This window comes from Gasterosteus aculeatus, chromosome Y (assembly GCF_964276395.1).
Source record: "Gasterosteus aculeatus chromosome Y, fGasAcu3.hap1.1, whole genome shotgun sequence".
In the NCBI taxonomy this organism is placed as follows: domain Eukaryota; kingdom Metazoa; phylum Chordata; class Actinopteri; order Perciformes; family Gasterosteidae; genus Gasterosteus; species Gasterosteus aculeatus.
The window spans coordinates 14,112,415-14,183,700 of record NC_135709.1 but is presented as its reverse complement, the minus strand read 5'-3'; the positions used below and the strand labels follow the sequence as shown (position 1 = coordinate 14,183,700).

The 71,286-nt window shown below is 45.3% G+C and overlaps 1 protein-coding gene and 2 long non-coding RNA genes across 4 annotated transcripts; 1 reads left to right on the top strand and 2 right to left on the bottom strand.

Annotated features, from left to right (window-relative positions):
- Positions 1-26,885: 26,885 nt before the first annotated feature.
- LOC120812769 (teashirt homolog 3-like) lies at positions 26,886-42,292 on the bottom strand. 2 transcript variants are annotated; one of them, XM_040168969.2, is made up of 2 exons: positions 41,855-42,292; positions 26,886-31,099 (listed from the first exon to the last, which is right to left on the bottom strand). In XM_040168969.2, exons 1-2 carry the CDS (start codon positions 41,892-41,894, stop codon positions 27,771-27,773), a joined length of 3,369 nt encoding a protein of 1,122 aa, XP_040024903.2. In that variant the 5' UTR covers positions 41,895-42,292; the 3' UTR covers positions 26,886-27,770. The 2 variants fall into 2 exon arrangements, with proteins under 2 accessions (XP_040024903.2, XP_040024904.2); XM_040168970.2 differs by lacking the exon at positions 41,855-42,292 and adding an exon at positions 31,896-36,829.
- An 867-nt stretch (positions 42,293-43,159) lies between these two features.
- Positions 43,160-45,134, top strand: LOC144390734 (uncharacterized). Its single transcript, XR_013454578.1, has 4 exons — positions 43,160-44,125; positions 44,263-44,492; positions 44,593-44,707; positions 44,807-45,134. It is a non-coding gene; the product is annotated as an uncharacterized LOC144390734 (long non-coding RNA).
- Positions 45,135-53,755: 8,621 nt separating this feature from the next.
- LOC144391222 (uncharacterized) lies at positions 53,756-55,900 on the bottom strand. Its single transcript, XR_013455119.1, has 5 exons — positions 54,752-55,900; positions 54,553-54,614; positions 54,385-54,462; positions 54,172-54,286; positions 53,756-54,072 (listed from the first exon to the last, which is right to left on the bottom strand). It is a non-coding gene; the product is annotated as an uncharacterized LOC144391222 (long non-coding RNA).
- Between the last annotated feature and the right edge of the window lie 15,386 nt (positions 55,901-71,286).

Sequence of the window (71,286 nt, the reverse complement as noted above, 5' to 3'; positions counted from 1 at the left end):
TACAAACCTTCTGTGTTGTTTTTTTTCTTTCTAATGGACTGCTCCACAAACACTTCTGCGGGTGACTCAGGCCTGATAAACATGCCGTTTTGTTTGCCGCTTCTTCCATTTGCGTGTACGCCATCACACGCCACTACTGCCAACGATCCTTTCTCTTCTCCCCCCCCCGCCTCTCAAATTCTCTCCCGGCCGCCTCCATCCTCCTCCTCACCTGCTCACTCGACCCTTCATCTCTCTCCAGCTGACAGGTGGCGAGGTCCAGGCCTCCAGCTGACTGGCTAATCGGAGACTTGTCATACCTGTCAATAGCTTTTCAGAGCCGTGCCAAGCCAGATCAGGCCGGGCCAGACCACCCCGTGAGTTGACCAAGGGCACAAGAGTTTTTGTGGCGATTGCAAGAAATGCTCCAGAAAAATTCCCAGCGTTGGGGAGAAGGATTGTGTCACTTGCGCGCCTCCAGCAGCCCTGTGGATATGGATCATCCCTAAGGCCTCATCCTGTCAGACCTCCTAATTAAGCGCAGTTTCCCTTAAAGCAGGGCCCTTAATTAATGCTGGGGAAGTTTGTTAATTACTCCTAACGCTGATGAATGTTTCAGTTAACGCCTCGCAACCGTAGTCAATGTCATACTCTGTGTCGCTGCTCCGTAAGGGCTCGTCTTGTTCTCGGCGCTCCCGGTGTTGCTTTACCTTTTGAACTCAAGGACTCATTCTGTCATCAGTTTATCTATAAAGTCAGTTTGCGTGTTATCAGGTGCTGTCATGCGTCCAAAGCCTCATTGGCTTAACAGATAAGTGAAGTACACAGATGCCGAATTCCTCTGTTATATCCAGCGGAGCTTTGGCTGACCTTGACCTTTTTGCAGGGGGAATGACATCCTGTTTACCTGCAGTAAATCAATCCCCATTCTCAGACACCTATAAATAACCCTTCTCTAGAGGGAAGGCAGACATGCCATCTCACAGTATTTCTGATGGTGTGTGTTTTAGATACGGTCTTTCTGTACTATGCTCACACTTTCCTTTTTTTTTCATTCATTCATGAAAATGACAATTTTTTTGTTTTTTATTTTTCTGTTCCTGATCTTTGTACTCCTGATCGTTATCCCTCTCGTCGTCATTACTAGTTAAACTTGCTTATCTGAAGACCGTGTATGAGGTCTCTTTCCCAACCTGAATGAGAGAGGCGGGCCATGTACAGCTAATCAGCCTGAATAAGTAAAGGAAACAGTTTGACAGGCCAGGAAATGAGAAGTAATGAATCCCTAATCACAGTCTTTTACAACCCTTGCAGCACAGATGAAAAATTAAAGGTAATTAGCTTGCACAGTTGTGAAAACAATATTTAAGACTGTTGGCATCACATGGCACAGACTTAACAGATTTTCAAAGCTGGCAACATACATCAACACAGCGTTGAAGTCTTAATATCAAGCTGTTATTGGAAAAGCTTTCCCGGTGTAATTTTAGTGACTGATCTAATGAGGGTATACAAGTCTCTCCTTTTTTTCCCCTCTCCTCTCACAGGCAATCTGGCCAAAAACGGAAATGTGATAAATGTTTCACTTAGTTTATCTCCCGTGCAATTTTATCCACTAAGGAAAAGAGGGATTCATGCCAGCAACATGCTTCTGAGACCCAGCTTTGGTTAAAACAACACAAGAGCGGAGTGTGTGATAACATTCGTTCTTTGTACTGCACACACACACACACACACACACACACACACACACACACACACACACACACACATATATGGTCGGAGCCCTGCAGCTCTTTGCCTGACAGCGGAGTGAGGGATGCCTCGACAGGATCCATGTTCGACAAGTCTGCGCGAGACTCACAGTGCAGGATCCAGACACGGGCTGTCAGTCAAAGCCTGTGCGTCTCCCGGCCGACATGTGCCAGTTTAGTCACAGTTACAAAGGAACTAATATGCGTTAACTGGAGCAATGCACACATACGGGCCCCGGTAGAGAGCCCCGTGTCCCGGGGCCGGGATTGAATGTACACCAAAGAACATAAGCCCGAGATATAAAAATAATTATTACAAGGGGACAAATAAAACACGGGGATTATGTCAGTGTGAGAAATGGAGGTGTGTAATTCTGCATGTGTGCCGGCTCGCCTCTCTCTCTCTCTCTCTCTCTCCCCCCCGTTTCAGCATCCGGGGGCCTGCGGGGCCGTCGCCCCGCGGTCCTGCACCTGTTCTCTGCAGATCCAGGAGCTTTAGAGACAGAACAGAGAGGAGGTTGTTAAACTGTACCTGTCAGGGAGGGAGAAGAAAGGGGGAGAGAGAGAGGGTGGGAGGGATGGAAAGTAGGGCAGGACAGACTTTATTAGGCGTGTGGCAAATAGCACTCCGGCTGTGTCTGCCACATCCGATGCCGGCAACCCGTGTTTTGACGGAGGAGATTAACGGGGCCTCACACACGTCGTACAATACACACGTTCAGGTCAACGGTCGGAGGAAGTGAGTAAACGTGAGGCCTCGGCCGCTCGCGTCGTGTTATCGCCTCAAAGTTAATTTGAGTTTCAAGCCTTCTCTCTCTGTCGCTGTAGTCTTGCTCCATCTGCTAGAAAAGACCTGTCTCACATTACAAACAATCGCACCAAACTCCATTAAAATCACTTCATGGCGATGGGATGGCGTCTGAAGTTAAAGGCTGTAATTGAAAAGCATTTGACAAACCACGCACCGCAAAGTGACAATAGACAAGCTGTGATTCTCAGCTGGGTTACTCGGAGGAAATTATTTTCACTGTTTCATTTTGGGCCCCCGCGCAACTTGTTTGAATAGTACGTCTCCAGAACAGCGATTCTCATGGATTTGTTCATGCTAACGATCTCCGGATGGATAAACGCCCCGCTAATAATTTTTATTTTCACCACATGAGTCAGTTTAAAAAACGGCCTGTGGAATCTCAATTTCTAACGAACTGAAGTCTAAAATGAACTACTTTTTTATGTTGATCTGACAACACCTGAGCGGGAATGAGTGCCGCTTTGATGGCTTACTGTTCTCCACCCGGCAGCCAAGCGCGGCGTAACCAGTCAAACTAAGAAGTGTAAAGCCGCCCTGCGGAAGATGCTCCCGTCCATTGATTTGAAGTGACAGCCACATCCTTGACAAACACACCTGTCAGTGTTCAAGTCACATCACATTTTAAGTTTCACAGACAGAAGACAGCAGAGGTGTGTGTGTGAGTGTGGTAATGCACATGGAAGCTTGCTTGTTGTGTTCAAAAATGAAGAAACGCCGGATGGACAGAGGTCATCACTGATCAAAAGGTTAAAATCAAATGTATTTAATAAAAGAGATGGCGTTGTGGTAAAAAGAACATCTCAGCTGAGGAGCCGCTGGACTCAGCAACCAACAGGCCCCAGGTCAGTCCTTTGACCATCCCTAGTGCCCGTCTGTCGCCTCCACCAGCGAACTCAAGAACAATGGTTCCTACAGGTATTTATAACAATGCTTAAAGGTGTGAAAGTTAGTGTCCACACCTCTGGGAGTGGTCTTCTGGTGAGTTCAATGTAACTCGGATTTCGAATGATCCTTAGTCAATATCAGTTGTTGTTCAAGTATTACATGCATGCATTCCAGTTGATTACATTACATCAAATACAATCATAACTGCATTGATATTATTCTATTACAGTTGCAGATTTACAGTGGTTTTACAATATTGTCATAACTTTATTGATTACACAGTTTCAGAATCATGGCTGTACTCTGGTGTACACTATATGTATTTTATTAATTTTATGAACCGGGTCGTATATTTGTTTCTAATATCCTACAGTGCCCATAAAAAAGTTTCTTTATCCCTTTTTTCTTTTCCTTTTTGGTGGATGTAATTCTTCCACTCCGCTCCAGCTGTTGTCCAGGAACACGGCCAGATTATTTCATTGGCTTCTTCAGCCATGTTTATGAAACAAGACATCTGGTGCATTTATTTTCAAACGGGCGTCAGAAACGGATTTATTGTGCCTGAACCTGCTGACCAGCTGAGCTGGTCAGACAATCTGTGTGTGTATCTGCAGTGGCATTGGAGATTTTGTTATGGGCACTGAGGGGGGGATATGGCAATGAGCTGCTGCAGTAATAAGCAGATTTTAATGATTTACTATAAATCAGCAGCCGAGGCCTCTGCTCGGGGAGACTGAGGGGGATGACAGCTCCTGACTCACACACCTCGCAAATGCCTTGCTGATGATGTGTGTGCGCTTCAGATCATCAATCACTGAGCACACAAACACACACACACAGACAAACAGGCACACACACACACCCGCTCTCACAAAAAAACATGTTTTCAACACATGTAGACAGACGCACACACACACGCACACACATGTTCAGCCACACGCATGTTCCTTGTCTCTAATGTCTCCTCTGCTGTGGCAGGGGACAAATCAATCACGGGTACAGAAGTTCAAGGGGGTAAGATATTGTCCGGTCCGCTTTTCCCTGCGCTATTGATCCCATTTTACTGGCATCCTCGCCGAGCTGTCTCGCAAAACCGCGGGACGGCGATGGATTGAAAGTGGATGATTGAGAGAGGAGGTAGGGTGACATTCACCGTAATCTCAGCGCCGCACCCGCACACCCTGCCCCCGACGCCGCCCCGCTCCTCAACCGCAGACAAATGCGATGACATCGACAGTTAGCGTCATACTGGGAGTTTTTAGGTAGCAGATATAATCAGGCCTGCTTGAATTTCCCAGTAAAGGAAACACACTTTGCAAAGACGAAACAGTTTTTTTTTGTCCTCATATGTCTTTGCGTTTCTTCTCCAGTGTGTCTGAGGTGTTGGGCATTTCTTCACAAGCACTGGCAGTGTTTCTTGTGACGGGGGGGCATAGTGGGGGTTCCCAGTAAATTATGAGTTGGCAACGAAAGCAACACTGTTGACGGCGTCCAAAGGATCACAAGACAGACATGTTGTAAACAGATATGATCATTGCTGCAGAATCCCGGCGAGACGTTATGACACTGCCTTCCAGTGAAATGTTCATTCCTAGTATCATTGACACAGTCAGATGACTAGAAACATTTAAAAAAGACATAGACCAGACTTCATATAAATACTGATGATACTGTATCTTCCAAAGAATTGAGAACATGTTTACTGTCTTAAATATTTATAAGAGCTGTTTGCATGTTAATTGATAATCACAATCATGCAATCTGATCCGACCCTAATGTATGTACTAGTTTGTTTAATCACAGATAGATGGATGCTTCATTCGTCTTTTCTGTTGCCGACGTCTTGATTAAAAATGTTTAAAGGATTATCTATGGGACTCCTATTTGTGTCCTTGTGTTTGTCTTTTCAACTTTCATCCACTCGCCTGATTTATTCCCCTTGTCTATAAATAAGTAGACAGGGTGCATGTGATGGATTTGACTGTTGACATTGTACCGACTGCAGGTAAACAATTACTATTCATGCTTCATCGTTGCAGAATCTATACTAGGATACTGCCACTTAGCGAGGGACAAAAGGTTAAGGTGCCAGCTATTGTTCTGCATTTGGTCAAATGTCATTCATTTTTTATCTGCTGCAATAACAGAAAATCTGAAACTTCAGGTGTGAAGAACCAGGCTGATGCTTTCTGCGACTGAAAGGCCTTCATATAAAAAACTAACCCCCCCCCCCCTTTTCCCCCCCCTGGAATCAGAGAAGGCCTGGTGCAGCATGGTCAGTGTGTGTGTGTGGACTATGAGTATCCTTTTACATTGTGAAACGCACACTAGTGTACGTCCACATCCAGACCCTCCTCGTACGTCATTCATTGTTTATTCAAAACGCAGTGTTGCTCCAACCCTCAGCCCCTGTGGGCTGGATCAGTCTGCGGTCATTATACTTATATGAGCAGTGAGTCACTGGGAAAAGAAAGAGGAGGTTAAATCTCTGCATGTGTGCGTGTGTGTGCGTGTGTGCATGTGATTGTATGTAGTAGGCCTACATCTGTCAGAGTGTGATTACAGTGTTAGGCGTTTATGAAACAGCATCTGTATCAACAATTATTCATGTCCCTTAGGCCGCAGAGTGAAAGGGCTTTCGTAGACTAGAATGCGGAAAAGAGGATTAAGCGGAATACTATGAAGATGTGTGGCAGAGGAAAACACGGACAATGCCGGCATTCAAATGCTATTCAGCGGATCTTTTCCCTCCGACATGATTTGTTTGCTCAATCAGATTCAACAAGATTGCTTTTGTTTGCTCATGTTTTAGCTGCAAAAATAAATAGAATTGGTTGTTCACGGTGAAGTGGAAGCCAATGACAATGTCAAAGTCAGTCGCCAGCTAAAGATGAGGGCTCTATATTTGTTTATTTTCTTACACTGGCTGTTGTTTGTGTGTGTGTGTGTGTGCTTGATCACTCAGATAAACACACAAAGACAACAAAACCGCTTTTTATTAACTGAAAGCGACCTGAGGCTAATTATTACAGTTCTGTCCCGGTGTTTTCAACGAGGTGAACAAAGTCAGAGGGAGGAACACAAGTGGTCAGATGATCAGAGAGTATGTAGACAAACCCAGAGCTTAAGCAGAATTACAATATCAGTAATATCATTTTTGCAGGAAAATTGTGCGCATGCACAAATACAGTAACCAGGGAATCAGGTTTATAACTTTGTTTACTACATTTGGCTTTTGCTATTTCAGATTTGTTTGTTATGTTAATCCAAGCAATTCATGAGCATTTTTATTTAGTTGTTGAAAGTAAAACTATTGCCTCCTTTTTGTACTACATATACTACTATTTCATCTTTAACAGTGCATTGTATAGTGCAGGAAGATCCAATGATTTGTATAACACTCACCAACACAATTTCTAAAAACAGAACCAAAGCAGGCAGAAACAAACCGGTCACTACGACGGCTCACAAGAAACAAAAAACATTGGTGCGGGAAAGGCAGGTGTTTGTGTGGAGACACATTAACAGGCAGTGACAGCGGCAGGCTGCTGTTTGGACTCAGCTGTGATGGAGGGACAAAGCTGCGGCCCGTGGTTCATCGGCAGAGACGTTACTGGGCCATTTCTGTCTGTGGTGGCGCGATGCCTTGTCACCTGACGCTGGGCTGCTTTGACAGGCTGCAGCACCTCGGCTGACGTGTTCGGAGGACCTCGTGCACACGCGCCATCGGTTTCATGTTGTCTCATGGACCCGCCCTCACGTGGAGCATGTCTCTCTTCCACCTGCTTTAAGTTATTGAGCCTTGATAAATTGCATCTTGAGAAAAACACTTCCAACTAAATTGTATGGATGAACTTTTTAATAAAACAAGACAAAATTTAGTTTACTTTCTTTTTTTTTAACATATGAGAGTTTAGACATAAACGGAAACCTCTGATGGCCTCGTACGGTAAATCAACAACTATCTTTAGGAAAATTAGAAAGGTTTAACCTCAGCTCATGTCTCTTAACACATTTGCATTGGTATAATATCAAATTGAGTCTGTGTGGCTCTTTTAAGAATCTTTACTGAAACTACTAGCTTAGTTAAGCATGAAGACAAGCAGGTGTTAACAGCCAGACCTTTGAAAGGCAAAAATAAATTCCACTTAAAAGCAGCTCTCAATACATTCTAAGTTTGTAGATACCAGGAAGTCCACAGCCAGGCAATCTACCTTAATCAGTGAGCTTCAGAGATGGATTCGGTTCCTACCTTTGAACGATGCTCGGGTAGTTATTCCTGCCAGTTTACAGTCTGCACGCTATGCGATGCTATGCTAACTCTTGAGAGATCAGATTTGAGAGTTGTCAATTTTCTTATCCAACCCTCGCCAAAGAGGCAGAGATTAAGACATTACGCCAGAACACAGAACAGATCCTTTAACGTGTTTAAAAAAATGTTCATCGGAGTGAAATCTCAACGTGACTCTTTTGATTTGCAAAACAGGTCAGAGATTTGTTGGCAAGAATCTCTTCTTCACTCTACAAAAGGACACGATACACGAAAGGTCAGAAAAAGCATTTGGGAGACAGCTGCTTGTGTTGCAACTATTGATTGAACTGTAGTAGGCCATAGGGAAAACATGCCAATTGTTAAAGTGAGCTGTAAACCCCTTTAAACATTATCCTGTAACGGCCTGCGGCTGTAACTCTTTTGTTGCATTCTGTGAGCTAACGAATTCTCCGTATCACACCGAATGCGTGCGTGCATGTGCGTATTGACACTTCTCTATCCTGTCCATAAAAACAATACATTGTCCGGTAAATCTCAGCGGGGGAACGGTTTCGCGTCCCCTCCTCTTCCTCCTCCTCTAACCCTGAGGAATGAAAGACATTTCTTGTGAGAACAAACCTTTTATTGTCTTCCCTTTTCGAGATGTAAGGGAAGCGATGCGTTATATTATATTCATCACTCTCCCAGACGTCCCCTGAATGACCCCAGAATCAACGATTCAGCTAAATGGACCTATTGTTGCTCATTTTAATCTTAACCGTTGAACCATCTGATGAAATGTGTATGTGACTTAAAAGTAAGAAATAAAACAAAACAACGTCTGTCTAAATAATTTCCTGTGTCTATTTAACCAACATCTCAGGTATCTGATCGGGCTCCAGCAGCAGTCCACTCCTAGGGAGAACATCCACCATCCTGTTCGAGCCTTAAGCTGTGACTGCCCTATCTCTTCTTTTCTTGTCCCCTCTTTGCGGCAGCACCGGAGGGGGGCTCCAAAGAGGGGCCCTCGCACAGGGGCAACCCTGACTGAATTACCCTTCACCCCGTGAGGGTGCAAGTTCGGGTCAGTTGCTATCGACGAGCTTCTGCCGAGCTCTGGAGTAGGTGGAGGGAAGAAGGGAGGTATTGTTGTCCCTATTTTGCGGCGCTATTACTGGTGTAGATGTTGCTGCAGTTAAACAAAACATGCACAACTACAACTCAGAGCCAAAGAAAGTAAAGTCAGCGTACAAATCTCCCCAAACACAATGTCTGCATTAGGCTATTCTCTTGTGGCAGTGGGGTGCACACATTCCTTCCAGTGACTGACAACTAAATAAGCTGTGGAATTACAATGCTGTTTCTCCCTTTGTACATGTTCCCGTACACAAGCAGGGCCCGTATTGGATAACTAATTAGGCAAAGAAACTAAAGTGTGAAATCCTGTATCGCTGAAAGGTCTGAGAGGGGGAAAGCGGCAATGCATTCTCAGACAAGCGACTGTTTGGTGGACCTTATTGATTCCGAGGCAGAGGCAGAGATCAATGAAAAGAAACAGACTGAGACAAAGAGTAGCATTTAAGGGTGGAAAAGGCTGACATTTTCTCCATCACTGTCACGGCCGCGGCCATAAAGCAGCAGAAAATATTAAAACATTTCTCATCTGCGCGGGAGTATTGGCAGCAGAAATTGTTTTCTCCGCGGTGTGATACTCGGGCTGAACTCCCGGTACAATCCCTGGGGACTGCAGATTGGTGCCTGTGACATTTCGGCACCAGCATTTACACACACCTGCCACTCATTCCCAAACAGCCCAGGAGTAGGGCTGTAGAGGGCAGATAGCAGCAGAGGAAGCGGCTGCTTGGACTGCTGTCAAGGTGGGTAGGTGTGGTGGAATTCATCACAGATAACGCTCTTATGTTTGCAGGCCGCAGAGAGGGCTCCTATTAGTCAGCAAGGCTCGCGACTCTGTGTGCCGGCTATGCATATGTAATGAATCTAAGATCTGAGATGGCTGCCTCGGTACGACGGTGCTGGTACTGTAAACCCTTCTACTCCACCCGTGAGTTCGCTTCGTTCATCCTAGTCGGTGTTTACGTGCCGCCGGCGGGCAACGTGCAGGAGGCACAGGAACACTCGGCGACCAGATACGGCACGTGGAGCGGACCAACCCGGACCTTAGTCGTTGTCCTTGCAGACTTTAACAAAGGAAATCTCAGCCATTAACTTCCAAGATACAAACAGTTTTATTAAATGCCCAATCAGAGAGGAGAACACGCTGGATCACTGTTACACCACAGTAAGCAGGGCTTATCACGCCGTCCCTCGTGCTGCACTGGGACACTCTGACCACGTCATGGTCCATCTGATTCCTGCATACAGGCAGAAACTAAAGCTCTGCAAACCTGTGGTGAGGGAATTCAAGAAGTGGACCAGTGAGGCGCTGGAGGGTCTTCGGGCGTGCTTTGACTGCACAGACTGGGATGTTTTCAGGACTCCTACTGACAGTCTGGATGAGTTCACAGAGGCTGTAACTTCTTGCATTGGCTGCTGTGCAGTGTGTACCATCATGAACCCTGGTTTAGAGCGGGACTCCGGACGGACTTCAGCTCGGCTTTCAACACCATCATCCCGTCTCTGCTGCCAATGGCGATGATGGTGCACTTCTACACGTTCATCATCGAGTCCATCTTTTGCTCCTCCATCACCGCCTGGGACGCCGCAGCCACAGCCAAGGGCAGAGAGGGTGATCGGCTGCAATCTGCCGTCTCTCCAGGACTTGTTATAAAAAGATAAAAAGATTGTAGCCGACCCCTCTCACCCCTGACGAAACCTGGTTTGTGTCCCTTCCGACTAGCAGGAGGTTGAGGTCATCAGGAGTAAGACCTCCCGCCACACGAACAATTGCTCATCAACAGAGTCCGGTCCCCCACTGACTGACTCTGACATCCCACCGGTCACTCCCTTCACACTCCACATGTACAAACACTTGTCACTTTCACTTGCTGGTGCACTTTTTAAACTTTTTATTTTAAACTTTTAATTTAAATTTAAATGTTGATCTTGCACTATGTTGTCCATTGTACTGTCTACTGTCACGCACCAACCGCCAAGTAAAATTCCTTGTATGTCTGACATATTTTGGTAACACATGTTCCTGATTCCTGATTAACACGTGTGTGTGAATGTGTGAATGGTGTCTCTTATCTGCATCTGTGTGCACATGCTGATTGTAGAACCATTTGTGTCCAGCACAGGCATGTGCGTAGAACCCAATGCTCATTAATGCGTGTGCTATAACCACATTGTGTGTAATTATGAGTGTGTCTCCTATCCTTCAGGTGCACTTCCAGAGTCCTGAACTCTGAGTGACAGGGCACTCCAGGGTCAAATGTCTATTTGTGGGATAAATTATATTATGCCACACTAAGGGAATTACAAAGAGGATGTCCCTCGGAGTCACCAGACTCTGTGATCAGTCACAGTTACTTGTGCGTGTCTCTTAAGCCCCTCCATCAGTACTCATCCGCTGGTCGGGAACGGGTGTTTAATGGATCCAAGACCACATCCCGTCATTATGACCTTATGATTTGAGAGAGAGGGAGAGAGGGAACAACGCTATGATTAAGAGCAAGAGATCGGTGACTGAATACAGCACATATTTAGTGCTACTTGTTTTTCAACCTCTCAATTTGCGGGATCACACATCCCTTCCTCATCCTCTGTTTGTGTCATCTTGTCTTCAGTCGTCCCTCCCGTTTCTTCCCTCTCTTTCTCTTTCTTTAATAAACCCGCTCTTCTCCCTGTCTGTCTTGCAACTTCAGCTCCCCCTCCCTCTCTCCCTTGCTCCTTCCTCCCCTCCTTTGCTCTCCCTTGGTGGTATTTCATAGCAGTAAAGCAGGAAGCAGGAGAGCAAACAGCAGGTGAACCCACTCTAATACTCTGCTGCGCCATCTGCTGCGGTCACATGACTGAGCTGCAAACCCGCTCTAACACCATGATGCCCCATCATACCTGACACGCCGATCAATCACTACCAAAGAGCAAAAGAGAGACAGAGCGCGAGAGGAAGAGTCACAATGGAAAAGAAACCAAGGGAACATTAGCCACTGTGTGAATGAAACCCAGCGATTTATGACCCAATAATTTTGCATCTGGACTATTGAGTGTGATTAAAAAAGATTGTATCTGCGGCATTAAATTGCCTAATCGCAAAATGCTGTCAAAGTCTCATCAGTCTTTTCTGAAAAAAAGGAGACAATAGATGTAGAAAGAAATACTTTTTCCATCCTTGCAACTGTACATCACATAATATAAAAATAAATCAAAATATGATCACTGAAGGGAGACGGCCGTGAGTACGTACAAACTCAAAAACAATCAGACATAAACAACGACAAACAAAACCTTGAGAAGGAGAAAACCCCAAACGGGTTTGATTGGATGTGCAGAACACACTCAGTTACAGCAACAGTGGCAACAGGAAATGATTTCAGTCGAAACTGTTCCTACCACAATTAAGATGTGTTAATTATGTATTTCATTAAGTAAGTGGATTAGAAGCAGTGCTGATGAAATCATAACGGGGTTTGCCGGAGGCCAGGCTGCAGAGAACCGACAGGAAACAAGTGATATCTCTCCCTCTTCCTTACACTGTTATACCCTGAAATAACCCTATAAATACTTAACACCTTTACCGGCCTATCTCGGCTGCCTTTAGTCGCAGACAATCACCTGCTCTCTGTATCTGCATACCCTCTTTGTGGAAGATCACATAGCGTAATTGTGCCATAGATACCGTTGACATCCACTTGCTGTTTGCAAGTCCTCCGGAAACGATGAAGTCTTTCCATTTCATCTGAGCCATTTCATTACCATTCAGGTGCAAAAAGGAGATAAAGCAAAATGCAGATCGCTCTTCCCCGTCTCCCCCTCTTTCACACCCCCACTCTCTCACTCACTCATATGCACTCTTTCATTCTATCTCTCTCGCTCCCGTTCTCTGTGTTCCCTGATGTTTTATTTGATATCCCACAATAAAGCCTCTCTTTGAACTGCCATCAATTGTGTATGGATTTTTCCTCTGAGGAGAAACAGAGAGCTGTCTGAAAGGGCTACAGTCCCGCAGGCTGCCTTCATATTGATGCAGAGGAGTGTTTCCATCTTCATTGCTGGATCAATCACTCACGTCACTGTTATTTTATGGCTGGGGCCACTTCACAGAAAGAATCCTGACAACATCACCGCAGAGGTTTGCAAAACGATACAGCTCTGATGTGAGGAGGGAGGAAAGGGGTGGAGGGCTGCAGGAGGCTTTCGAAGGCAGGAGGGGATGAATTTGGATTCTGCTGCTGTCACAGACGTGCACGAGCACGGGTCTCTCTGCTCTACAGCTGTGGGATACGTAAAACAGAAAGCATTAGGAAGACCACAGGATGTCGTCACAGGCTGGTGCTGGGGGTCTAAGTCACCCTTTTGGGATTCAAATCTTTGTGGTGTCCTTTCACTTCCGCTTCTTGTTTCTGTGTTCACTACTTGATGTCTACGTTTGATTTAAGCATTTATTACTATCTACTTCAGAATCCTCTCGTCTGATTTTTCACTTCTAACTTAATATTTGTCAAATACAGACTTTCTTGAAATGCTCAACTTCATTCAAGCATAATGCTTGATTATTGTACAGCCTGGTTGGAGGTCAACGCAGAAAGCAAACTTGCAGGGGCTCACAGTACCTGCTGCACTTGGTCTCCTGACTCCCAGCAGTAGATTTCAGATTGAGGCGTCTTGGTTCATTTCTAGTGACCAACCACCAGGGGAGTCTCACTTCACACTTGCATTGGATCACAGCATCATGTGTACATTACCTGCGTCGTCTGTCATTTAATAAAACTAGGAGACCGTCTTCCTGTGTTAACTATCACAATATTTTCAAGTTTGCGCAGAAGTGAAACGAAAACAGCCTCACGCTCGTATATGAACAGACTGCCTGTGCGCACGTGAAGAGCATGCAAGTTAGATGGCATGTTGCCCAGGAAAGATAGCCCGGCATTAGTTCATGCAAAGCACAGCAACACAGCTGATGTACAGTAAGTCTTTATAATACAAGTACAAATCGGTTGTATCATGCATCTTCTGTTTGACTACTAGCTGACTTTGTTACTCACAAAAAGTCTATTGATTCCCCCACACAACACTGCTTGTTGATGCAAGGAGGAGGCTCCACCACAACCTAAAGGGGGCGATCCTTGAATTGTAGAATCTGTTGCTGCTTGAGCGCTTTAAGAGAGCTCAAAGATTAGTCTTAAATGGTCAACTCCTACATATACAGTGGATTTGCTAAACGTCTCGTCACAGATTTTGAGCACCTGGGGATATTGTCCAACTTTTTAATACTTAAAAAACAACAACCTTGTCTGCCCTTTCCTGAGACAGCCGTTGTTAAAAAGGAATGCTACTGTACGTCTTCGGCTGGAAATTTGTGAAAGCTGAATGACTGCTGATGTTCGGCATCTTCCAAAACAGCTTGTTGATGGCCGAGACTTTTGTGTTGATGTCTCAGGAGAGAAAGAACAGGCCCTTGTCCAGATGTCGTCCCGTTAACGGCGGTCTGAATGCACTCGACTGACGTTCAGCCCCTGGCTGTCCTTGGTCTAGTCCCGGCCCGGCTCGGGCCTGTTCACAGTCAGCTGGTCTTTGAGGTGCAGCAGCAGACACCAGAGTCCATCTGAAGCCATCAGTCACCGCTCTCACTCTGAATTCAATATGACCTTCCCCTCTGCGCTGGAAGGCTAGTTGGCTGTGTGCGTCTCCATATTCAACTTAAAGGGACAGAACGCGCTTCTCTTTTTCCTGAATGAACCTCGATGGGACTGTTTCCTCTTCCAGCACCTACTAGGTATCAGGGCGTGACCTAAAATGAGTGATAGTAGAACTGGGTGGATGGAAGTGGAAGCCTTCATGTCTGGGGAATGGCCCTTTAATTCCCTCTCCCGACAGAAGGGAATGGCAGCCCGGAGGAGGGTCAGGACACCAGTTGGCATGAATAGACACATTTTTGTCTCGTCTCCAACTTTCTCTGCTCCATTACTCCACTGAATGTAACATCTCCCCCCCCCCCCCGAAGCTGGAAGCCTCAACAGCCATCCTCTTGTTATTGGGAGGCGGGCAGGCAGTTTTCTGTCTCTTCACTCACAGATGAATAGAAAACATTGTGCCAGAAGCTCTGGAATCACCAAGCTGTATTCAATTGCATATAAAACACAGAATTTGAGAACATGTTTGAAAATGACAGGCTGATTGGCTGTAGTCATTTCAGGCTGTGTGGCCTTAATTTATTCCTCCTCCGTGTTTCATCAGTGGGTTCATTCATCCATTCAGGATAGATTGAAGCAGTAGCCTTTAATCAAGTCACTAGGCTTGAAAATATATATGAATAAAATAACATCCACTGCCTTGGATGGATCAAATTGACTTATCCTGGTAATAGCCCGAGGATAATGTGTGCGTGTGAATGAGTTTGTGCCTGTGCGGAGCGAAATCGAAAAGAAAAAAAAAAAGATAGAGAAAAGAGCAGAAACAAAGATGGATATGCGGGTAAGACAAAGGCAAGAAAGACAAGAATATCAGAGAAATAAAACACACTTGACCTAAGGGGACAAAATTCAATGAAAACCTGGAGCTGGACACATGACTTTGAATCTTATTTGTACTGGTGAAAGCGACCCATCTCAGGCAAAAGCATTATTAGCGGTGTGGGAAGGAGGGAAACAAAGCCATTAAAGGGGAGAGAAGAAGACGGCGAGTGACAAACTTGATCCTAACAAAGTTAAAGGGTTATTCAGCAAAAAACATCAAAATTATGAGTCCAATTTCTCCAATTCAAAGGTAATTTGATCGCGCCGAACCACTGAGGACTCCCAAATTGAATGATACTCCAGGGGGGGCATAAAAAGTTGATAAAAAAGACAGGAGCAATGATGACAAGAAAAGTTTTATGTTTCAGTCAATTACAAGAAAAGAACACACACAAACTCATGTCTTGACCCATTACACTGCTTTCATTTCCCTTCTGCCCCTTTTCCCCTTCTTTGTTCTGCAGATGGTTTGTTGGACTGGGACGTTGACGGAGTGGTCGTGAACCACAATAATGACAGTCAGAAGCGATGCGGTACAAGGAGACACATGTCTGTTCTCCGTTCCTCTTAACGTCCAACTTAAACTCCCGCTATGTGTGAATAAAGAGGCCAGGAAGTGGCAGTTTGGCAGCTCCAACCAGGAGTGTCACTCTCAATTGCGTCCCCTGCCAGCTCTAGACACATCGCACGGCCGAAGGGGTCACGGGTCTGACTCCTCTATCCCCCCCCTCTCTCTCTCTCTCTCTCTCTCTCTCTCTCTCTCCCTCTCTGTCCTTCTCTTTCCTTCGCTCCCTCTTTCGTCGGGTTTACAGGACATTCCACGACACCTACGCAATGCATAACAGTCAAGGAGAAGACAGAATGATGTACAGAAGACACGAGCCAGAGCGACGGTGGCACATTTTTTGAAAGCTCGAATAAAACACGAGGCTTGTCTTGTCAAATTACCCTGACACCCTGTGTCAAAATCCCTGCCATGTCTCCGTGAAGCAGAGAAGCAGATGTCCTGAGTTTGCCTTCCTCCTCTGGACGGAGCTGTCAAGATTTGCTCTTGAAGGACACTGAGAGAACGAATGAGTTGTCTGAGATCTTGCGTGTTTCTCTGTCAGGAAAAGAGTTTTACGAGTTTCGGCGTTGAAAATGGGGAGATATTTTCTATTACAGGATTATGGATGAATAGTACATTAACTCAAGAGCAGTGTTTAATGTCAAGGTACTTGGACTTGAATCCAATTTAATGTAACTTCATACTTCCCTTGTATCTTTCATTTCACCACGTAACAGCAACACCTTTCATTGCAGTTCAAAGATCTAAAATCTGCATCTAAAAATATTTATGTACTTTGACTTATAAAGTTTAAATATATATATTATTCTATATCAATGTAGCTAACATTTCTCCTCCACCACTACTTAAGGGAAAATGATCTATTTGCATTAGTCTGTGTACACCCACACTGGAAAAGTCCTACACGTAGTGCCCTACTTAGCATGTAAGTCATTTCCTACACTAAGCGAGGCAAACCAACTCCTCAGTTATAGTGTGATTTGTTCAGTAACCTAGATTAAAATGCACTCATAAATGTCATTTGTGTCTGAGAACGAATGGTTCTTGATGATAATACGCCTTTGGCAAACAGAAAGGAAGTCAAATAGATTTAGATTCCTCTCCAAATCATTCAGTGGCTTTACACTAATGTAACTTGATCTGAAAGTGGAGCTCTATGAAATGACAGCGCCGATTAATTTTGTCAGCCTTGTAATCACGCCTTATCGATGTGTTTCCTGTGAAATGGCACATTGGAAAGAGCAGCATCAGCCAAGGGGCATCGGGGCTTCATACTGTAGTCATGGACGGACATTTGATGTTGACCTCCTGATTGCACACCTTCAGACCGCCGGGCACGCACACACACGCTCTCACACACACACACACACACACACACACACACTCTAAGGTAATGCTCTATTATGCTGATTTATTGAAGGTTAGTTTAATCACTCTTGTAATACCTGACCAGAGGGTGTTCTTACCTGTGAAAAACCCAAGAAGGAAGGCTAAAAAAAAAAGGAGAAAAACATGACAACAAATCAAAAAGTGATTTCATGAAGGTGGCACCAGAGACAGGCCAATCCGTCAGAAGCGATGCAGACTGAGGACGTGTTGCCACGCGTGGTGCCAGGCGAGGTGCCAGGCAGTCCAAGGCACATCGTCCATGCCAGCGCCCCGAGGCTGCGTGTCCTCGTCGCAAGGACAGAGAGGTCGTTAGGACCAACTGCACTAAATCACACACCTCCTCGCGCCCACCGTCATGGCCGGCAGAGCACGTCGATGCAGAAATACAGGCAGAAGGGTTACTGGTCGGAACAAACTGGCTTGTTGCTATTATTACGCACCCTCTTATTCCGATTGATGCTGTGATATGTGACGTTGTGTGGTATCCTGATATTTCGGTTGTGATATTTATCTGCATTACCACTCCACACCACAAGAGGGTTAGTTGACCTTCACGGTCATTAGGCATGTCAGTTGTTGGATACTGTTCAGAAGAAGAATAACCCGCTGTGTAAATGTCCTGTCACGGTGCACTAAATAAATGATAACTATGATTATCAAGAGTGGTTTAGTATTTTAAATACTGAAGTTAACACATATTGGCGACGAGGATGGGATGATTGAAGGAGTGCCGGTTTGAAGACGGATGCTACTGGATGGATTCCGCGGGCTGACGGTGGACCGAAGTTGCTAGCAAAGAATTCGAGAGGCTAACAGTGGACCGGAGGATTCATAGAAAAAAAAACGCAAGGATGACTACGGTGATAGGCACCCTTTCTGCCTTTGACGTGAAGGAGCAGACATGGGAAGAGTATTGTGAGATACTTGAGCAGTTTTTTGAAGCTAACGGAATTGATGACGGAGACAAACAGAGAGCGATCCTCATCAGCGTGGTGGGACCAGCCACGTACAAGCTCATAAGGAACCTGGTGAGTCCAGATAAGCCCAGCTCGAAAACATACAGTGAGTTAAAAACTTTAATGAAAGAGCACTTCAACCCCAAACCGAGCGAAATCGTGCAGAGATATAAATTTGACTCGCGCTCCCGCCAATCCACGGAGACGGTCAGTGCTTACGTAGCGGAGTTGAGACGATTAGCACATGATTGTAACTACGGTACTACATTGGAACAGATGTTGAGAGACCGGCTTGTGTGCGGTATTAATGATGACAGGATTCAAAGACGCTTGCTATCCGAAACAGACTTGACTTTTGAGAAAGCATTCAAAATTGCAGTAGCTGCAGAAGCTGCTAGTAAAAATGTTCAAGACCTACACAAGGCACCGTTAGCATGCAACAGCATGAAGACGGAGGGATCGTTGAAAAAGGAGGGAGATTGGAGAAAGAGAGATAAAGAATGCTATAGATGTCAGGGGAAACAACACAGCGCAGCGGAGTGCAAATTTAAGGAGGCAAAGTGTCACTGTTGTGGGAAAATAGGGCACATAGCTAAGGCTTGCCGGAATAAAAATAAAGGAGGCGCAAGACCCATTGGAAAGAATGCATGCAGAGCTGAGTGGCGTTCACGTCCACATCGATCACATAACGTAGACTGTGAAAGGCAGGATGGTGGCAGATCTGAAGAGGAAGCATTCACATTAGCCTGCATAAAAACGGAGACATCAATTCAGAGAATAAAACCGTTCGAAGTGACTATGGAAGTGAACAAGAAGACACTACACTTTGAAATTGATACAGGCTGTAGTGTAAGCATAATGAATGAGATGAAGTTCAAGGAGATGTGGAACGAGAAGCAACGTCCTCAAATAAAACAAACAAATCTTCTACTTAAGTCATACACAGGGGAGAAAATCAAAGTAGTGGGGGTAGCCGAAGTTGAAGTAAACTATGAGCGGCAGGTGAAGACATTGCCCTTAGTGGTGGTTAGAGGTACAGGACCTAGCTTGTTAGGAAGAGGATGGCTAGAGGCTCTAAAGCTGAAGTGGGAAGAAATAAAAAATGTGAGAACAGAGGCACAGAGTCTACAGGACGTGCTCGTGAGGAATGAGGATGTATTCAAGCAGGAGTTAGGCATGTTGAAAGGCATGAAAGCAACCATTCGAGTGTCTGCTGAAGCCCATCCTAAATTCTATCGGCCCCGCTCAGTTCCTTACGCCATGAGAGCAAAGGTAGAAGAGGAGATCGACAGGCTGCTGAAGGAGGACATCATAACTCCCGTTAAATACGCTGAGTGGGCTGCACCCATAGTTCCTGTCTTGAAACCAAATGGTTCGGTCAGAATATGCGGAGATTACAAACTAACAGTTAACAGTGCCTCCTCACTAGAGCAATACCCTATTCCCCGGGTAGAAGATCTGTTTAATACTCTGTCAGGAGGGAAACAGTTCTCCAAGCTTGATTTAAGCCACGCATATCAACAGATTGTAATGGATGATACCTCAAAGAAATACTTGACAATAAACACACACCGAGGCCTGTTCACCTACAATAGGCTCCCGTTCGGAGTTTCGTCAGCGCCCGCCATTTTCCAGAGAACAATGGAAAACCTGTTACAAGGTCTTCCAAGAGTAGCGGTGTACTTGGACGACATTATTCTGACTGGGAGAGATGAAGCCGAACATCTGAGTATGCTGGATGAGGTACTTAGGCGACTGAAAGATGCTGGCCTGCGACTTCACAGAAGCAAGTGTGCGTTTCTACAAAATGAGGTGGAATACCTTGGTCACAAAGTCAATGCTGAAGGCTTACATCCCGTACAGAGTAAGGTGAGAGCCATAGAGGAAGCTCCACCGCCAACCACAGTGACTGAGCTAAAGGCATATCTAGGTCTGTTGAACTATTATAATAAGTTCCTCCCTAGCCTTGCTACACGGTTAGCCCCGTTGCACAAGCTGCTGAGGAAAGATGTTCTTTGGACCTGGAACAACGAGCAGGATGAAGCTTTTCAAAACTCAAAACAGTTGCTAAAGTCAGCTAAAGTCCTATGTCACTATTCAGCGGACAAAGACTTGGTGCTGGCATGTGACGCATTGCCATACGGTATAGGCGCCGTACTGTCCCATGTCATGGAAGACGGTAGTGAAAAGCCTATAGGCTTCATGTCACGCACGCTAACACCAGCAGAGAAGCGCTACTCACAGCTCGACAAGGAGGGGTTAGCTATCATTTTCGGGATCAAGAGGTTTCACAAATATATCTACGGACGAACATTCACTATCAGCACTGACCACAAACCACTGATATCACTCTTTCACGAGAAAAAGCCGGTGCCACAGATGGGGTCACCAAGAGTGCAGAGGTGGGCAACACTCCTGAGGGCATATGAGTACAAAATCATATACAAACCGGGGAAGGAACATGCAAATGCAGACGCACTGAGCAGGTTGCCACTGCCACAGACAGGGGAAGAGGACGACACAGACCAGGTTCTCATGTTGGAGGTCATGGATGATCCACCAATCACGACAGCACAGGTTAAACAGTGGACAGCTAGGGACGAAACACTATCCCAAGTGCTAGTCTGGTGTCTGAAAGGATGGCCAAGAGAGGTGGATGCACGGTACAAACCCTACAGTCAAAGAAGACTGGAGCTGAGTGTGAAAGATGGGTGTGTGCTCTGGGGGGCGAGAGTGGTCATTCCGCAGAGGGGTAGGAAAGCCATTTTACAACAGTTACACCACACACACCCAGGTATATCCAGAATGAAGGGCTTAGCACGTTCGTACGTTTGGTGGCCAGGGATGGATTCCGAGATTGAGAAGGAAGTACAGTCCTGCCATACGTGTCAGGAAAACAGAAATCTGCCAGCAGGAGCGCCGCTACACCCTTGGGAGTGGCCTGAGACTCCCTGGAGCAGACTGCATATTGATTACGCCGGCCCTTTCCTAGGAAAAATGTTCCTTGTCATTGTAGATGCACATTCCAAATGGATTGACGTGTATCCAGCAACTACAGCAACAAGTCAAGTTACCATCGAAAAGCTCAGACAGTGCTTTAGCATACATGGCCTGCCCTAGACCTTAGTATCGGATAACGGAACTTGCTTCACAAGCCAAGAGTTTAAAGCATTCATGAATCAGAATGGCATACAGCACATCACATCCGCACCATTCCATCCGGCGTCAAACGGCCTAGCGGAAAGAGCTGTACAGACGTTCAAACAAGGGATAAAGAAAATCAAAGGAGACACCTTGGAGACAAAAGTAGCTAGATTCTTGTTCAATTATAGAATCACACCACAAACCACGACTGGATTGTCACCAGCTGAAATGCTTATGTCCCGGAGATTGCGCTCCACGCTGGATCTTCTGCTGCCTGATGTGAAGTCAAAGATTCGTAAGAAACAACTCAAACAGAAAGAACAAAATGACACACACAGTAAGTGGAGGAGTTTTTCGCCTGGTGATGACGTGTACACCAGAAACTACAGTCATGGGCCCCGTTGGGTACCCGCGGCCGTTGAAGAGACCACAGGACCTGTATCCTATACAGTACAGACCGGAGATGGACGAGTCATGAGACGCCATGTTGACCAAATCAGAAAACGTCATACAACAGTGAGCACTGACGCGCCCATTCCCGAGGTGACTGTGGAGCCTACCCGTCTTCAGGTTCCAGATCCAGTTTTGGAGGCCCTGCCTGCAGACTGTGCCATCACTACTTCCATCCGAGAGGAAATGACTGCTCCTGATACAGCCCAAGCACACCCTTCAGCCGTTGAACAGCCAGATGCAGGAGGAGTTCCACTACCTGTGTTGCGCCGCTCTGAGCGCACAAGGCAGTCTCCTGCTTAACTGAAAGACTTTGTGAAATAGTAGTGGGTTCTCTCAAGCAAGGGCAAGAATGCGCTCTGCGACTCACTGGAAGGATGGTAGTCTACCCACCTTCCTAGTTTTTTCTAATTCTGTTCAACTATATATATATATGTATATATATAAAAAAAGAGAAATTGGGGGGGAATGTGAGAGTTTGCCAGAATGTTTGTGTTAGCAGCGAGATCAGACAGTCCAGGAATGTTTGATGTTGATGTAGTTTTGTTTTCTGTGTTAACCGGTTGGAGTACAATGCCACCCATACAGTTTGATTGGGATTAGTTGGGGGAATACAGGATGTTTAAGTAATGGTGTAGTTTTTCTCTTAAGGGGGGAGGGATATGGTATCCTGATATTTCGGTTGTGATATTTATCTGCATTACCACTCCACACCACAAGAGGGTTAGTTGACCATCACGGTCATTAGGCATGTCAGTTGTTGGATACTGTTCAGAAGAAGAATAACCCGCTGTGTAAATGTCCTGTCACGGTGCACTAAATAAATGATAACTATGATTATCAAGAGTGGTTTAGTATTTTAAATACTGAAGTTACCACACGTTGTTTTGACACCGCCCCCGGTTTTTGAGAGCACCCCAATGTCAACAAGACTTTACAACAAAGTGAATGATTCCCTTTTTAGAGTGCTTTTTAGAGTTTTGCACAAATACATTTTCACAGCTAAGTAAACAATGCAGGCCATTATCTAGATGTATTGTTTATTCCCCCTCCCCCTCCTCTCGCCCTCACCCCCCGCACCCATACCGCTCAGTAACTGGGATAAGCAAGAGAGCTGCAAAGACAAAGAAGCAGGGAAGAGAGAGAGAGAGAGAGGCAACCTCCTTCTCCAAAAAGACATCAACTCGTGAACAGCACCTGCAGATTTTTCCATTCCGTCAGCGTTTTCCTTTACGTGCCGAACGGATAGCTAAAGGTACCACTTAATGTGATGGGAGACAGGATCTAATGGATTGATACACAGGTTTTGACATGCTATTTGAGCATGGAGCTTGCTGTAATTGGTGATGTCATTGTGCATTAAACTAACGATATATAGAGTAGTGCCCTGAGACGAATGTCTTTAGCAAATCTGTCAGATATCACACCAAAATGCCTCTGACAGCTATCTCAGGGAGCGGCTGCACTCTGCAACACAGCAGTATGAGAAGACGCACTCATGAGTAAAAGCAGTTTTCGGAATTCAGAGCACCATAAACTCACATCTCTGTCTCTTTCTCTCAGCATCTCTGCCTCCATCTCCTTCCCTCTCACTCACTAATGCGTCTTTGCGCGTCATTGGTGGCTTCAATCTTTTGTGCCAATTACATAAATTACATTACAGTCGATGTCTTTGATGCTGTAGAAATTGAAGGTGATGTTTTCTCCCAGTGCAAATAGAAACAGGCCAAAGACCTTATTGGCTTTTCATGGATCCGTGTGACTCCTCCTGTACGTTAGATACCGGGGTCAGGGGTCCAAGGTCACGCTAACTTGGCTCTACCCGTGTCGTCTTTGTGGCTGTCAGGAGACATCATGTCACCTTTGCTACGGAGGCTGCGTGACTGGACAACACGTCTCACTTTGTCTGCCATCTCGCCATGCGGCGGTTTTGTGAGGCTTGAGGTTTATTTGTAGCCAACTACACGGTTGTTTATCAAAATACGACGTTGAACCTGAGACAAACATCTGATTTGTTCATCCTTTTTTAATAGCAGTTTGCCCGTTCCATCCTTTTTAACCTGTTGCTATGAGAGTCTGATTAACGTGTAAGTATGAAAACACACAACAGAACGGACGTCGATAAAATCGCTCTGAAAAAACAACCGCGTATTTTTCTGCATGTGACACGGCCGTCCGAATAAGTTCTCACAACAGCACAATCACACCGAGACGTGAGCTCTGACGGCATCCGCCGCTATTTTGGCTGCCATTTTGTGTTCCTAAATGCACGGCCCTCCGTTCGCCGCTGCTGTCAGCCACTCCTGTGTGATCGGTCTGATGGGCCTGATGCTCATCACTCTGTCAGCCTGGACTCGCCTTTCATTAGTCTGGGCCCCTTCATCCGTCACACTCGCACAAATCACATTGACATCCAAACTCCTCAGATCCACAGAGCAATTTAGCTGATATTCATTAGAGGGATGACAAGGGCTGATGGGAGATCTGTGGAGTGGAGGAGTGTGTGTGTGTGAGGGGGGGGGGGGGACTCATTCTCCTCCCATCCTATACCTATCCTGTCCGCCTCCTTTCTTCCCTCCTCCACTGCTGACTTTGTTTTTAGGAGCATTCAGGCGCATTGGTGTCTATACCTACCCGGCGCTCAATGATAGTCAAGGCAAGGCAATTTTATTTGTATAGCGCTTTTCATACACAAGGCAGACTCAAAGTGCTTCACATCATAACATTTCATACAATAAAATTATAAATTAAAATCTTATTTAAATTGTTTAATTAAAGGCAGAGGTTAAAAGTGCAATGTAGGTCAAATTTAGCACAAGGCGAAGCTGAACATAAAAGCTTTCAGTCTTGTTTTAAACGTGGTCAGAGTTGGGGCAAGTCTTAAATCTTCAGGAAGTTTAGTCCAGCTGTTTGTTGCGTAGTAACTAAATGATGCTTTCCCATGATTTGTATTTACTCTGGGAATCACTAACAGATTGGTGTCAGAAGATCTTAGTGATCTTGAAGGCTTATGTAGTGGAAGCATATCAGTGATATACTTTGGCCCTAAACCATGTAGTGATTTATATGTGAGCAGTAGGATTTTTAAATTAATTCTCTGACATACTGGGAGCCAATGTAAGGATTTAAGAATTGGTGTAATGTGCTCACATTTTTTGGTCTTTGTTAGAACTCTAGCAGCAGCGTTCTGAACAAGCTGGAGCTGCCTGACAGTTTTTTTTGGGAGACCTGCAAGGAGACCATTACAATAGTCTAGGCAAAAGAACAACGGATAACACATCCAATCTAATCTCCTCTTTATTGTCACATAAAAATACAACTGAGAGGAGTTTGTGTCTTTCATATTAAATAATTGGCAACAGCAGATCTCCTTTCGCGGGCAACTATAATGCTCATTCAAGCAGAAGTCCAATCATTTAGCCCTCTCCCTCCAGCCCCTCATTAACCCCCAAAGTGTCAACTATCTCATTAGCTCCCCCAACCATCCTCACCCCGAGTCCACCGCCAAGCCTGAAGCATCGAAACATACAGCGTTGAGAAAAAAGTAGGACCATGTCTGAGAGACGATTTTAGATCTTGAAGAATTCAGCAAGCTTTGAGAACTCACAAAATATTCAATAAGGCAGCTCAGGCTTTTTCATTTGCATTATCAATGGCTACCGGTCTGAATCCCATCTTTCAATTATCATACTTTGTTAAGGGCTTCATTCTGCTTGTCAGATGTGAGTCATCGCCGGGTTCTCCCACAACGTTAGGCCAATGTATCCTAAACGTCAGAGGGCCGGGAGCAAGTCTGAGGCGGTAATGAGTGTTTGTGTGAGAAGACGGGGTCAGGACAGAGTGTGTGTGTGTGTGTGTGTGTGTGTGTGTGTGTGTGTGTGTGTGTGTGTGTGTTAATTAATCTGTTCCCGGGTGGGAGGAACTGAAGCGAGATGATGAGATTTAAGAGAGTAAATGGGTGTGTGGCACTCGAGCTGTCCTCCGTTGAGTGAGCGAGCAGGGTTAGCGGCTGGGCAAATGGCCGTCGCCATGATAACCAGATAACTTCCCCGGGCCCCCGAGTCACTCAGTCAGTCAGTCATGACAGAAAAGCCTGGGAAGATCAAACAGAAAGAACACGGTGTCCCCAGACGTCCTCAAACAAGACAAAAAGGTGCAACGGTAGAAAATCTGCTGTTAAAAAAGTTAACGTGTGTGTCCGTGTGGATCATCAGTTTCCGAAAACATTTAAAAAAATGTCTAACTTTCTCATTACATGGCACTGGGCCTGAATTGTGACTACTCTGATAGCATCAACACCTGCCAGTAAGATTGTTAGATCCAAAAAGCCTTCTTTGGGGGAATAGGACCTGTCTGTGCATTCTGCACCACTGTCAGCTCGTCTCGGCACGCGTATATAGGATCCGCTTTATTTTTTCCAAGGGACATTCTTTGGAGTCCAGGTGTGTGCCAGATCCGCTGCCTGTGCCCAGGGCTCCTGATGGCATCCAAGACCCCGTGGTAATCAGCCCACTCTGCCTGCTGTTGCAACCCGCCTGCCTCCTCTTCTTCCAGTGGCTCATTTCGGAAACATCTGGTGGTTTACATGCAGCGCACACCACCTACCAGACGCCTCGCAGGCAGTGGCACCGCTCACACCTCTCGAGCGCGGTTCACAGCAACGCAGGCGAAGCAGAAATCACTGGGAATATCTAGAAAAAATGGTGGCGGCGAAGACAACCGCAGATGTAATGCCGACGGTTCTTTAAGTTCTTCTTAGTGGTTCTACCTTGTGAGGAATCTGTCAGCTGATTTGCAAAAGCTTAGTCGTCACAAGATGGCACAAACATCGGGAGGACAGAGTTTTTTTTTCATTAAGATGTATGGCTTTTTTGCAAGCCATGTGAATAATTAGATAACAGCTTGAGAATAACATTTTGGACAATACTGTGATGTGCCGCTATTCATTAACAAACAGATTTGCAATGTGGCTTGTTGAAATATTCTATTTCATAATAGACCTTTATAAAAGGCACCTGGATCTAGAAATGGTTGGGAGTGCTAAATAACAAAGGAAACCAATGTTTAATGCAGCAGTTAATTCAATTTAATCATAGAAGCACAAGGCATTAACATATTTGTATTGGTTTCTTTTTTTTATCAAATAACATTTATAAAACTATTGTGCAAAACAATGTCCTTTTCATCTTCTTCAACGGCTCTGCACCAGTGGATAGTCATAGTCCTCTTAAATTAGGAAATATAACAAGTATGCATAATTTAACAGCACGTTTTAAGCTTATACACTATATATACATTTATACACAGACCTGGATTTTAAGTGCCCCTCACTCAATGATAAAGAACAAGGCAGCTTTTACAATCAGCAAGAAAATCAACAGGCTGTACAGAGAATAATAAACAAAAACAAAACAAGCAATGAACCGTTGCTGTTTGGCAGATTTTGTTTTATAAAAGGAGCGTTTCCAGGCATTTGGCTGTTTTAAGGAGTTAGAAAAATGACCAGTTTGTTGGGGCATTTTAGAATGTAGACAGGAAAGAACAGGATTGGTACAAATGTTGACAGTAAAACTTGTTGAACATGCAGTCTACCAGAAAATCAGAACCAAACTCACGAAATAAATACAATAAAGTTAATACACTTCAGGTTATTAGCTGACCTAGTCGAGAGATTCACCAAGATCATGAAATGATCGGTCCTTTTAGGCTGAAGGTCTGCAACCTACACTATATTTTGGTGAAATACAGAGAAATCAGAAACGTCTATAGGTCGAATAGATGTAAACACCATGTGCTGACTATTCAATTCAATTGAATAGTCAATATTCAATATTCAAATTCAATATTCAATCTTTGTGCATTACCACACTTTTTGTTTTTAATTTTTGTTTGTTTTTTTAACAGCAATTCTACATACGTTTTCCAGTAAGTCTACTGCCGAGAGTAATTTAGTGTTTCTCTACTTCGCTCACATACAGCAGATGGTCCTCTGGAGACTTCCCGTGGCTCTTGCTGAGGTGAAGCTTGATGGCGTGCTTAGTGGCAAATTTACGGACGCATAGCTGGCAACGGAACACTGCCCCATTACCGCTGCAGTCGTCTTGTGATTGTGGAGAAAGGAAGGACTCCAGGGGCACCAGTTTCTCAGAGAGAGCGTGGGTGTCCCTGACAGTCTGCTTAGGGGACAGCTTGGCCAGGTCCCTGATTCTGAACCCTAGGTGGGCTTCCAGGTGGCATACATACGCTGCTGGGGTGCGGATCTGTGAGGCACAGTCACTGCAGAAGAATATGGGTTGACCCGAGTCCAGGTTCTTGAGGAACTTGGTTCTGCCGGTTCTCCTCAGCTGGTACTTGACGTTAGCCAGCCAGTGGCTGATGGTGGTCATGGAGAGGCCCGTGAACCGAGACACGTGCATTCTCTCCTGTGGGCTGAGGTCGTTGATGATGTACTTCCCCTCCGACGTCTGCCTCAGGCTTGAGGCAAAGTGGGCCTGCAGGAGGAGGAGGTGCTGCGGGTTCCAGTTAGAGTGGCGGCCTTTGCGTTTGTGGCCGTGCAGGGACGCTTCGTCGTCCTCGTGAGCGGAGCCCGAGATCTCGGCTTTGTCTGCGACCCGGGACCGTAAGGTCGGCTTTGGCACGTGGTGCGACTGGGTCAGGTTCCTCAGCATGTCTGAGATATCCGACAATGCGTTTTCATTCAGAGGGCTGCTGGATGTGTAGGGAGAGACAACCGTCAGCTTTGCAGGAGTGTAAATGGACGTGGGGGAGATGGAGGAAGCCGTGGATGAAGGGGTTAAGGGGGCTGAGCCTACAGAGCCACCTCTATCACTTTTCCCTTTAGTAAGGTCCATGGGCTGATCATCACTGGGCTGGCAAAAGCTATTATCAACTACGCTTTCCAGCTTTTTGGTTTGTGGGGGAGGAGCGGCCACAGCAGCCCTCTCAGCCATGCTCTGGTTGAGCCTGGAGAGCAGGCTCAGGGGATCTTGGTTTGGCAAGGAGGGCTTGGCCGCTTTCCCCAAATGAATGTTCATTACTGACTGAAGAGCACTTAGAGGGTTGACAAAGGGCTGCTCTGGAGGAGTGTGGCCAGTGATAATGGCTGTACTGCATCTCAGCGTAGAGGCAAGTGGAGATCGGACCGCCGTCTCTCTCTTGGGTTCGGTTGCCGGGGACGCCCTGTCGCTGTGGCTTCCCCTGTCGCTATTGGCTAGGGTGACCGACCTCCATTGCCGAGGCGAGTTGGCCTCTCCTTCCTGATGCAATCCCCCAGCCTCACTGCTACAGGGAGAGGGGTGGCTCTCCATCTTTGGAGACAACAGCTTCACCCTTTGCTCTACTTTCGCTACTTTCTCAGTCACTTTTTTAACGAGATCCTCCATCGCCTGGAAGTTGTTGCTGGGGAATGGGGACGACTGACCAAGAGGTAGGGAAACGAGGGGCTGGTTCTTTGCGAGGGAGGACAGCGCTCCGTCCCCTCCGTTGAACAAGAACTTCAGTGGGGAGTTCTTTTCCATGATGCCCTGTTGGAGGTTGAGGGCACTGGGGAACTGGTAGGCCGCGTGGATGCTAGGATAGCCCCCCCAGCTTGGGTTCCCACTCTGTGCCTTGTTGATGGCTGACGTCACAGTGTTTTCCAGTGATTTGAGAATGTCAAAGCCACCTTTAGGGCTCTCCTTCAGATCTTCTTCCGTAAGATAGCTATACTTGGAGATGTCATATTTTTCCTCCTTCTCAGCATCCTCCTCCTTCCCGACTGACGCTGTAACCCGCTTCTCACTTCTCACAGCCTCTTGCTTGGAGCACTCCTCCTCCACCTCCTCCTTTTTTATATCTTTGAGAGGAGGGGAGGTAGCGGGGGGACTTGTCGTGGTTTGAAGAGGCGGAGGACAGAAGGTGGAGGGTGCGAGTGGGACAGATTGGACCCTCTGCTCAGTGGGTGTGGTAACCCTACCAGGGTTGGGGGAGGTGGCCTCAGGGAGTGTTTTGACTCTCTTCCCCACAGAGTTGGTCACCCTCAGGAAGTGTCCTGTCACCATCATGTGGGTTCTCAGCTCTTGAAGTGTATTGTGGGAACTCTCGCACTCCATACACTTGAGGATCTGAAATTTGTTGGATTCAAACTGCCAAGTGTAGCTGGCACCGTTCTGGTGGCCGTAGCGGTTGTTGGGGGTTGTGTAGGGGCCGGAGGGAGGTTTCTGGGAGGGTTCACCCTGGTCTGCTTGTAGGTGCTTAGGTCTCAGGGTTCCTTCTCGAGAGCGCGGTGCTGCCGTGAGGTCCAACCCCACGAGTCCCCTTTTCTTAGAAGACATTATCTTGCCCGCCATAGGGGCCATGGGCTCCTTCAGAGGCACTTTCTGGTAGTGTTTGGTCTTGATCATGTGCACGCTGAGGTCCTGGAGCGATTCAAAGGAGTGTCCACAATACAAGCACTTCAAGACTTTCTGGGCGTCCTCCTTTTCCTCCATCTCCATCAGGGATCGCTTACGTGGCTTTGACCAGCGCTTTGAGCCACCGCCCGCCTTGTCGTGGTTGTCGTCGCGGTAGTGGCCTGTGTCGTTCATGTGAACCGTCAGATCCACCAGGGTGTCGTAGGCGGCACTGCAGCCCTTACACCGGAACTTACTAGCCCCGGTGAAGATTGAGCCGAAGAGCTTGGGGTTTTGCCTGTGGAGCTGCACCGTGCTGAAGAGGTTGGGCTCAGATTGTGCAGGATGGCGGCTCTGGGGAGTCTGCTGTTGTAGTGTCTTTGCCACCGCAGACTGGTGCCAGTCGTAGTTGCCGCTGCCGCAGCTACTGCTGCTGCTGCTGGTGCTGTTGCTGCGAGCCGGCTTCTCCGCAGAGGCCGACGTCTGCGCCAGCGGCGACGTGGAATTAAAGTTCAGCGGGGACCACAGGGGCCCGGTGAGGAAGCTGGAGTATATGACCTTCATTTGTTCTAAGGTGTCCATGCCTATGGGAGGGGTTTTAGTGCCACCATTCAGGGGTGCTGGGACCAAGTTGCCCTCAGCTTTTCTTGAGGGACTCTCAAAGTCTGAGAGACTTTGGTCACTGGTCTCACTCACTTGTGACTCAATGTCCATCTCCTGTCCTGAGAGCTCCGCTGCCCCAGCTGATTCCTGATCACACGTCTGCTCCTCGGCAGGCCCTCCGCATTCCTCCACAAACCCATCCTTCACGGGAAGGTCATCCTCCGGGGCCGCGACGGGCAGGTCGTCCGCTTCCGCCTCCTCGTCCTCCACCACAGTGTGCTCTGTCATGTCCTCGGGAGAATAGGCTGCAAGGAGACAAAGAGAGGAAGAAAGACATGAGTGAACAAGCAATGCTGGAATAACTGGAGAAAAGGTTTCCCTGCGATGTGTGCCTGAGGACTTCCAGGGATAAATGAGCCATCTGTGTGGGAGCCTTTAAAGCTGAGCTGAGAAATTACAGTCATCCCATTTCACCTCATCAACCGGTGTTATTTTCCTCTAGGCGAGCCTGTATTTATATACTACCCCAGCCACACGGAACTTATGCCCCCCCCCCCTTTTCGCTCCTATTGGAGGAAAACAAAAAAGAAATATCTTGGCAAAAACATAATGCGCCATTTTATTTATCTCGGGGCGCAACAGCTTGAAATGAAAACTAAATCTGAAATTAATGAAGCTCAATCTCACTGTGGCATTCTCCTCTGGGGTAATAAATGAGTTGGAGCAACCTCCATCTGTCAGTTAATATGTCTGACGCCTCTTCATCTGCCTCTTCTCTGATTGCACACACGTACAGTACACACACACACACACACACACACACACACACACACACAGTCAAAGAGCATATCATGAAGGATTTTAAGAAAAGGATGTCAAACGTTTATTGATGAAATGTTGACATGTCGAAGAGACATCGTGAGTTCATTACACTCTTAATATTTCAATGCTCTCCTGTTCAAGCTGTATTCCGAAAAGATGATCACAACCGGTCGAAACGGGTGCTGAATGTCATGCAAACACAATACAAATAACACTTCTCCGATTGGAGGAAAAGAATAGAGAGAACATGAGACAAAGGGATGGGAAGCCGCAACCGACCTGTCACTTTGCATGTTGACGACCGCTGCTCGCATGGAGAGAGGTGATAAGGTGCACGTCCTGTAACCAGCCGCCCTGTACGCCGACTCTCCTATCACTCCACCCCCCGTCAGAGCAGTCTCGCCGCGCCCCTCTTGCTCATTTCCTGTCCACCTCACTCACAAAACCACTCATCTTAAGGAAAAACAAATAATCCCCGAAAACAGTGGATGGCCTGTGGACAGGTCCACGGCCGTTTTTACAATATTATAAACGAAGACAAATGCCACGGAAAGAAGCCGTAGGTATGAGCTTTTATAGTTTGGTCCACTATGTGGACACAAACAGGCCCCGACGAACACACACACACACACGGTGGGGGGGACTGAACCCTTCATTCCCCCACCCCCCCACCGCCCCACACACTCACGTCCAGTCTAAACAAAAATGTCATAGCTGAAATAACTCTCATTTCCAGTGCTAACAGCCAATCTCTAGGCAGCCATGCGGCTGGCGCTGGTCTGATTTGGGCCCCGGGGGGAGAGTCAGCAGGCAGCCCCACCGAGGGGGGCCAGCCTAATGGAGACCTGGCAGGTGCAGACCACTCTGCGTCCTCCCGGAGATTTGGTTTGTCACCGGGTATCCATTACCTGCCATTCTCCGCTGATCGGCCCCGACAGCCCTGATCAAAAGATGTCGTCGGGCCCCAGTTTGCTTGGCAGTCAGTGGCATGTCGTTTGTGGCCAAGCCGAGTGTAAATAAAATGACATGATCACTTCCCCGGCCCCTTATGTTCTGGACACAATATGATAATGCGGAACGGAGGGAGGGGCCTCGGAGGACGAAGAAGGGGCACGAGGAGGTAAATTGTTCAGGCAAACTCGCTATCTGACTGCTAACCAGCGCTCGAGCCTCTGCGCACACCCTCCTTCCTTTACTTTCTCTTGTGCTTTTTCCTGTGGAAGGTATTCGTGCCAGACTCTCATTTGAAAAAGGAAATCCAGCCAGGATGAGGCAGTTAATGTGTTGTGCGTCCTCGCTGGCTGTTCACGGATGTCAGCTCGGATCAGGCGAGCCCGGCGCACCGCTTGACCAAGTTGTCAGGTCACTTTTCTCTTATTCCACATATTTCTTGCCATTGCCATTTCATCAAACTATTCCCACTACTCCCAGTTTCCCGTCATGCTATCACATTGGTAAACAGCCACACGGCTCTCTTTAAAACCAAGTTCTAAATGTTTTACATTTCTTACTAATAGAGCCGCGGCCCTTTTCGTTTATTGTTCATTTGTCATTGAGCCTGGGTAGCACACAGCGAGGGAAAGAAGTCCAAAAGGAGCTATAAAGCCTACAGAGCCCAGCCGTGTTCCCAGGCAATTTAAAATGCAAAACAAAAACCATTATGTCTGAGCACTATCTGTTAATTTAATCCCCAATGAATGATAATCCATCACACAGGGCGACAACCACATCCAATTATTCTCCCTGGCTTGACTGACAACAGAGGTGATTTATCAAGCTAATAAAGGGTGATGGGAGTATAGAGGCTCCCTTAGAATAGAAAAAAAAAACAGAAGAGGAATTTTAATACAACAATATTCTTGGATGGCAATGTAAAGTAACATCTTCACATATTGTTTAGGGGCAAATGTATGCGTTTTCCAAATGTGTGTGAATGAACGCGGGAGAGAGTGTGAGCAAGAGATATGTCGTGTGTTCATGCTATGATAAAGTGAGCCGATGCCATGTGGGAGAAAGACAAGAATCATTAGCTTCCATGATTGATTCCTCAGGGCGGGGGAGCGGCGGGGGCAAGGAGGGAAGGAGGCGCACTTTCGCGCAATCAACATCTCAGCCGCGGCTGGCGCTGAAATAGTGATAACAACGTCCACGCAAAACACAAAAGCTGCAGAAAATATGTGTCTCACATGAAGAAACTCATACTCCACCATAAGATCCTCCCTCCCCGTAATTATAAATACAGCTAGTCAGTCAGTTATGACACCAGCTCAAGCCCCCCCCCGCCTTTTCTCATGACAACCTCCTACATGCACGTAGATGCAAGCGATGAGGAAAGACAGTGACATCTTGGTGTGCACGAGGCATTCCGGTGGAGTATCGCTTTCATAAACATAAGGGCCGCAGATTCTGAAAACAAAAACTCAAATTGTGTGTTTCTCAAGTGGAAATCGATATATTACTTTTCATGAGAGTATTTCACAGCTCAATTCGTTCGTTCATTCAAGTTTGCGATTTCCTTTTTTAATCAAGCTACTGCTAAGTCCTGTTCCTCTGCTTCAAACTGTCCTTTGATAAAGACGGCGCATAATCCTGTTCTGCCCCCCACAGCTGGGAAAACAGTCTGGGGAGTAAGATCACACCCAACAGCGGCGGGGTAAACAGGATGAGTCATTAACACTCTACCCGGGCCTGATCCTGATATTCAGATGAATGCTTGCTCAAAAAAAATGGACGACCTTGGAATCAGGAATCACGATATGAAAAAGAGAAAAAGGCGGGTCTGTTTTAAGGGGACTTTTTTTTTAAAGCTAGAAAATAGCATAAAGCGGCTGTGTGTTACAGTAAAAATGACATTGCCTCTGTGACTTTTTCTTTTTAAAAATATAATTTAAAAAGTATCAGTTGGAATTCTCACGTTGCTACTGGAATAATAAAATAATGTGCAGCCTATTTTACCAACGTGATGTACAATATAAATTAAATGTGTACATTTCTGTGCATTAAGATACACGCACAGAAGAAAGGAGAATGCTTCATTAACAACCAATAGGGATTTTTAAGAAAATCATTTTTTTTTTAACGAAAACAGAAACTAAGGCGTTGTTTATATTAGTTCCAAAGCGGGATTACCTCTATTTATTCCCATAATCCATGTACGCATAGAGATCTGTACGTGCACAAAGACACAACTGGAATGAAGGGAGGGGAGAGGAAATGGTCTACATGGGTGGTCCCTTATAGCTGAATGTTACAAAAAAGGTTTTATGGTTGTTCAAAGACAACAACAACAACAACAACGATCACCCAACAGTAACAAAGAAAGCACAGAGTCTATTGTTTATGGTTTCATAAATTCTTCAACAATGCATCTCAATGGCATACAACTATTATAAGAATCCAGTAGAAAAAGGAGGAGGACGTAGTCGCCAGGACCATTGATCACATTTAGTTGAGATGTCTGAAGGAAAGAGTTCGACCGTCTCACAACACGGCGAGTCTTTCTTGACATGTGTACAGTATTTGAACCGGACCTTGACGGCCCCTTAAACCAACACGGCCCCTCAGCAGGACTGACAGGAAACCGCTCCAGAACGTTACAGGACAGGAAGTCACCTCAGTCTCAATAAAAGAAGAAAAAAAACAAAGCAATTTAAAAACACAAACCACCGACTTCCACTCGCTCTCTCAAGTTTCCCGGCAGCCTAAAACTCTTTAAATAGATTTGAATAATTTAGTCCAAAACAGCCCCGTTCTGTCAAAATAGCAGCAGATCAGTAACATACCTATAATGCCTTTCTATCGCACACATTTGTCAAAGCAGCACACTCAAACTTAGCTCTCTCCCTTCCTTGCCTTTGATCCTCACAGCCCGCCGAAAGTCCCACAAGGAAATACGTAACAGGTGATCTGTGGCCATTTGAAAAAAAAAAAAAAAAGTCACGACCCAATTGGCTTTTTCCAGGTTTGACCAGAGAAAGCCACGTTGTGCCCTTCGTCTTTTTAATGTTTTTAATACTCGGCCCCGCTGCTCCGGTACATTGTGCTTATAAAAAGGCGCTCGTGTTACGAGCAATCGAGGATGTCAGTTTTTTCATTTCATTTGTGTGTGTTCTCTACCCCCCGATGACATTGTGAATACATTGTGTCCGCCGATTGTAGTGCAGGATGTGTGATATGGGAGATGGGAAAAACAGAGAGATGATTCTGGGCCTCGGGCAACGCTCTGGGCTGAACCCTGTCAATGCACATGGTGAGAGGAGGGGAGGCTGGATGGGTTCGGCTGGGCTGATTGTCGCGTTATGAGTGGACATCGAAGCTGCCGGCTGCGCGTACGGACCTTCAAGACCTGAAAACTCATCTTGTTTATCTGACATGAGACGAACCACAAACACATAAAAGGTCCCCGTTTACCGACTCTTAACAGAGAAGAGAACGAGGTGACTCATACTTCCAGACGCAGTCTGTGGAAGCAGTTTGGAAGCAAACTGCTTCCACAGGTGCAGAACCAAGGCCACTAGTAAAGATCGGAAGGCGATGTTCCGCGGTCCGACGCGCGTTTGGTGTTATACAGCCAGGCGGACTTTTCCATCACTCTTTTTCTAGGCCTCACTCAAGCAGATCCTATGCAGGGCTCCATTGAACAGAAAGTGCTGCTGTTTATTTGCACATTCCTCAAACTGTTTAGGCCTCATATAAAAATGTTGTTAAAAAAGGTCACAAGGCTGTGTAAATATATTACTCCAATGCTAGAATTGCTCAGAGAACGCTGGTTTTAATAAAATATACGGCGGTTCTCAACGTTTATGGGTCACGACCTCCAGAATAATCAGTTGGGTGTTTGCGACCTGCGGTTGTTGTCCAACATTGAAAACATGGCAAATTACATTTGAATAAAAATATAAATAATATTTCCGTCAAACAAATTTACCATCGTAGTTAATGAGTCGACAGGTGTTTTGATGTTGCTGTGTCACTGCTTCTCAAAAAGAGGCGAGTAAGAATGTATAATGCTGTATTTTAAATGAGTAAAACTACATTTATGGTTTTGTGGCTGGTTCAGGTCGGGAACTGGGATTGCGTTTGTGGCTTATAGCTGGAAGTTAAACAGAGACTGAGCTTAAGGTTGAATCGGGGAGGGGTGTGTGTGAAGGGAGTAAAGTTAAGGCTTTGGGAGCGGGACGACCAAACCCCTCTCGCAACGCGCAGCTGCTGCCATGATCGCCTAGCAACGAGGAGGTGATGGACGCAGCCTGAAGATGGATGGCCACCATAAATCACAGTGGTGAGTAGGAGGAGGTAGGAGAGAGAGAGAGAGAGAGAGAGAGAGAGAGAGAGAGAGAGAGAGAGAGAGAGAGAGAGAGAGAGAGGGGAACAATAATAAGTTTAACCGTTTCTCCTCTTCGTTTTTTTTTTTTTCTGTAGCAGCGCCGGAGCCGGCCTTGCCTTGACCTCCCACTGTACTCTTTTATTCATGATTGTTGGGGAATTACAGAGGGCAGGGGAGTCTTCTGGGCAAAGCTTAATGGAAACGTCTAGGTAATCATTACAATCATTACAGTCACTTAGATAGGATCAGATGGATCATAACGTACAATCGCAATAACACCCAATGAGGCGTCTACGTGCACTTTAGTGTCTTCAGAGTTTTTTTTCCCATGTTCACACTAACTTTTTAAAGATAATAAAAAGAAAAAAAATACTTTTCAAAACACAACCCTCCAGGCAAAGCAATCTGGGTAGTGTAGTTACGGGATAAACATCCCTAGCCTATCTGATTATGGCCTGCTGCTGCGGCACTGGTGTCTAGTAACACTCAGAGAGAGCGCTCAGCCATCCATCACACAGTGAGTGTCTGTCTAAGGCTTTCCACCCTGCTTCTCCTCGTCCTGGCTCTCCAGTTACAGCCATACACGGCCGGCCTAAATAATATTCTTCGTGATAAATGGCGCCATAAGCCGAGTATCCATCATTAATCTGATTTTTAAAGAAGCATCCATCTTGGAGAGAGCCTGTTAGGGCCACGGGGGAGGAGAGCAGCTCGGGTTCATTTAAAGGCCAGCCTGCTGCATGAGTGATACCTGTCAGCCCTGCTCATCAGGCAGCGAGCACACACACACACATACGGTATTAGACACTGACGCTATATGGCCAAATTTACACACACACGCACGCACTGACGACATATGGCGCACACACACATACTCACACCGTCGCCAATGTGTGTGCTGTGTGCGTATAATATGAGTGAACAACACCGACACACACTTTGTGTGCTCACAAAGCACATTTTTTGCTCATCGTTCAGACATCGGGCGACGTCTCACGGAAGAACATTCTGTCACTCATCAAAACACAACTCGCTGTAACTCAATCCTCCCTGTCATCTCGAAAAAAACGTTTTCTCCTCAAGGGTTTCAGGAAAACTCTTCCCCTGGAAAAAACAACAACTCTCACGCACACACAGACGACACGCAGTGTCTCTCCCCGGCTCTGCGTTGACTGCACTTCATTCCCCCTTCCTCTCCTTCCCTTTGTCCCCCCCCCCCCTTCTTTCACTCTCCCTTTTCTGCCCCCTATCTGCCTCCCCTTTCTCTCTGTGTGTCTGGTAAAGCCGGTTTGATAAATGACACACGTCACCGTGTCAGAAGCGAAGGCTGGGTCAGTGATAAATGACTCTGTTGAAAAGGAAATCGGCTCTCTGGCACGGCCGGGCCATTCTCCCCTTCTGGATTGGGTTTCAGGACCCCCGAAGACCGAAGCAGCTCAGCCGCCCCCCCCATCCCATATCCCACCAGACTCTGACGCTCGCTGTACCTCCAGGAGAGCAGGAGACGGAGAGGGAGAGGGCGGCTCGGAGGGATCCAGCCTGTCCCGATTGTCGCCTGTCATGCAAACAGCGGTGGGACTATTTTTACAAAGCCTCCGACTCGGTGCCCAGATGGCTGAAAGCACACTGAAAGCTGAAATGAGAAAGAAAGAGAGTGGGAGGCTAACGGTTTTCTATTTGTGACACCACTACAGCACTTTACACTCCTCTTTCTCTCCTGAAGCCCAACCTTATGGCCTGACATCTGCCAAGTGTGTGTTAAAAAGGAGCGAAGGCCCATTTCACCGCCCCCCCCCCCTCCCCCCTCGCTCTCTTCTTCTCTCTCATCGTCCTCCCTTTCCTCCCCCTTCTGCCCTCTTTCTCTCTACACTGTCTCTTTCACTCCTTTTGCTGGCAGGGTGGCACTGTTATCATTACGCAGGCGGGATTTATGGATTCCGGGGCTCATGGCAAAAACAAAAAGGCATCTGTCAATACCTGCGGGAAACAGCCTTCCTCCTCCTCCTCCTCTTCCTCCTCCTCCTTCCATTGGTGCTCACAGCCTCATTAGGTATGCACTTATCAGACACATCACAGGCGTGACTCAACCGCACCGGAATCCAGACACAGGACTTTCATTAGGAACCGGGGGGTGGGGGGTCTGCCAGGCCGAAACATTTGCGGCACTCTGCACCTGCAAAGATCGGCAGCGGAGGCGCGTTGTTGTTAAGAGCTGGCCGACACCGTCAGGACGGACAATTACGTCCCAGCTCGCGCACCCCCCTCCCCGCTTCTGTTAAGGCCGTGCCTTTCACACAACCGAGGTAGCTTACTTCGTTTCAACCGGCGCCTCTAGAATACAACATGCTTTACCGCCGTCAACACTGCACGCGTGTGCGCTACGTGGTGTGTGTTTCTATGTAGGGATTGACGTGGCGTGCAAAGACGGAGGGAAGGGAAGAGGGAAAAATGCGCAAACGTGTAGTCGGGCCTAAAGAGAATTATGGCCCGACCCCAACAGGTGGGCTACAGTTACAATTCCTTTCATCACCATCACAAGCCAAACCGCGCACACACACAGATGCAATCACACAAACCGTACAAATCAGAAAGTTCATGCCCGCTGATGTTAGTGCACACGCACACACGTGGACGTGAGTGTGATCAGCAATAACCCTGATGCTGCAGAAACTAGAGGCTGTTGCTGTGGAGCCTGCTCCAAATCAGACCCCCCCTACCCCCCCCCCCACTGCCCACCATATCCCCCCATCACCCCGCCGCTCTCTTATACACGCTTATAAACACATGACCAGATTGTGACAAGGCCTGACAGTGCACTGACACATGCAGCACACGCGATGCTGTCGTCACGCAGCCGAAGTCCTGCACAGGTTAAACATTCCAGCGGAACGGCCGAGTCTTTTCCTGCACGTTGTCGAGCCCGATGCCAACTTCCTGTTATGGCCGCCGAGTATTTAATAAAAAACTTTCGCCGGCCTTTTCAGCGGATTCGAACCTCTTGCTTGGAGCGAAGCTAAAATCAGCAGCCGTGAAGGAAGTGGGGCCGAGGAGTCTCTTTCTGGCCTTCGCCTTGGCTGTTTACGCGGGCCAGCCGCCCCTCGGTTGTTAAGAGCACTCAGACCTGACCCAGGTAGGCAGGCCCATTTGTCACCTGCAGTGGAAAATTGAGTTACAGCACAACCAAAGGTGAGCGGCTCTGTGTAATATCAAGTTGATTACATCAAAGTGGTGGCAAACCTCATTGGGCACCCCGAGCTTGTCATCTCCGATCACGCGGCCTGTCCGGACTCCATCAGCCTCACGGCTAATTGGACCGACGCTAATGAAGCAGGCGAAACAAGTTTTGCGGAGGGAGGGAACCCTCTCAAGACAGAGGTCTGAGCTCTGAGAGTGTGTTGCAGAGACAATGAGAGAGCAAGGGAGTGTGTGTCTGTTAATGTGTTTGGAGGTGGGGGCGGCGGCAGGGGGGGGGGGGGTAGATTTTTCATGCAACTCTCAAGGTTGCAGTGGGCTGCCCCCCCCCCCCCCCCAAGTCCCTAATCAAGGCCCATCATCTGTCATCCTTTTCTTTGCTCTCTCTATCACCATGCTCTGTGCTGCAATCAATTCATCATCACCCTTTGTGTGCCACTGAACAGTTGACAACTTTATAACTTGCAGCTGCAGCGGGCTGACTGACAGGGGTGGAAGGGGAGCGTGAAAAAAAAAATGAAGCGCGGTTTCAGGGAGAAAAAGTTGTTTTCTAAAAACACAAAACGATCCACATTACAGCCTTTTATTCCCTTTCGTCAACAGAGAAGCGGCAGTTGTAGCAGAGGAGGCGAAGAAGAAAAAAAAAACACACACACATCCTTCTCACTGATCTGAAATCAGAAATTCAGTCATTCTTTATGTGCTCCCCGCGGCCACTCTGAGCCAGCGAGCATGTACATTAGGGCTGGGGCATTTTGATGAAATAAAAGCCCAGGCCAGCTTATGGCTAAACAGAATGGGAGCACTCACTCAGCCTGTCTCTGATTGACCATTAAAGCCATTGATGAATGGGCCTGTCAGGGGAGAGACAATTAAATCAAACATGAAACAAAGCCGTTGTGACGCCGGTCTGACAGAGCAAAGTGAGCACGTGCACATGGGAGTGTAACGTTCTCTGCTGGAAGTGTGTTTTTCTGTTTGTGTGTGTGTGTGATGTTTCACTGTGAAACAACTTTGCCCCCCCCCCCTTCTTTCACTCTTTCATGAGTCAGTTGACCGTCAGAGACACTCATTGAGTGTGTGTATGTGAGATGGTAAAAAAAATAAAAAAATAAAGTACACAGGACCTTTGAAAGTGGCTCAAACGTGACGTCAGGGGCCCGCAGCACATGGTCGGAAGTGATTTTCTGACGCAAATCGGGGAGGATCAGATCAAAGCCCGCATGACAGCCAATCAATCAACCGTCAAATCAGACATGGCAAATGTCGATTATGGCTCTTTCCAGCTCACGAACCCCCCATTGTCTCTCTCAAATTGTTTATCTTATGCCACAAAAAGGGAGAGGGCGTCAACAAAACGCCGATCGTTGCGGATCACACGGCCGATGTGCTCGGAGTCGGTAAACTGACAGGGATTCAAGTTGGAAGCAATGGGAAGCGAAAGTTCACGGCGGGCAGATCGGCCCGTCGTGACAGGAGACAAACTGCACATCCGCTTCTACAAAAAGGGGACAGTTTCTGCGGGGGGGGTCTCGGTAGAATGAACCAGAGTGACAAAGCGGATCGGTAGATATCTAACAACCCCCCAAACACACACACAAAAAAAGAGACGGCAAAGTGGAAACGGAAATGCAGTGACTGTAAAGTCAGCGCTACAAAACAAAAGGTAACATCCGCAGTTTTCGGGGAGTAAAATCGCCTCGCGACTGGATCCACGTACCTGCTGCGCGCTTGGGCGCCTCTTGTTTCCTCCGCGGCATTGTGGGATTTTGAAGGGGATTTCCGTGAAAACTCTTCTTTAAAAAAAAAATGTTGTTATTTAATATACCTCTTCGACGTATCCGGGAAGATCCATCTTCTACAACAACAACAACAACGATTTCACGCCTTGGCGCTGCTGACCTCACAACATCGGGGAGTCCGATGGAGAGGGGAACTAAAAAGCATCGTGACGGAACGGCCGTCTGCAGGAAAAGTCGGCGGAAAAAATAAATAAATAAACGAGGTGTTGGGAAGGGGTGTGTATATATATATATGTATATCTCTCTGGGTTTTTTGCGTCGGGGGGGTCGGGGATCGCCAGCGTCCACCTCGGCTGCCTGCTTCTGGCAACAGGCAAAGTTGAGGGATAAGAGAGGCAGTCGCGTCACTCGCGCAGCAGGAGGAGAGAAAATGGGCAAACCCGCCCGCTCCGTTTAACTCTTTGCTCGTCAGGGAGGGGCGGACACCGCGGACTCCTCCCGCCTCCGCGTCTCGTGTGGACCGAGGAGTGAAGCGCGAGCACGCCGGCACAGCAGGCGGATAATTACGCACAACCCCCCCCCCCCCCCCCCCCCCCCCCCGATGTGAATAACATTCCAATTAAATCCCCGGATTTGTGTCGTCGTTTTCGTGTGTATCGATTTGTTTATATTCTGTAGATATTAATGCTGTGTGTCGGTATGCTTGTATTTGTAGGACTTGGGAGCAAAGGCTTCCACTGCATGAAAAGTGGGATTTTCGGCAGTATGCGCACTGTAAATTGTCGTGGAATTTCAGGTTTGGCAATTTGCGGACAACGCCGAAAACTGCCGTAAATTGTCAGAAATTGAGGGAAATTGAGGGAGTTTTAGCCCAGGTGACATTTTTTTAAAAGGTAAGAAAATCTCTGGTACAAATAGATCAGGCTCAGTAGCCTAATTATAGACTCTTACATTTTAGCTTGAATTGATTTATTTAATTCAAATATGCTAGATTACTGTGTACGCCATTAGCAATGGCAAATGTTATGTAAAAAAGATACACAAAATAACTTCTTTAAAAAAGGAGTTTTAATCAAGGTAAAATGAGCATTCCATGCAAACAACATTTGAATCAGCACGAGGAGTCTGCAGAGATCACAGTCTCCTAGAGCTCAACTACAGTGCATAGTGGCAGGACTACAGTGACCTTTTCTTTGGTCTCACTTAAATGCACAGAGGATGTATTAACCACACATCTTCTAGCAATGCGCTCAACTGGCAGAAATGATGCTGGGTATGACGTGTCTGTTCCCCGCAAGCCCCAAACTTCTATTGGTTTTCCATAAAAATGTCTGTCCGGGTGGAGATGAAGCCAGGAAACGTGTGCAAGAACATGTTTAAATGCCGTACCCTTTGACACAACATTAACAACTATAAACTGCTTTATAATGGCTGGTCGTAGTTCTGCTAGAGGGTCAAGGACGGGTTCCTCAAAACTGTTGTGTTTCCACACCACTTAGCATGAACACATGCTGACCTTTCTGCTCTGCATCTATCGATTGAGTAAGTTACATTCATATATGTTACCCGTTTACATGTCATGGCAAAACATTCAACCTCAGTGACACAAGGGTACATGTGATGATACATTGTCAACATTGCATGTCTGTCAGACTCTAGATTGTCTGGTGGAATGGAGAAAGAGGCACCACTGTACAGTTTTCTAGGGAAAGTCGTTCCGCTGACACCAAAACACTGCTTTACATAAAGCATATCAGCTGTTTCAAAGTCCCAACCATTTGTCTTCCTAAAATACTGGTCCTTCCGTATAACAATAACCTCGTATGTGATTGGAGGACCCTTAGACTCCTCGTCCAATCACGTGTGAGGTCATAGGCATGACTGATACAGCAGTACTTGCAAGACGAGCATACAAACAGACACGTGTGTGTTACTATATTCAGAAGAACTGTATCTCCAGTTCCTTTGTTTGGTTTTTGCTGCTTCGTGAATAATGGCGGGACGACGTCTCACGTTCAACTCGCCTTCAACTCCTCTCCGCGGTCACCAACTATCGGCCAGTCCGCAGACAGACGAGAAGAAGCTGCTGAATGATCTCAGTGGATCGTCTCGTCAACTCCAACAACAAACTGCCGATATCAACGAGCGGTTCGCTCCACTGGAGCGTTCGGGACTCTGCGGGTTTCTGTCCATGGAGGAGAGGAACCGACTCAAAGAAGAGGAGACGGGCGCACGATCCCAAGATAGCGGTAAGAATACGTTCGATGACTGCAAGCTAAGCTAAAAGTAGCGTAGCCTCAAGCTAAGCTAAGAGTAGCCGAGTAGCCTTACAAGTGAGCAGAAACAGCTTTATTAAAGTGTGTTTTCTTTGCCGTGTCGTTTACAGGAAGCGGTGCGCCGTCTTCACAACTCCGAGACGAATTACAGGCGCTACGAACCGGAGCAAGGGTCAGATTTACAGAATATGCTTTCATTCTGCGCTATAAGGGAATATATACGTATAGATACCGATCATAACTGTACATTTTGTTTTCACAGACTAATCTCGCCTCATAATGAGGCCGTGACCTCGTATTTGCTCCGGGAAAAGTCCAGATTTAGACGACGTCATTGTGTGTAAGTGACACTGTTTACTGTTTCTCCTTCCTTGTTCAATGTTACTGTGACTTGCGTTTGATTTTTGTATTCATACCACACTCATTTAATTGTTTTCCAGCCGCCTGTGAGACGTATTTTGAGACGGGACGCAGGAGCTTCAGGTTCAGCCGGAACACTCATTGTGGGCGGAAGCTGCGAAGGATTCAGCGCGGAGTCGAGCGAGAAGAAAGAGGGTCAGAGTTTATTTGCTGACTTGTTTCAGGTGCATTGATCGATGTTTTGTGTCCGTACGCATCGCATCGCAAAGTACTGATCCATTGTTGTTTTTACAGCTGCTGGAATCGAGACAAAGTGTGCTGGCTGATGACGAGGTGGAACTCTGGAAATCCGCCACCGTGGAGCTCACGTCGGGCGGAGGGGACGGCGTTGTTGGCGGGGTCTCGGGTGGATTGTACGGTCGCCACACAGACACGAGCCGCCTGCACAACAGACCTGCCTCGGAAAACACGGCGCCAGTGACGGTCTACGACCCCGAGGAGGCAAACGGACAGTTTACTGAGCTGTAGTTTTTAAACCGCCTTTACCCAAGTGCGGGCAGATCCTCACTTTGTATGTAGTTGTTGTTTGTGTGTTGTTAATAAAGCTCTTTCTTTGCATAAACATGTGGGAAATGTTAATTTTCTCTATAAATTCATTGATGTCCTGGTTGGTATCCTAATAATAGTGTAGTAGCCTGCATAGGGTAACCATGAAATGAATATACATCATAATATGAATATATAAATAAAATGAGGCGGGTGACCAATAGCGACAGATCTGCCAACCAATCACGAGTGATTGAAAGTTGTTTTTATCCAATCATGAACAAGGAAACTCCAGCCTGGTCTGCCCAGGTGTGGTTTTGCTGCCAATCACGAGTGATTTTATTTGTTAGTAAGTTGTGGTTTCATCCAATAAGGAGTAAGGATATTCAAGCCCGCTCGGCCACCCGCGGCTCCACTGCATTCATATGCTAATTCGGGCCATTCGCACCTGCGCCAGCTCTCCACCTACGTCATGGTTCGTTTCCGACAATTTGTGGCACAGACAAACGCGACGTGCGCGGGTTGCAAATTGTCGGAAATTGTCGGAAATTTCCGGGCGTTTACGGGGACGAAAATCTCACTTTTTATGCAGTGTTCTGATTATATTTATTGGTCATAAGTGATAAATAATTGAATCTTGACAAAACACATTTGTTGCGAGCTTTGCATTAAAATGCAAAACACCCCAGTGAGCACAAGACGTAATTTCAACGTTGAAATATGGTTGAAATCGGGTTGAAATGAGGTCTGAACGTCTAAGACTTCATTTCAACGTCTTTTCAACCGGCTAAAAATGGGATAAAACATCAACGTGCCAGAAAACGTCAATTTGTTGACAAATGTGTCATGATGTAACATAAGGTGCGAAATTTGGTCTACGCGAAGAGGTAATTTCAACGTATTTAATATTTCACTTAAAACGTCATAAATATGAAACTACGGACTGCGTGCTGTTAATAAGATGCGTTTAAGGAATAATAATGCGGGCAGATTCAAACATTACTTGTAAACACGTAACTCCGCTCACATCTGTAACGCGCATGCGCGAGTTCTTCGCACGAGGCGAAGTTACGGCAGCAGAGCGACATGAACGGGCTGATAGAACCACGACTACCGGCTCCACTACTCCAGGTGTTTGAATGAAGCACACCTGGAACTATAACTGGTTGTTTTACTTCTGCTGCCGACTCGATACAGGAAAGACGGTCCTTTTTGTTAAGCTAGTTAGCGTTAGCGCAGGTAGTTTGCTAGTTAGCATGCTAGCGTGCAGCATGATGACCTGGAACAAAAGTAAACATCCCAGAATATTTTTCGTGTGTTTGGTGTTGCTAATGCGTTAGGTTGTTGCTGTACCCATAAATGTTATTGCATTTCACATTGAAATACGTTTTTAAAGCAATGGGGGTGTTGTGTTCAAAAATGAAGAAACGCCGGACGGACAGAGGTCATTACTGATCAAAAGGTTCAAATCAAATGTATTTAATAAAAGAGATGGCGTTGTGGTAAAAAGAACATCTCAGCTGAGGAGCCGCTGGTCTCAGCCACCAACAGGTCCCAGGTCAGTCCTTTGACCATCCCTAGTGCCCGTCTGTCGCCTCCACCAGTGAACTCGAGAACAATGGTTCCTACAGGTATTTATAACAATGCTTAAAGGTGTGAAAGTCAGTGTCCACACCTCTGGGAGTGGTCTTCTGGTGAGTTCAATGTAACTCGGATTTCGAATGATCCTTAGTCAATATCAGTTGTTGTGCAAGTATTACATGCATGCATTCCAGTTGATTACATTACATCAAATACAATCATAACTGCATTGGTATTATTCTAGTACAGTTGCAGATTTACAGTAGTTTTACAATATTGTCATTACTTTATTGATTACAGTTTCAGAATCATGGCTGTATATAACCCTTTTTGGGAATAAAACAAGGAAGAAATCTGTCGGAGAGATTGAAAGATCTTCTCCCAGGATTTAACATTTCATCACGGATGTCATGTGTACAGTATAAATTGATACAGGACACATTAATTTAATAAAACCTAATCATGCATCATCATGCATCAGGCATCATGGGGCTGGTCTTCTTGAATGGGTGCGGTGGTTATGACTCTAATGATAAGAGTCCTGATGCAGAAGATGCAACAGCATCCACCTAGGAATAGAATGCTGGCCATAGTGGAGACTGTTATCACAGAAATAAACAATTGTTTGTATTTACTAAATCATGAGTCCAATAAACCTGAGAAGCGGTTGTCCATGTCACTGTTCTCTGCTGGTTCTTCAGTGAGAGCTTTCAGCAGTGGTTCACCTCCATTTGTGTGTGAGGGTGTTTTCTCAATCATCTCTCATGCTCAATGGTTGTTGTTGTCCATGGGGCCGTGTTTGTAGAGGGGCTTGGAAACTTGGAAGTGTCTGTACTGGAAATCGATGGCTCTGATGTGACCAATGGGTCTGAGGTTATGCCTGTGCTGGGCTGTCGTTGTCCCCCATTAGTGTGAGGTGGTCTTTGAACTGTGTTGTCCCTCAAAAGGGAAACCGGAAGGTTGCTTGGACTCTTTCTGAATCGGTCCCAGTCTTGCTTCTGGTCTCCTAGAACGATGCTTGTCTTGCTTCTGGTCCGGCTCTGCGGTGCTGGTTCTGATGCTTCCTCCTGGTCCTGCACGGTGGTCAAGCAGACTCTGGGCTGAGGAAGTCCTTCCTCTCAGCGAGATGACGGTTGTTTGGTCACTGCTCACGGTTCCTTTGGCGCCACTCAGGTTGTTGACAGGTGGTCTCTCCTCTTCTGTGTCATCCCTCTCTGCTCCAGCAGGGGTAGAGGTGCGTCTTCCAGATCCTGTGTGTGACTTGAAACTCATTAGACACCCCCAGGTATTCCCATAGCTTCCATTCTACTGATGTGGCTTTTAGGTAATGTAGTTTATCAATTATTGGTGATGCATTCCTGTCTGTTGTGCACTGTGTCTATAGTTATGTTTTGTTTAATCGGGACAATACTGTTATCTTGATAAGTACAACTCAACGGAAAGGTGAATCTCTTTCACCATCCGACCAGATGTTCAATGTGAATATGTCTATTTACTGTATAGTTCTATATCAGGGAAATATTTGGACATTTTTATAAATCAAGAACCTTGATCTCTTGTTCTCACAATAATATCAACCGTGTGTATTTGCTTGTATATCTCAATCAGCTTGGATTTAAATGAGGGGTTTCTGTCCCTTTTCTTAATTAATTACTTGAAGTTGTGTGGTAATAATTGTACAAAAACTAAAGTGTTTGTGGGATTATGCATGAGTGTATACTTCCTCTTGTTATCAAAGGCTTGGTCAGGCGACGCGTAGTGGTCGTCATTGACGTGTGATTGAGATCCACTCTCTTCTTGATCCTGAGAATCTCGCAATTCCTGTGACCAGACCGATCGGGGGATCCGAGGTGCTGGAAGATCAGGATTCCCTGGTCAGCTGTTGAATAGGGAAGCACAATGGGGTGCCTACGTGTGTGTGTGCGTGTGTGTGTGAGTGTGTGTGTGTGTGTGTGTGCGTGTGCATGCGTGCGTGCGTGCTCACTCTTCCCAGGTGTTCCTCCTGGTCTTTGTATTTTGCTGTACCATTTACTTTACTATCAGTCCTGCTGACTTAATGAGAAGAACAATATTTCAAATTCATTCCAGAAATAGAAGTCAAATTGTGAGCCGTTTGTTGATTCAACTCAGTTGTGAGCTGTTCACAATACGTTTCCTCCGGTATCTAAATCTTTTAGTAATTTCTTTTGTTAAGTTTTCCCATCGTTCAATTTGGAAAAATATTTCTATATCTACATCCCTACTGTTGAGACATGTGTTATTTTAACACATGTCTCAAAATAAATGTGTCATAATCAGCATCAGGTCAGCTTCAGACGTCTTTGCATTGGCTCAAAGTTCAACGCTGGCTGGCGAGCTCTTCCTTTAAATTGAAAAACAGAAATTAAGAAAAGAACAGTCCCTATGCAGTGATAGAGAAAAATGATTAAAGCATGATACACAGAATATTTGCATTCAAACAGTGTGTGGTTTTCGAATTCTGATCCGGGACTCTAAGACCATGTTACTCTCAACAGAACCCCTGTAAAAAATAGTTATGCTTATCCCGTTTGTTGTTGCAATGGGAGACCTGCTAAGTCCCTCCTGTTGATCAGCTGTCTGCACCCTTTGACCTCTGCATCTTACCAGTCCGTTCGCTGCTCCTTCCTTTTCTCCTCGCAGCCTCTCTGGGCTCCAGGATGTGTGTGATGCAGTTTACCATTGCCTTGTGACTTTCAATCACAATTGGACTTGCATTTGCATTCTCAGTCGTCAGGGCAGCTTACTTGCGTTCTCTACCTGTGAACTCAAAACTCAACTCATGGTTTGTTAGTGACCTAGAACATTCATGTATTCCTAATGAAAATGATATCAATATATGATATGTAGTTACATGTTTGTATGGTTTGTTGATAAAATCATTACAGGATGATGGTCTGTAACAAAGTTTTCCATTCTGTACTGCTATTACTAATGTTATCCTATGACATAAAATGTGCTTCCGTCATTAAGATGCTGTATGAGATGTACCGTGCACTGTACATCTCATTTCCACACTCAACAACTTGCAGCCTATCACTAAGTTTAAGAGAAAATACCAAATTATTTACAACAAGGTCTACAGATTTGGCTCAAATCACATTATTTCCCACTCATTTAAACGTCTCCCTCTGTGCTAACTATTTACATATATTCACCCACTGGACTGTTGACCGTCTCTACGTCCCTACGGGTCGCACCTCTCGGAACGACTCCCTTTTGTCTTACCAGACCGGCTCCACAGACATTGTCCTGTCCTTTGTCTCTTGCCCAAGTCCCATGGGTGTGTGTGCTAATGTGCATCTTCAGGTGTGCTGCTGTGTGTGTCTGTGATGTGTTGCAGACTCTGATCAGAGTCTCTCTCAAACTCAGTAATTGTAAAAATGGTTAAACAATAAATGGGAAAATTGTGTTAATGTAAGAACAATTATATACACGTTAAAACATAAAGAATCATATAGAGCCTAGAAAAAGTCCATAGACCGTTTGTAATGCAAACAAAAATCACATGGTCCTAAGAATGGAGGAAGAAAAAAATGTTAGAATTATTTGGAAATGGAGACAAGGGAGGCACTGTTGAATGGAAATACAGAGTGGAGGTGGGAAATACAAAAACTGTGTTACATCTGTTTTAACTTTCTTCTTTTAACTGTCGCCGGCTGTCATTTTGGAAATCTCCAAAGCACATGTTCTCCACCCCCAGTAGTGGTGGATAACAAGTCATTGTTATCCCCCCTGTAGACCGTGCTGAGAATTTCTTTCTCAGCCATCTTTTAACTGTTTTCTCTATTTATCTCCGCCCGCCATCTTGTAATGTTCCAAAAACATGTGCTCCGTTTTCCCCAAGACCAGGCCCCAATCAAATCCTTAATCCGGCTTCATTCTTTTCGCAACATGCAACATACAATTATATACAAGTTCGCAACGTTTTCAACTGATCTATATTTATTGTAAAAATTTATCCAATAATTTATTATTTTCGCACTGTCCTCACCCTTTTCAAATTTAAATTGTAACTCCAGCCTTGAGGGTCTTGGCGCGCTGGTTCGTAACACTGTCCTCACCTGCAAGGCGAATTATGTGATGACCTATTTCTTATCTTATTATTTTAGGTCTATTTATCCCTGCACTTAATTATCCGCAAAATGTAGTCAGTTCTTGGCACTACGGCGCGTGGCTCTGTCCTCACAAATGCCCAATATTTTAATCTTGTTATGTAGCTTCATTGGCGTCGTCTAGTTCATATTTTAATTTATTGTGCCGCCTAACAGAGTCTAAGAGAGCTTACGGAGACAACGAAGAACCGCCATTACAACGCGAACCTCTTCCACTCAATTACTGCTGTTAACACGATCCTGGTTCCATCAGGCCTTGTGGACTTAACTCTGCTAGCGCGTTCTACACAGTGCATTACGTATACAGTCTATAAATTGCTATACGTTTATCCCCAACCGGTTAGAGGCCTATACTAGGTTTCCATTCATTCCTTCTATGACTGATCAGTTAAATAACGTCGCCCATTAACTTAACGTTAACGCTACACAAACGAGCTTTGTCGGCAACACACACAGAGACGTCCAAACAAACACTATATACAATGTGCTTTTTATCACAACAGCCATTCAAGCTAAGAGTTAACTTTTTTTTTTTCTCTAAAATTCAGTTTACCTCAAAACATCGTATTTTGTCCACTCACACCTAAATGTTCTATGATAAACTATACAGCATTTCGGTTTTAAAACAACTGGTTGCCGGTTACCTTTTCGATTCGAGTGAAGAAAATCGATCGCTGGGCTTTGTTCAGATCAGCTGTTCCTCCGTCTGTCCATTGCTCTCCATCAGGTCAGGGGTCACCAAATTGTTGTGTTCAAAAATGAAGAAACGCCGGACGGACAGAGGTCATCGCTGATCGAAAGGTTAAAATCAAATGTATTTAATAAAAGAGATGGCGTTGGGGTAAAAAGAACATCTCAGCTGAGGAGCCGCTGGTCTCAGCAACCAACAGGCCCCAGGTCAGTCCTTTGACCATCCCTAGTGCCCGTCTGTAGCCTCCACCAGCGAACTCTAGAACAATGGTTCCTACAGGTATTTATAACAACGCGTAAAAGGTGTGAAAGTCAGTGTCCACACCCCTGGGAGTGGTCTTCTGGTGAGTTCAATGTAACTCGGATTTCGAATGATCCTTAGTCAATATCAATTGTTGCTCAAGTATTAAATGCATGCATTCCAGTTGATTACATTACATCAAATACAATCATAACTGCATTGGTATTATTCTATTATAGTTGCAGAATTACAGTGGTTTTACAATATTGTCATTACTTTATTGATTACAGTTTCAGAATCATGGCTGTATTCTGGTGTACACTATATGCATTTTTATTAATTTTATGAACTGGGTCGTATATTTGTTTCTAATATCCTACAGGGGCTAAATATAGATTGCAAGGGTGAAGGGCTGAATTCAACAAGTTGTGCTCTGTAAACAAGAGGGCCAACACATTGTAAGTTTATTTTGTTCAGTTTTGCAATCTGTAAACATGCAACATCCTGTCCCAAAACCCCCAAAATGTAAAAAACCTTCAACCGGGAGAAACCTGAGGGGAAAACAGCAAGGCAGTAGGTGTGTAGATTATGAACAATTTAAAGATGTACAGTACATCCAATTCCTACGACAGAAATGATTCTAATATTGTGGATTACTAAGCCAGGGGTAAGGCAGGACCAGTGCAGGGACAACCATCATCAGACGTAACATCAGATGCAACCACCACCCGCAGAAACCTGTGAGGTGGGAAAGCACAAAGGCAAAGTTGGTCATTTGGGTTTATGATGACAGTAATAAACTTGTAATAATAACAGCAGCGGGTGTGTTAGAACCCTAATTTATAGATTGTTCACTTATTACATTATCAACAAGATAACAATTCATCTGCAACTTATGGTATTTCTGGAGTAACTTTCCATGTATATTACACAGTATCATGCTTTAAGCAGCAGTAACTTACAATGTGTTGGCCCTCTTGTTTACAGAGCACAACTTGTTGAATTCAGCCCTTCACCCTTGCAATGCAACTTAGCCACCATTGCTTTAAAACGTATTTTCAATGTGAAATGCAATAATATTTATGGGTAAAGTAACAATCTAACGGATTAGTAACACCAAAGACACAAAAAATATTCTGGGATGTTTACTTTTGGTCCAGGTCATCATGCTGCAAGCTAGCATGCTAACTAGCAAACTACCTGCGCTAACGCTAACTAGCTTAACAAAAAGGGCCGTCTTTCCCGTATCGGGTGGGCAGCAGAAGTAAAACACCCGGTTATAGTTCCAGGTGTGCTTCATCCAAACACTCCCGTACTTACAGAGTAGTGGAGCCGGTAGTCGTGGTTCTATCAGCCCGTTCATGTCGCTCTGCTGCCGTAACTTCGCCTCGTGCTGCGTCCGCTCGGAGCTCTGCAGGCGTCTAAGAACTTGCGCATGCGCGTTACAGATGTGAGCGGAGTTACGTGTTTACAACTAATGTTTGAAGCTGCCCGCATTATTATGTCTTAAACGCATCTTACACTGCATGAAAAGTGAGATTTTCGTCCCCGTAAACGCCCGGAAATCTCCCTAATTTCCGACAATTTCCGACAATTTGCAACCCGCGCACGTCGCGTTTGTCTGTGCCACAAATTGTCGGAAACGAACCATGACGTATGTGGAGAGCTGGCGCAGGTGCGAATGGTCCGAATTAGCATATGAATGCAGCGAAACTGCGTGTGGCCGAACCGAGCGGGCTTGAATATCCTTACTCCTTATTGGAGGAAACCACAACTTACTAACAAATAAAATCACTCGTGATTGGCAGCAAAACCACACCTGGGCAGACCAGCCTTGAGTTTCCTTGTTCATGATTGGATAAAAACAACTTTCAATCACTCGTGATTGGTTGGCAGATCTGTCGCTATTGGTCACCCGCCTCATTTTATTTATATATTCATATTATGATGTATATTCATTTCATGGTTATCCTATGCAGGCTACTACACTATTATTAGGATACCAACCAGGACATCAATGAATTTATAGAGAAAATGAACATTTGCCACATGTTTATGCAAAGAAAGAGCTTTATTAACACACAAACAACAACTACATACAAAGTGAGGATCTGCCCACACTTGGGTAACGGCGGTTTAAAAACTACAGCTCAGTAAACTGTCCGTTTGCCTCCTCGGGGTCGTAGACCGTCACTGGCGCCGTGTTTTCCGAGGCAGGTCTGTTGTGCAGGCGGCTCGTGTCTGTGTGGCGACCGTACAATCCACCCGAGACGCCGCCAACAACGCCGTCCCCTCCGTCCGACGTGAGCTCCACGGTGGCGGAGTTCCACCTCGTCATCAGCCAGCGCACTTTGTCTCGATTCCAGCAGCTGTAAAAACAACAATTAATCAGTACTGTGCGATGCGATGCGTACGGACACAAAACATCGATTAATGCACCTGAAAAAAGTCAGCAAATAAACTCTGACCCTCTTTCTTCTCGCTCGACTCCGCGCTGAATCCTTCGCAGCTTCCGCTCGCAATGAGTGTTCCGCCTGAACCTGAAGCTCCTGCGTCCCGTCTCACAATACGTCTCACAGGCGGCTGGAAAACAATTAAATGAGTGTGATATGAATACAAAAAAAAAATCAAACGCAAGTCACAGTAACATTTAACAAGGAAGGAGAAACAGTGTCACTTACACACAATGACGTCGTCTAAATCTGGACTTTTCCCGGAGCAAATACGAGGTCACCGCCTCATTATGAGGCGAGATTAGTCTGTGAAAACAAAATGTACAGTTATGATCGGTATCTATACGTATATATTTCCTTATAGCGCAGAATGAAAGCATATTCTGTAAATCTGACCCTTGCTCCGGTTCGTAGCGCCTGTAATTCGTCTCGGAGTTGTGAAGACGGCGCAGCGCTTCCTGTAAACGACACGGCAAAGAAAACACACTTTAATAAAGCTGTTTCTGCTCACTTGTAAGGCTACTCGGCTACTCTTAGCTTAGCTTGAGGCTACGCTACTTTTAGCTTAGCTTGCAGTCATCGAACGTATTCTTACCGCTATCGTGGGATCGTGCGCCCGTCTCCTCTTCTTTGAGTCGGTTCCTCTCCTCCGTGGACAGAAACCCGCAGAATCCCGAACGCTCCAGTGGAGCGAACCGCTCGTTGATATCGGCAGTTTGTTGTTGGAGTTGACGAGACAATCCACTGAGATCATCAGCAGCTTCTTCTCGTCTGTCTGCGGACTGGCCGAAAGTTGGTGACCGCGGAGAGGAGTTGAAGGCGAGTTGAGCGCGAGACGTCGTCCAGCCATTATTCACGAAGCAGCAAAAACCAAACAAAGGAACTGGAGATACAGTTCTTCTGAATATAGTAACACACACGTGTCTGTTTGTATGCTCGTCTTGCAAGTACTGCTGTATCAGTCATGCCTATGACCTCACACGTGATTGGACGAGGAGTCTAAGGGTCCTCCAATCACATACGAGGTTATTGTTATACGGAAGGACCAGTATTTTAGAAAGACAAATGGTTGGGACTTTGAAACAGCTGATATGCTTTATGTAAAGCAGTGTTTTGGTGTCAGCGGAACGACTTTCCCTAGAAATCTGTACAGTGGTGCCTCTTTCTCCATTCCACCAGACACTCTAGAGTCTGACAGACATGCAATGTTGACAATGTATCATCACATGTACCCTTGTGTCACTGAGGTTGAATGTTTTGCCATGACATGTAAACGGGTAACATATATGAATGTAACTTACTCAATCGATAGATGCAGAGCAGAAAGGTCAGCATGTGTTCATGCTAAGTGGTGTGGAAACACAACAGTTTTGAGGAACCCGTCCTTGACCCTCTAGCAGAACTACGATCAGCCATTATAAAGCAGTTTATAGTTGTTAATGTTGGGTCAAAGGGTACGGCATTTAAACATGTTCTTGCACACGTTTCCTGGCTTCATCCCCACCCGGACAGACATTTTTATGGAAAGCCAATAGAAGTTTGGGGCTTGCGGGGAACAGACACGTCATACAGCATCACTTCTGCCAGTTGAGCGCATTGCTAGAAGATGTGTGGTTAATACATCCTCTGTGCATTTAAGTAAGACCAAAGAAAAGGTCACTGTAGTCCTGCCACTATGCACTGTAGTTGAGCTCTAGGAGACTGTGATCTCTGCAGACTCCTCATGCTGATTCAAATGTTGTTTGCATGGAATGCTCATTTTACCTTGATTAAAACTCATTTTTAAAGAAGTTATTTTGTGTATCTTTTTCACATAACATTTGCCATTGCTAATGGCGTACACAGTAATCTAGCATATTTGAATTAAATAAATCAATTCAAGCCAAAATGTGAGAGTGTATAATTAGGCTACTGAGCCTGATCTATTTGTACCAGAGATTTTCTTACCTTTTAAAAAAATGTCACCTGGGCTAAAACTCCCTCTGCGACCCTGATTTGCATTTGTTTAGCTCACAGCATTTTCATTTACATGTCAAAGCCTCCCCTAGAATTAGGAGGAGGGGGGTTATGGAGGGACAACTGCCAAGGGAGGCCCACATCAATTTCTGACAATTTACGGCAGTTTTCGGCGTTGCACGCAAATTGCCGCAAACCTGAAATTCCACGACAATTTACAGTGCCGCATACTGCCGAAAATCCCACTTTTCATGCAGTGTTATTAACAGCACGCAGTCCGTAGTTTCATATTTATGAAGTTTTAAGTGAAATATTAAATACGTTGAAATTACGTCTTCGCGTAGACCAAATTTCGGCGACCAGTTCATTAATTATTATGAAAATCTTAACGTTAATATCGTCTATCTTTCAACCTTACGTTACATCATGACACATTTGTCAACAAATTGACGTTTTCTCGCACGTTGATGTTTTATCCCATTTTTAGCCGGTTGAAAAGACGTTGAAATGAGGTCTTAGACGTTCAGACCTCATTTCAACCATATTTCAACCATATTTCAACGTTGAAATTACGTCTTGTGCTCACTGGGACAGCACGCATTCCGTAGTTTCAAATTTATGAAGTTTTAAGTAAAATATTAAATACGTTGAAATTACGTCTTCGCGTAGACCAAATTTCGCCGACCAGTTCATTAATTATTCTGAAAATCTTAACGTTAATATCGTCTATCTTTCAACCTTACGTTACAACATGACACATTTATCAACAAATTTTTTCTCAAACGTTTTCTGGCACGTTGATGTTTCATCCCATTTTTAGACGGTTGAAAAGACGTTGAAATGAGGTCTTAGACGTTCAGACCTCATTTCAACCCGATTTCAACCGTATTTCAACGTTGAAATTACGTCTTGTGCTCACTGGGCTATAGTGGAATGGCCTTCACGTACATACGTTGCTCCAGTCATCTTTTGTAATTGTATTTATGTTAATGAAAACACGCTCCCGCAGTCTATAAATATTATAGCTGGTGTAAAAACCTGTTAAGCAACCCCCTCACCACCCCAAAATGTAAACACGCCCGAGGCCCTGTCCTCGCTAATTTAATATGAGCAGTTAAATGTTAGCTTTCATCACCGTAAAAGCATCCCTTCGCCCATTGTTACGGCCCTGTGTTCCACAGCAGGGCCTTGTATGTGTGTATGTGCATTTTTGTTTGTTAAGGTTGCTTGTGTGTGTGTGCATCTCCCTTCTCTCTAATTGACAGGAGTTACCAGCCCCCACCCCCCCCCCCCTGATTGGCTGAGGACCTCAGGATCGTTAGTGGCTGCACCTGGTTGGAGCTCAAAAGGCCACAGTCTTCAGGCCCCTGGGGGGCCACATGGGTGATACTGGATGGTCAGACCTTTGTTTTGCATTTTGGGGTGGATTAACTGTTCTGTCGGTGTTTTAGTTGTTGTTAGCTGTTTTCATTATTAGTACATCCGTTTTGTTTTCTAACAACCGTGTTCTTCTTTTCCTTTTTTTTGTCCCAGGGGGAAGGGAGCCGTTGTGGCTAGACTAGAGGCCCATGGGCATACATCACCCGCAGTGAGTCTCTGTCTAGGAACACTAGCTTAGACCTGGGCAGACCACCACCTGTATTTTTGGTTAGCGTGCCAAAGCTACGGCACTATATATAGGAACTAGCCTGTGTATTTTTGTTTGTTTCATTGCTTTGGTTCTGCCCAGCCCTTCTCCCTGCAATCCGTGTGATTAGAATAAATAAAGTAATCTAAACACGGTAAAACTCTTGCGTCCTCCTTGCACCACGACCCCCACATGCCCCTTGTAGTGATACACTTGGGTCTTGAGCAGCGGCGTGTCAACGGTCCCCTCCCTTCTAGGGAGCTGGTGCGTAACACCCATATATCCACATTAGGTAGAGATCAAAGCCAGTTCAAGGAAGCAGCGTTAAGTCTTGGTGCCACGGTAATGAGTTTCTTTTTATCCAACACCCGGCTGGCTTTTTCCCCCCCTGAGCCAGCAGTATCTCTGCTGAGTGGGATGGTTCCGGGGTCACCCCCCCGTGCCTCTGATGTGTTCTGACCCCCGCCAGCAAAAAGACGCATACAAATACCAAAACATGCCGCGTTCAATGTTGCACACGTATTATACACACACACACACACACACTGGCAAAACAAATACAAACAGTCGAGGATCTGCTCACTCTTTGGGATGCAAATCTAAAACCGTATGCTCACACAAATGGAAACGTATGCACTCCCTCTTTCGCTCTCACACACACACACACACACACACACATGCACACACACGTGCACCCTCGCTCAGAGTAGAAGAATTAAAGACCTCTGACTCACCCAGCCTCTCCGTCTCTAAGAGCGCAGAGGCTCGGTCCCTGTCATTTCATGACTTTAACAACATGAAATTACAACCCAAATGGGATGTCAGGGGTTAGCAGTGTCTCTAAGAGAAATATGCAAATATATTTCCTCCTATGGACTTGCCCCTATCATGACCTCCCCCAGGAACAAGAAACGGCCCGGTGATTGACGTTTTTACAGCCAAATTAAAGCGTTTTGCAGGCTGCTGAAGGCAGGAGGACAAAGCAGCCGTTCCAAAATTAGTGAGCCATCATCATGACAGAAAGTAGCGGGGACATGGTGTCATCCAGCTACTGCATCGATTAACCCATAAATAGTATATGGCCACTACACCGTGGCTTTCCCGGGCTTACACTGTAAATGGAAGTTATCTCAGCTGTGCATCTGTCTTGCTCTGCGCATTCGAACTTTCATGGGGAAAGCAACCTGGGCAGATGTTGAGCACATTATGGGAAAAACGGGTATAATGCATCCCAGTGAGCACAAGACGTAATTTCAACGTTGAAATATGGTTTAAATCGGGTTGAAATGAAGTCTGAACGTCTCAACGTCTTTTCAACCGGCTAAAAATGGGATGAAACATCAACGTGCCAGAAAACGTCAATTTGTTGATAAATGTGTCATGTTGTAACGTAAGGTTGAAAGATAGACGATATTGTAGGATGTTAGAAACAAATTGACGATCCGGTTCATAAAATTAATAAAAATGCATATAGTGTACACCAGAATACAGCCATGATTCTGAAACTGTGTAATCAATAAAGTAAAGAGAATATTGTAAAACCACTGTAATTCTGCACTGTAATACAATAATATCGATGCAGTTATGATTGTATTTGATGTAATGTAATCAACTGGAATGCATGCATGTAATACTTGCACAACCACTGATATTGACTAAGGATCATTCGAAATCCCGAGTTACATTGAACTCACCAGAAGACCACTCCCAGAGGTGTGGACACTGACTTTCACACCTTTAAGCATTGTTATAAATACCTGTAGGAACCATTGTTCTCGAGTTCACTGGTGGAGGCAGCAGACGGGCACTAGGGATGGTCAAAGGACTGACCTGGGGCCTGTTGGTCGCTGCGACCAGCGGCTCCTCAGCTGAGATGTTCTTTTTACCGCAACACCATCTCCTTTATTAAATACATTTGATTTGAACCTTTTGATCAGCGATGACCTCTGTCCGTCCGGCGTTTCTTCATTTTTGAACACAACAATATTAACGTTAAGATTTTGATAATAATTAATGAACTGGTCGGCGAAATTTGGTCTACGCGAAGACGTAATTTCAACGTATTTAATATTTCACTTAAAACGTCATAAATATGAAACTACGGACTGCGTGCTGTTAATAAGATGCGTTTAAGACATAATAATGCGGGCAGGTTCAAACATTACTTGTAAACACGTAACTCCGCTCACATCTGTAACGCGCATGCGCGAGTTCTTAGACGCCTGCAGAGCTCCGACCGGACGCAGCACGAGGCGAAGTTACGGCAGCAGAGCGACATGAACGGGCTGATAGAACCACGAGTACCGGCTCCACTGCTCTGTAAGTACGGGAGTGTTTGGATGAAGCACACCTGGAACTATAACCGGGTGTTTTACTTGTGCTGCCCACCCGATACAGGAAAGACGGCCCTTTTTGTTAAGCTAGTTAGCGTTAGCGCAGGTAGTTTGCTAGTTAGCATGCTAGCGTGCAGCATGATGACTTGGACCAAAAGTAAATATCCCAGAATATTTTTTGTGTGTTTGGTGTTGCTAATGCGTACCCATAAATATTATTGCATTTCACATTGAAATACGTTTTTAGAGCAATGGGGGCTAAATACAGATTGCAAGGGTGAAGGGCTGAATTCAACAAGTTGTGGTCTGTAAACAAGAGGGCCAACACATAAGTTGGCCGTAAGTTACTTCGTGCTTAAAACATGATACTGTGTAATATACCTGGAAATGTTACTCAAAAAGTGCCATAAGTTGCAGATGAATTGTTATCTTGTTTATAATGTAATAAGTAAACCATCTATAAATGAGGGTTCTAACACACTTGCTGCTGTTATCATTATTATTAGTTTATTACTGTCATCATAAACCCAAATGACCAACTTTGCCTTTGTGCTTTCCCTCCTCACAGGTTTCTGCGGGTGGTGGTTGCATCGGATGGAGGTTACGTCTGATGATGGTTGTCCCTGCACTGGTCCTGCCTTACACCTGGTTTAATAATCCACAATATTTGAATCATTTCTGTCGTAGGAATTGGATGCACTGTACATCTTTTGTTGTTCATACTCTACACACCTTCTTCCCTGCTGTTTTCCCCTCAGGTTTCTCCAGGTTGAAGGTTTATTACATTTTGGGGTTTAGGGGACAGGGTGTTGCATGTTTACATATTGCAAAGCTGAACAAAATAAAATGATTTGAATTGAATAAACACGTTGACCAGAGGAATCTGCTCCGTGCACTCTGACTCCCTTTACACAAAGAATCCTCAAGTGAGGATGAGGGAGATGCAGCTGATTTCAGGTATACTATCCCAACTCAAGTGACTCAGATCCACATCTTGTTACAGAATCTATAATGAAGTTCAAATGATTCAGAAAAATGGTCTAAAACACAGAATTGTTGTTGAACACAGAAATGTTGTTTCTGCACTTTTAATTCCATAGTTTATTTCCCTGAAATATTTATTTTATTTCTGTAAGTGTTGTTATATGTATAGCGTTATATTTATAATAAATAAAATAATGTGTTTGTCCTTGTTAAGGGCTGTTAACATGACAACTGTGACTAAGTATGTAACTTGTAAGTTTCCAGCGAACAATTTATCCGTTGAAACAACGTTTAAAAGACGTCTATGGCCCGACGTTGAAAACACGTTGCAAAACGGTTTAAAAGTGAAAGTTGTTTCAACGTCTATTCGTAGACGTTGAAAAGATTTTCACGTATAGACCCGTTTTCAACGTGATTTATAATATCGGTGGTAAACTTACAAATGTGGACGTAGTTTCTTTTTAAACCTCTAAAATAATGATATAGCATACAAGAGAGGACGAAATATTACCGTATTAAAAATCACGTTGAAATGTGGTCTAAACATAGACGTCTTTGTAAGGGATGAATGAAACAAGCACAATTGAAAGTGTTTCCTTTTCTTGTCACCTTGTTGCTATTTCCTCAAACCAACAGTTTGGCATTTGGCAAAGACGCTCAGGCACTGGTATCAATCTTCCCATCTAATTGTCTGCAAGAAATCTAACAGACCTACTCCACTCTTCCTGTAAGATTAAACATTTTCATAGGATTACTTAGTGACATGCAAAAATGTAAATGTGCACCTCCAGAACTATGTGAGCGAGGCAAGAAGGAACAAGCCAAAGATATCGAAGAAAGAGGCCCAAGTGACACAAACATCAGGCTAACGCGCCGCTCGCTCTGCACGAATAGACGTTGAAATAACTTTAACTTTTAAACCATTTTGCAACGTCTTTTCAACGTCGGGCATAGACGTCTTTTAAATGTCTTTTCAACCAAAAAATGCTCACTGGGCCAGGTCTCCCAATCAAACTCAAAGTTGCGAATAAAAAGCACAAGCTGCCTCTATTTTTCCATTGACATCCTTTGGCAAAAACGAGAGAGGCCGTTCAATTTCACAGCTTTTCGGAACACTCAAGCGTTCATTGCGCTCTGCTTTTCCGCTTTCAACCTCTCTCCGCGGGAGGCAGGACTCATGACATCTATGTGTGCTGCTGCTATTCACAACGCTATTCACCCCTCAGGTGTGTGCTGTACGCGATCCCCTCAACACCATCAGATGGCTCTTTATTGGCATCACGGGCCCCACGGTGCAGCGTCAGTGCAAACCGACTGGTTCGGTTCCCGAGACGATGCTCTTCTATAGATGCAACGTTTTTGGCTCTGAACAAAACTTAAAGGCGGGAAAAAACTACAGCCGTTTTATCTGTGTGTGTGCTTTCTGTTGCCTCATCTGTGTATTAATGTGGGTACGTTGGTGTTTGTGGGCGTGTGTGTGCGTATTACGCACGGCCCCTGTTGAGAAGTGTGATTGCTTTATTCCTGCCATGTAGGTGCTGTGGTGGCCGGGGGCCGCGTCTTTGGGCAGCTGTATGGATGGCTTGAGGAGGTCTCCATCATTCATAAAGCACACTCCTACATGTAGAATTGATCTCGCAAAGAAACAGGGTGGCAACAGCAGTTCATCAGTCTTCCCCGACCACCAGTCACTCGGAGGTGTCTAGGGGAGGGGGTGACACCATTGTCAGTGTGGCGGTCCCCTCGGACAAACAGAAGGGGGCAGGGCAGGAACCCTCACTCATTCGGTGGCCCCAAAGTGTCCGGTGAAATGCGAACAGCGTTTGAGTAAATGCGCTGCGTTCGTGGCGAAGCTCAAACAACGGCTGCACTATAAATAATTTGAAGGAAAAGACTATTACGAGTACTTTGGCTGACAATGCAACTGAACCAAGCCATACAAATAAATAACAGTCTTGTTCTATTATCTGTTTGAATGCACGTTTTTTTTTCTCGATTTATCGTCACTGTTTAGCGCGTGGAATGGATGTATTAGAGGAAACATATGATTCAAAAGAAGGAATAGGAACAGTTGCTATATTAACTCTCATTTTTCACAAATCTGAATAATTTTTGAACATGCACCTAGACGACAGGCACCGAAGTCAAACTGGTTTTATAAAGGATGCATAATTAAAGCTACCTTTACTCATAGTGTTTAATATATGCATCTCTCCCTATTAATATCCCCGGTCATTAATTTGTATAAATCAGCCATGTATGGCACCGAGTAATTTCCACTGCTGTAAAGAGAATTGGTGGATGAAGTTCTTGCCTTTGGTCTCGGTTTGCACATTACACTCGTCTTACATTAGGGCACATGCTTCTCCTGTTCCTCCTCCTCCTCCTTCTGCTCCTCCTCATACCAATTGGCCTTTCTCATTGATCTTCATTCTAAAATAATCTCTTATCATTTCTCATGGTGAGCCTGCAGAAAAACCTTTTCCAAATCCTAATTCATTACTTTCATACTGAAAATAGAAAAAGGCTCATGGAAAGGTGGACATGCGATGAAGGCTCAGAGTAAGCACCTTTAAAATATGTCCGCCAATCCTCTAAACACTCATGATCTTTCTTTATGCTTTTTAAAATGCTACACATTTCACTTCAGGGCCATTTGTGCCCTTGAGCATGAACCACCCACAATAAAAATCACTTTTCCGCTGTACGGTTGTCACTCTTCTCTCGGTTTTTCAACCCTTTCTGTCTGTTATCCAACTGCATAGTTCAGATATCAGTTCACGTCTTCATTAAAAACATTAACATTCACAAACCAAATGGGTCGGGCGTTGAAAAGGTCTCCTTACTATTTTCTCCCCTGCTTCTTCCCCAGACAGCCCACAAGCAACTCTTTCTCAACCGTGGTCCAGACGGGAGGGGAGAGGAAATGTGTGAGACAAAAAATGGGTTATTTCTTTTATTATATATATATATATATATATATATATATATATATATATATATCTATATATATATATATATATATATATATATATATATATGTATATCATTTTGTAGTAAATTATTATGAAGACTCCGATCCGTCCTTGCGGGGTGGTGGATGAGTCCACGCCGTTTCAATTAGCGCCCTTCTGATTGTGGAGGCAGAACTCAGACGATTGATCAAGTCTGTCTCTTTTCTTCTCGTTCTCTGCCTCATTGCCCAAAAGACCCTTTAAAATATTCAGGTAGATTATGAATGGCTACACCCACATCTATTTATATCTCCTTTATTGACAGTATTACATTTATACGCAGTCAAGGTGAGGGATTTAATTTAATACTTTTGCAGAACTGCCGAGCATATTTAGAAGACTGATTAAGGATTTATATGATTACCACGTTTCAGTGTGCAAAAGTTGAGCGTATCAGTGGTAACTCTATTAATGGACATCTGGAGAATGTTTCAATAATTTCCAGAATCTGTGGCTCTCACTGAGAGACTTAACAATTGTGATGTTGCCTTGTTTTGGAAAAACTCACGGCGACTCACGGCGCATCGCTCGCCCCATCGTCACGTCAGTCTGCTTAGCGCTGTCAGCTTGTGTTTGAGAGAGGGCTGATTTCTCCCCCCCCCCCCTTCCCTCTCAGGCGGGGGAACATAAAAGGGAGGATGTTCATGATGGACGGGCAGCTTTTTAAAGAGAAGCATCACAGGGTGTTGGATGGGAGGGATCCGAATCAGGACGGCCGTGATGTGACGAGACGGACGGGAGCATCTTTCTTCTCGTGTCAAGGTGTCAAGCCCCCCGCTTGGGGAGGAGGGGGGGGCGGGGGGGTCTCAGTGGAGTCGACAGTATCATCGCTCTCCCAAGTGAGGGAAGAATCGGCTGGTGAGGAGAGGAGCAAAGGGACGGTGGTGAAGAGTGAGCGGCGCGTTAGCCTGATGTTTGTGTCACTTGGGCCTCTTTCTCCGATATCTTTGGCTTGTTCCTTCTTGCCTCGCTCACATCATAGTTCTGGAGGTGCACATTTACATTTTTGCATGTCACTAAGTAATCCTATGAAAATGATTCATCTTACAGGAAGAGTGGAGTAGGTCTGTTAGATTTCTTGCAGACAATTAGATGGGAAGATTGATACCAGTGCCTGAGCGTCTTTGCCAAATGCCGAACTGTTGGTTTGAGGAAATAGCAACAAGGTGACAAGAAAAGGAAACGCTTTGTACACGAATTGTGCTTGTTTCATTCATCCCTTACATGAAAACGAAAGCTTCAAAACAGACCCACTGTTAAACTTTACACTTATGACCCATATCTGTGCACACATTTTAATGCGGTGCCTCTTTCTCTTGAATTATGGCTTAAAGACATTCCAATCTTAGAATTAATCTACTTTTAAAAATGCGCAGGTCCTTTTTTTTCTTTCTCCTCCTCTTATCTTGTTTGCTAATTAGCCTTTAACCCCCCCCCCCCCTCAAGCCTCAAGCCTGAAATCTTGAGGGCAAGGCTCTCAATTTATTGCATTGCAGAGCACCCCTTGTAGCACTATCACTTATGAAGGAGGCGTCAAGCACAATCCGCATTTGACTGTCGCGCCGACTCCATTTACCTGGATTTTACAGTGCGGCCTTTGACTTTGCCCTGTGTGGAGGTTCAGCATGACGCTGGTGATAGGCAGTAATTCCCTTGCCTGTATGAGTGAGGGATCAGAATTCATATTAGCATCTTTACACGCTGATGGCAGCCTGTCACTCCAGGTGCGGAGTGGTCTCCTTGGACTGCAGTCAGTCACTCAGGGAGGAAGCACTGCAGCGTCCCATTAATATCCTGCCGGAGAGAAAAAGACGGTTAGTTTCATCTTGAATACAGCCAAATAATAGTTATTTGAGTTGCATAGATTTTAGGACATTGTTCATGATCCTGTGTCTCCTTTTCTGTGACATGTGTGTTGGTGCTATTAAGGATCCTTTTTGTATTAAATTTCGCGAAGCGAAAAAAAAGAATTGTATTAGTGATTGTATTAGTGACCAATACAACAGAATAGTGATTCTGTTGTATTGGTTTCTCTATCTGTAATTCTATGAGATTAATGACACTGTCACACCCTCGTGAAGCGTCCTTAACTAAGATTCAGCAACATAATGTCCACTCTTTATTTGTTTCATTTTTCCCATTCAAAAGGCATTCCAATCAGCATTAGGCCATCTTGAATCCCTCCTCGTTCTGGCCACTGCACAGCGATGGTGCCAGCGTTGGAGGGTTGAATGTTTTTGCCAAACAGATGGAAAAGCATCACTGTGTTCACACACACACACACACACACACACACACACACACGCATGCTTTGCTCTTTGTGATTTCACGGCCTGCATCGGCATTCATTCCAACGTGAATTAATGTGCCAGAGTTGCAGTTTCCCCTTAAAAAACAGATGTTGCCGGAACGTCTAATTAAGCGATACACCAAATCATCGCCTCTCGGTCACCGCCGGCCATTTTGGTCGCGAGCGTGTGTGTGAAGGTCCCTCTCCAGATGTGTCTCGGTCCTCTGAGCCGGAGAGCAGTATCTCACCTGCATCAGGCCACGTGGGTGTTGTGGCTGCGACCTGCGGTGCCCAATAACCTAAATCACCGCTTCAATTATTCACACAGTAACGACACCGCAGCGCTCCATTACGAACATTATTTTTGAGAAATGGGCTCGGCCGAGGTGAAGGATGAGTCTTATCTTTCGCTGTCAGTCGGGGGCATTAGTCTTGGTAACGGGTCCCTGCGACCTGCGTTCGGGGGGTTAGAGCTTTACATAGCAGATTTATCACAGATCACTGGCGGATGTCGACGTCCTGACAATGAGATCAGCTGACCGTCTTAAGCTGTTCAACTTCGGTATTGTAATTTAACCCAGTGAGCACAAGACGTAATTTCAACGTTGAAATATGATTGAAATCGGGTTGAAATGAGGTCTGAACGTCTAAGACCTCATTTCAACGTCTTTTCAACCGGCTAAAAATGGGATGAAACATCAACGTGTGAGAAAACGTCAATTTGTTGATAAATGTGTCATGTTGTAACGTAAGGTTGAACGATAGACGATATTAACATTAAGATTTTCATAATAATTAATGAACTGGTCGGCGAAATTTGGTCTACGCGAAGACGTAATTTCAACGTATTTAATTTTTCACTTAAAACGTCATGGATATGAAACTACGGACTGCGTGCTGTTAATAAGATGCGTTTAAGACATAATAATGCGGGCTGGTTCAAACATTACTTGTAAACACGATCACATCTGTAACGCGCATGCGCGAGTTCTTAGACGCCTGCAGAGCTCCGAGCGGACGCAGCACGAGGCGAAGTTACGGCAGCAGAGCGACATGAACGGGCTGATAGAACCACGACTACCTGCTCCACTACTCTGTAAGTACGGGAGTGTTTGAATGAAGCACACATGGAACTATAACCGGGTGTTTTACTTGTGCTGCCCACCCGATACGGGAAAGACGGCCCTTTTTGTTAAGCTAGTTAGCGTTAGCGCAGGTAGTTTGCTAGTTAGCATGCTAGCTTGGAGCATGCTAGCGTGCAGCATGATGACCTGGACCAAAAGTAAACATCCCAGAATGTTTTTCGTGTGTTTGGTGTTGCTAATGCGTACCCATAAATATTATTGCATTTCACGTTGAAATACGTTTTTAAAGCAATGGGGGCTAAATACAGATTGCAAGGGTGAAGGGCTGAATTCAACAAGTTGTGGACTGTAAACAAGAGGGACAACACATTGTAAGTTACTGCTGCTTAAAACATGATACTGTGTAATATACCTGGAAATGTTACTCCAGAAATACCATAAGTTGCAGATGAATTGTTATCTTGTTGATAATGTAATAAGTAAACAATCTATAAATTAGGGTCCTAACACACCTGCGGCTGTTATTATTATTAGTTTATTACTGTCATCATAAACCCAAATGACCAACTTTGCCTTTTCCTTGAAGTCTTTGTGCTTTCCCTCCTCACAGGTTTCTGTGGGTGGTGGTTGCATCTGACGGAGGTTACATCTGATGGAGGTTGTGCCTGCAGTGGTCCTGCCTTACACCTGGCTTACTACTCTCAATATTACAATAATTTCTGTCAAAGGATTTGAAAGCACTGTACATCTTTAAGTCATTCATACTCTACACACCTACTTCTCTGCTATTTTCCCCTCAGGTTTCTCCCGGTTGAAGGTTTTTTACATTTTGGGGGTTTTGGGACAGGATGTTGCATGTTTACAGATTGCAAAGCTGAACAAAATAAAATGGTTTGAATTGAATAAACACGTTGACCAGAGAAATCTGCAATTGAGGGGTTTTCTCTGCACTCTGACTCCCTTTACACAAAGAATCCTCAAGTGAGGATGAGGGAGATGCAGCTGATTTCAGGTATACTATCCCAACTCAAGTGACTCAGATCCACATCTTGTTACAGAATCTGAAAATTAAGTTCCAATGATTCATCCGTTTCAATTCATCCGTTGAAACAACGTTTAAAAGACGTCTATGGCCTGACGTTGAAAAGAAGTTCAAATTGGTTTAAAAGTGAAAGTTGTTTCAACGTCTATTCATAGACGTTGAAAAGACGTTCACGTATAGACCCGCTTTCAACGTGATATAAAATATCGGTGGTAAACTTACAAATGTGGACGTAGTTTCTTTTTAAACTTCCAAAATAATGATATAGCACACAAGAGAGGAAGAAATATTACCGTATAAAAAATCACGTTGAAATGTGGTCTAAACATAGACGTCTTTTCAACGTCTACGAATAGACGTTGAAACAACTTTCACTTTTAAACCATTTTGCAACGTCTTTTCAACGTTGGGCATAGACGTCTTTTAAACGTCTTTTCAACCAAAAAATGCTCACTGTGTCGTTGCTTTTTTTTCTCTCTCTGTCAAGAAGCCAAACTCAATTTATGTCAAACAAGGTTTAAAGGACCTTGGGATTAAAGCCATAAACTGGCTGCTGTCAGAACTGAAGCCCCGCTAACAATTTAGTGCCAAACTGGCACTGTTCAATATAATTTCATATTATATCATGTCACGACACAGGGACAGCTACACATCAGCCCAGTCACAGCTGGTTGAACTCCTCCGATGTCGGCTCCAATCGAAGCTGACTCCACTTTGCTACGATCTGAAATGGGAAATCTATCCGAAGTACTCTGCAGGGAGCGGCTACAGCTTTTGGTAATGAATGCTAACAGGTCGATCAAGTAATGAGAAGAGATATGTGGGGGGGGCTGGTGCTGTAATGGGCCAGCCAAAAGCCTTCACGGGCTCCATTATAACGGCCGGAGACAGTGCTAATGGAGTGCTCACCTATACAGAGATACAAAGCAGCCACAGTGAAATCAACAGCATACGACTGGAATTCCTTTTTGCTGCAAATGTGTTGCCAATTAAGCTCGGCCCCATTCAAAGGACGGTCTGCCCGCGCCAACGCGGACACGTTCCTCAATCCCGTTTTGTGTGTCACAACTTTTCAGTGAGCGCCTGCACTTTTCAAAGCGCCACACGGAAATGCCAACACATCAGAACACACGTCTTGAGTCTCTTTCTGCCGAGCAGCTTCCCACCTTTTGGAGGCAACAACAGATCAAAGACAACCATGCCGAAGGGGGATGTTTCTCTGTTGTAATTAGACAATCTCCAATCTCTATATGCGTATAATCCCTGACATTTGCATCAGAAAGAAACATTAATTGGCCGCCACGTTCCTAAAAAAAGTAAGAGACGTACTTAAACGTCCATCCGGCATGGACCCATCTTGTTCTTCATTCAGTTTTATGCCAGTTGGCATCTATAAGCATCTTACTACATCTCGATCTGTTCCTTATTGTAATGTGTTAAAAGTGAGAATCATGCGTAATTTGAGAGGCTTTCGCTCTCGTTTAAAACTTATTCCTCAGACTGATACCTGTGGCCGCTTTCACCTCGGACCTTTTGAGCAGAGAGCGATGGAAGGGACGCGAGGCTGCGCGAGCAGAAGGACGACGGGCAATTTGTGCAATCGGTGGAGAAGGCAGAGAGGGAGAGTGACAGAGGGAGGGCGAAAACCTCCACGTGTTTGATGGTGATTGGAGACACCACTTACACAAACAATGAGGTGGCGGATGACAACATCTTCTGCATGATGAGTGTGTTTGCGAAGGCTGTCCTCACACGACAAAATGGCACTCTGAATCAATCTCACGCCCCCGGACGGGTACCTTCAACGACACGCACGAACACATCTAAAAGTACACACAAATGGATTTCACTCCACGTTTTCCATCCGGATGTCAGATAGAATATGCAACCAAAAGACGTTTGGGAGACACAGCGTTCGCTTTTTAGGAGGGGGAATATGGCTCATTCGTCAATTGGTGTTCCAGCGCTCAAAGGAGAAACGTAAACGCAGGCGTTGGGGTCTTGGAATCAGAAAGATGATGGATTGTTTGAGAAACTCCTTCCTCCAGCTTCTCGCTCACCCCTCTCTCCTGTCTTCTCTTGCCCGGACGTGAATGGCTTGGACAACTCAATGGTCCGGGGCCATTCCGAAAGCACCGCCCTTTTCGTCCACCTTGGAAGTGGTGGCTCTCACGCATGCAGGATCGGGGGGAGGGAGGGGGGGGGTCGGTCAGCGGGGCGGACGGACCGTTGCCAGCGCGTTGACATTGAGGTCTTCTAAGTGAATTCCCTGAGCCTCTGAGATGTTCAGTTCAGTAGAGGAAGGAAATAGTTTTTCTTCGACGCCCAAAATACAACCAAGTACATCCGTTTTTTTCATGGTCTGCACTACGATTGAGATCAATCAATTTAGAGTAAAATAATAAGAATACCGTTCAAAATGATCTACTTGTGGAATTCTGGCTAAATAATCAGATTTTTAAAATATAGTTTATACTTATTGTACCGTTTTTATTTACCTTACACGGTTAATTTGCGATTAATTATCTTTCACACGTGACGAAAGAGCAGTCAAACACGTTTGATCACTGTAGAAAAATGGTCAGCTACTTCTTCTTGCCCTTTCTCCGCGGGAGGTCAAATTGCACCGTCTCACACACAACAGCACCACTGGAGGTGATGGTTTCTCAGTGCTCAGTGGAGCGGATGATTTCAAACGCGGGGCTTGAACTCTACAGACTACAGTGCACCGTGGAGCCGGGGTTAAATGGACCAGGTTGTACTTTGTTTGCTTTACGTACTCTATGTTGCTTTCTTTTA

What these genes read in the sequence shown, in the direction of transcription:
- LOC120812769 (XM_040168969.2), bottom strand. Translation starts at nt 41,894, where the DNA reads ATGCCGCGGAGGAAACAAGAGGCGCCCAAGCGCGCAGCAG. An exon ending in GGCGCCCAAGCGCGCAGCAG is followed by an intron (nt 31,100 to 41,854) that starts GTACGTGGATCC and finishes GTCTCCTTGCAG; the next exon opens with CCTATTCTCCCGAGGACATG.